We start from the raw sequence: 72,089 nt of genomic DNA on the forward strand, positions 1-72,089 counted from the left end.
CAAAGACTTCCAACTTTTAGATCTAGGTTTAGATCTTTTCTTATCATTTGATTTTTGAAAATCTACCTTTTTCTTACTTTTGAAAATCTTGTAAAATTTCTTCGCTAAAAGAGCCATATCATCTTCAGAATTTTCTAAATCTGAGTTTTCTTGAGAAATACTTTTAGAAGATTTGAGAGCAATGGATTTACTTTTAGGAGCCTTAATGTTTAACTCATAGGTTTGTAAAGAGCCAACTAGTTCTTCTACCCTCATATTATCCGTATCACGAAGTTCCTGGATTGCGGTTACCTTAGAGTTGAACCGTTCAAGAAGTGAGCGTAGTATCTTTGCACACACTTTACTTTCTGGGATTTTATCGCCAAGACCCCACATTGAGTTTACAATGTCATTTAATCTTGTGTAAAAGTCCATAAACATTTCATTTTCCTCCATATGAATTTCTTCAAATTTGGTTGTGAGGAGTTGGACTTTAGATTTTTTGACAATTGTAGTCCCTTCATGTGTCATTTCTAATATATCCCAGGATTGTTTTGCAGTATCACAGGATATGATTCTTTTGAACTCATCCGGTGGTAGTGCGCAAGTGATTGCATTTAGTGCTTTTGCATTGGCACTACTCGTATTTTTCTGAAGGGTGGTCCATGAGAAATATGGTGTTACTCTTATTGATTTTGAACCATCAATACCAGTCACTTCAGTGGTAGGTGGGTTCCATTCAGTCACTGTGGCTTGCCACACACTCTCATCCATTGATTTGAGGAAGATCCTCATCCTGGCTTTCCAATAGGCATAATTGGAGCCATCAAAGGGTGGAGGCCTAGTGACTGATAGGCTATCAAAATTTGACATCTTATATATAACTTAGATCGTTAGCTCAGGAATTAAATCCAAATAAAAAGCAATAAGAGCGAGCTATTAGGCTTTGATACCACTTGAAATGGCCAAGCTATATGTCCTAGAGAGGGGGGGGGGGGGGTGAATAGGACTATGCCAAATTAAAAATAAATACTGTGGAATATGAAACAAAGAATAGATAGCACTATACACCAATCACAGTATAGGAATGGAAAGCAACCTAAAATAGAAAAATAGAAACAAAAATTGTTCTAAGGACAACCTTATACCAAAAACCAAAGTTTATGGTAGGACAACCTTATTTCTAGAACAAATAGAGAAACTGAAGCTCAAACTAATAAAGTAATAGTAAGAGATAAATTGCAGAAATATAAATCTTAACCACTACAACATTCACCACTGAGCTTGAAATGAAATGATTATAACATTCACATTCACATATACATCCCACACATGAATAATTAAAGATATGAAATATAAACCACACAACCACAAAACACAAGGGATTATAGTGGTTCGCCTGTGTGTACACCAACTGTTCAACAATAGCCATACAGCTACTCCACTCCTAATATCCTCACACAGGGGATATTAGCATTTACTATCAAAAATAGGTTTTCCCAGGTTCACCTAAAAACCTTCACAATTGTTTCTTTCTCTGTGGGCTTACACAATTAAAAAAAAAACCTTCTTCTCCTTAGATAACCAATACAATGAGATTTTTCTGGCAAATCCCAAAAGAAAACCAAATGAAAATAAATTACACAAATGTAAAATACCTGAATTTCTCCTTCGTTATAGCAGCCCAAAAGAACCAAGTTGGAGTAGAGATTTGAATATTTAAGATCAATGTCCAATACTCACTTTATAATGGTTCTAGCTTCTAATAGATTTTAAATTCAAACAGAAGGGCTAGCTTTAATTGATTTTGATTCCAGAAAAAGGAAAACAACAATCCCTCTTTTTAGATTAGATTGGAATGCAAGAAACAAAATCAATTAACAAAGCTAAAGAAAGAGAATATTAAATATGCACACTTAGCTTAAATGGAGCACATACTTATCTCTCAGAAGGCCGAATTAAATTAACTTGAATTGCTTGATTTATTCTAAGATTCATGCTCTATTTATAGGTGAGCAAATCACATCTTCGACTGGTTTAAGAACCTCTATGACTGGTCGTAGAACCAACAGATATTTGAAAATTTGGACGTAATAAGATTTGGCAGTTTCACGACTGGTCGTAAGTCTCCTTCGACTGGTCAAAGGTCTCCTTCGACTGGTCATAGGTCTCTCATGACTAGTCGAAGCTGACCAAATTTCAATGCTAGACTTTAAGTTGTATGTCTACGACTGGTCGAAGAAGCAGTCGACACTGTTCCTACGACTAGTCGAACAGTCCCCAGGACTAGTCGTAGCCTAACAGAAAATATCTGAATTTTGCAACAAACTTACGACTGATCCAGGAATTTCTTAGCCAGGTCGAAGCAGTGCTAGGACTAGTCGAACAAAGTCCAGGACTAGTTTTAGATCCAAACTAACTTACATAAAACATATGAGTAATGTATCCAAGATGGCTTACTTTAAAGGTCAACCTAAGGTCAGCATACCTCAATAGTGAAGTAAGGACATTGAAACTTAAAGACAAGTGACCTTGAAAGTAGTGAAGCTTGAGGTCGTGATGTAGCTCAAATTTAAAAGCTTCTTGAGATCTTGAGATCGAACTTGAAAGCTTCTTGAGATCTTGAGATCAAACTTGAAAGCTTCTTGAGATTGTTGACTTGTGAATAGTGCTTGTCAAACAAAGCTGATCTTAAGTAGAGCATTATTCTTCGCAGATGCAAGCTTCATAACAGTGTCTTTGGCACCACAAATTTGACAACAAAAAGGGCTATAAACTATAACACTTACACAAATCGTTGGGCCCCATTAACGATACTAATCTTGCCTTATTAGGCTAACCTGAACCATTAGGCCCCATTGATGCTAGTGCCTTCCACCTCACCTTGTAGGATTATCCCAGCCTTGAGGCCCACCTTGTTCGTACCGAGCCTCCATAGGGAAGCCCAGTTCATGGCATGATAGAGTGGATGAGGAAGCCCACTTATTGCACTTAGGCTCATCTTCTTGACTCCCTTTGTTGTACGCCCATTAGGTTCACCCCATGAAGTTTATCCCCATTGATGTTAATGTTACCCATCTCACCCCATTTGGCTAACCCAAACCATTGGGCCCCTATTGTTGATGGTACTCCCACCACATCTCGTAGGAATATCCAAACCTTGAAGCCCACTTTATGTACTCATTGGGCTTCCATAGGGAAGCCCAATTTAGTGTATGATTAGGAGGGTGAGAAAGCTCACTTGTTATACATAGTTTCACCCTCTTACCTCAACTTGTTGTATACCCATTCAACTCACCCCATGAGGCCCATTCTTAATATAAGTTTGTCCTCTAGGCTATCCATTGTTAGTATGAGAGTACATCATCAACACATACCATAAATGGAAGAATAAGAGGTATCAGAATTGGTATATCCACTGTTGGACCTTACCTTAAAGTATGGACTAGATCCGCTGTCCTTCTGTGGACTCCACTAGGCATTAAGGCCGATTATTGTCTGATATGTTTGATAACATGCCAGCGTACTTAGTCTAGTAGGACACACTGAGAACATGCTTAGTATTATGTCATGATACCTGCCCATACGCATCATTTGTATGCCTGTTATAAGGAATGATTGATCATATCATATGCCATTGGGCTGAGATGTTTATAAGACTCCCTATGAGACGGAGTTGCCGCACATGATCATGTAGTATGCACAGGTTTGATGTATGACTGGATGGTATGACTCATGCATCTTGCATTTATGTGATATGATCACTTGGCGGCCTAACGACATCAGGGCTGTGTCCTCCACAGACATATTATGGATTACCAGATGAGATACTGGAAATGTTTGGTTCTAGAATATGGGCACTTTGGACGTCTGTGGTTGAAAGTCCTTAAACCTTCTTAGCAAGGGGGATGCTCCAACATCTACACCGTGTGGATACATGAGCACCCGAGTGCCGAATACCAGTAAGTCACGTCTCCCAATGTGTCATGATTGGTTATGAAGAGGGTGTGGCCTTATTCGCCCGAGTGAGAGAGCAGTATGCTAGGCTAAGTATGACTAGCTCGTAAATGGGTCCGCTATCGATGAGCCAGGTAAGTATTAACAAATTACTGGTTAGGCAGATAGTGAGGTCTTTTCCTCTTGCTGGTTGCGTGGCTAGGGAGGTGGCAGCTAATGTGGAGTGTACTAGACCCTGGTGATATCCTAAAGATGTACGGTACTGAATTATGATGCCTCGTCATTATTGCACATGTGGGCGGGCACACGTGGGTAGACGCTGATGCGGTTGGGGCCTAAGGGCCTGGGTAAGCTACCAGTGGCTGGCAGACTACTATGCATACAGTGAGATGGAAGCTTGTCCCATATCGGAAGCATTGTGTTGGCTATATGTGGACTTATTAGGTAGGAGTTGTGTTCTCAGCATCCCATTCATTCACTATCCACTCGGGCTAGTGCTGCGTAACTAAATCATTATGTGTACCTTCACAATGGCCATGATTTTAGTTGAGTATACGACCAACCTGAGATCAAGAGTTTACCACATTGAGTCTAGCTATCCAAATTTACGAATGTGACTAGCTTGGATAGAAGTTTCTTGTGATGAACCCCACAGCTTATGATACCACGTATGATCATCCCGACTACACACTCCAGCTTTGTCATTTCTTTCACAATGTATACTGCATTACATCCTCTACATATGACATTTGGTTTACTATGTTTCTGCATTGCATGGCCTAGAAAAGGCTGATGGTATTTGTGGCTTCGTCAGGACTTACATATTGCATTATATCCTCAGTATATGACATTTAGCTTGCCATAGCTTCACATTGCATAGCTGATCTGCATCGCATCCTTAGCATATGACATTTGGTTTATTATGTCCTTGTACCCGAATGATTATGGACTTATCAGTATTTTTCGCTTACTCTGATATTTATATGCTTGGCACGTGCATTGCACACACATATACCACCCTCTAAGCTTCTTAGTAAGCTTATGCATAACTGTTATGTGCAAGTGACATTAGCTTGCAACAGCGTTGAGGCAGGAGGTGGCCAAGCCTTGTAGAGATTTTATTATATATATATATATGTATTTCCTTTCAGTACTATAATCAAATGTTTATATTAGTGGATATGTGATGATGATGCCACCTTTATAATTTGAGTACACTTGTGGTTATGCTCCTTTACCAAAAAAAATTCACACTAAAAATCCTCCTTGTAGGATCCTAGGATCGGAAACTAGCGTATGGGCATTGGGAGCCAAGAATGGGGTACTACGGAAGCTGTCGGCACCAGATTCGACGATCGGGAATTCTGTAAGCCTGGTTTCCGAATTTGGGGCGTGACAAGACAACATTGCAATAAAGAGTAATATAAGTCATGAGATAGGCGAATCGACCCATGACCAAGATGAATGCAGAATTGAATAATCAAATAACATATCAAAGAAGGAAGACAAATAGGAATACCAGATACAACAGAGTGAAGGACACGAGTCATGAAGGGAGTAAGTTCAGATTTATTCCCAAAACATGGATACACATTGGACATAAAAATGTGATGTAAGACTTGGTATTTAAGAAGTATCTGGTTATCATGGAGGGCATTGCCAGACTTCCATTCAGCGTCAAAGTGATATAATTTACGAGTGATCGCCCGTTGCTCAATTTGAGTCATCTTCTCTATGAGAGTGGCAATGAGAATGACGCCATCATTAACGTTTATGTCATGCCAACCAGAAATCGGGTGGTGATCAATGGGGACTGTCCCTTCTCGAAAATTAATTATAAATGTCAGATTTTTAAGGGACATGTCACTTATGGATGCGTACATGCCTTACATTATGGAGTGGTAAGCTGTTCCACCCTAACTAAGAATATTTTTCCAATCTATGGCAGTACAGATAGGCAAAAGTTGAAATGGTGCAATGTGATTTATATTGAGAGACCTTTCGATAATAATTTCTCTAGTGCAGAAATCCTTAACATGCTTCAAATCTTCTTTAGGAGATCTTAAGGTTCTCACCTTAATTGGAGTCAACATAGAGGAGGAGCCGCTAGGACCAGTAACGCCCTGAAAATCGAGGGTCGAGCATAAACTCAACCCACGAGTTCCAATGCATCACTTATGCAATATAGATAATGATGATTAAATGTTGTCTGTGTTAGTGCATTAATCATGAGTGGGATTATACCAAAACAGTAATTCATACTTCAGATCAATTCATATAACGCAAGCGGAAGACTGAAAAATGTATATAAACGTGTATGAGCTAAAAGGATTACGATCAGACTCCAGAGTATAAATACATCACTGAGTCACCATATACATGTAATAGTTCAAAAAAAAAAGAAAAAAAGAAAAAAAATCAAATGTCCAAAATAGTTCAACTACAATAATAAACCTTGTAGCCCCGTCGGTCCGGATGGCCTAAGCGAAACCACTGGAGAATTGCATATATGAGAACTCATCCTGATCGTCATAGTAATCGGGCTTTGCCTCTTAAGTCGCATCGTCATCTGCAACTAAGACAGAGTCTGGTGGGTGTTCAGAACACCGTCCCAGAACGTGGGAGTGAGTGATCAACTCAGTGGAACTATAGAGTAAAGGTTAACATGTTATCAATTCAGTCAAGCAGTAATGATAAAACAGAAATATCAGACATTCCTAGATACTCTTATTAATGCAAGGATGAAATGTAAGCATGATGCATGCCCTCACCTACACTCCCTCGTGTGACACCATCTTACGATTGCGACATGCTTTCCTCCCTTTGTGCTCTTCAACCTAGGGCACATGCAGTACGATGGAATGAGCGTAATTACAAAGTTATTATTAGTCCCTTTCATACAGCAGGAGTGGGAAGCTAAGGTACCTCCCTTATATCAATTCCTAGACAATGATCCATTCTAGGGTCGTCAATCCTAGTAAATCTCATACGATGTTACGGTTCTAGGTCGATGCAAAGGGCTCGTCACCTTATCAGTGCAGGCCTAGTGTACTCTTATTGCTACGTAAGGGCTCGTTGCCTCTATGCAGTCTTAGTGTATACTCGAGGTCACTAAAAAGGACTCGTCACCTTATCAGTGTAGGCCGACAGCTCAAATACAGTGTCCCATACTACCGTATTCGGCTCACGAGTCTGGGTTGCTCACTGGTCACTACGGGGAGGCTCGTCACCCCAGCATAAGTCGACAACTCGACCACGGTGTCCCATACCACCATGCCTGGCTCATGAGTCTTAGCGGATCGAGGTACCAAGGTTTAAAAGGGTTATCACTGGTGAGTTTGGTACCTTAGATTCAAGCAATAGCGTCCATACATGGTGAACATACATCAGGTCAATCGGGTTACTTGATGAGCTCGATTAGTATGAGCGCACGTTGAGTTGATCGACATGAAGTGCGTAAGCACTCCGTGTGGCCTAACCACTACCGACATCCCAAGTACGGCTCGGATTCATCGATTACATCCTATGTGGCGAAACAATCTCAACCACCTATTCAAAGCCTATTACCGATTGCCTGGACTATTCCGTAGTCCCAAACACATTCAATTATAAGAGATAATCATACAAGCTAATCAGAACAGTAATGGATCAACAATTCCAATCATACAAGCATGTGAGCATTTGATGGATTTCAACTTAAACATGAATTCACCCATATGCAGTCCCTAAGTAAAATAGACAAAGAATGTAAGTTACATGGAGGAAATCATACATAAGGTTAAGATAGTTGAGAATCTCTTCTCAATGCCCATATAACGTATAATTTATTACACACTTGTTCATTCAGACATTTCTACAAACACTTAGACTACACATTCCAACATACATGACGTATGTTGGTGATAGCACGTCTTAGGGTAAATCCTTTTACCAAGGAGTTGTTACACATACAACTAGCACAAACACATGACAATTAATCATGGCAAGCACACGTTCAAATTTCATACGCATATGATACTTTCTACATATACATGGAATACACTAAACTCAATATAGTTCATATATATCAAAAACGTGATACAAACATCACATTTGGCATGTGAAATTGCACCCATATCAGTAATAAACCATTAACCGACATTGAAAGCCTTGAAAACCATAACCTATACGTTTATAGTCTACTCCTTCCGCCAGTAGACTCGTAACGAACTTAGTTTTAAAGCTAAGTCTTTGTCTACAGCAGATTAGCAACCTATATTATAAATTAGGTTTGCTATTTCATAACTTACACTATCTAAAACCCTAAAACAGATTAGGGTTGGGTTTTCTTACCTAAGAACAGAATCGGAATAGCCTGTATAGAGATACAGGAGTGGCGGTTGAGTGCGTGAAGTAGCGGGATCGAATCCCAGGAAGAATCTCCAACTCTCACTCTCACTTTCTCTCTTTTCCCTTCTCTTTTCTCTTCTCTCTCTCCTAGGGTTTTATCAAATTCATATGGGGTGAGAGGGAGAGGATTTAAGGTCCTTATATAGGCCCAGGTTTGATGGGAATGGCCCTAGGGCCAAGGTATAGTTAGGTTATATCCAAATACGGATCGTTCCGGTCCAACGGAGCGCTTCTGGTGGCCCCTTTTCCATGTGCATCGAACTTAAGCTCCCTGACCATGGATCTAGGTTAGACTGAGTTTTCGTTCCAATCGAATTTACAGATCAGCTGTGGCGGACCAGTTTCAGTTCAACGGTCACGGTCACTCGATTAGGGTCACAAGTACACCTACATGTGTGGGACATTTCTCCTAATCCGAGGGTATATTTGGGTCAGATTTTGATGGTCTGAATCCTTATATTTGGCCTGTAAGCGACACGATTCAGATTACTTAAATTCAGATTTTATTTCTAAATATTTTCACGTTTCTCACACACTTTGCTCCGGGCTTAAGTTGTGCAATTGTAGACACAATCAAGACTTGATTTCTGAGGGGGTTGTCAAGTCTAGTAATGCGGTCATAACTGTATAGTTTCACGATAATCGGACTTTTGACGTGCAGTCTAGGCCCGATACGGAGTTTTGGTGTGCTCCCGAGAGCAAACGAGTTTAAGGATGGATTCTAGATTTTAGGGTAATGTACCGTCAATGATTCTGCACGTTTTGGGTCTTGCAGAACATATTTAAAGTGATTAGTGCTAATTTCACAAGCACTCTAGTTTAACATTGCTAACATTAACCTAATTTTTTAAAGGTTTCAATCCTAGGTAATTTCTGTCAGATGGGGTACTCGGTCTTTATATGGATTTTTTCGAGACATTACAATCTACCCCCCTTAAAAAAAAATTTATCCTCGAAATTAGTATCCTTTCGTACTCCTCAAGAATCTGAGGGTAGTTCTTTCGAACCTCGGCTTCTCTCTCCCAAGTAGCCTCTTCTTCCGTGTGATGCATCCACAGCACTTTCACAAGTGGAATGACCTTGCTACGCAATACCTGCTCCTTCCTGTCTAGGATACGTGTCAGTCGCAGTACATATGTAGCATCCTCGCTCAACTGTACCTGTTCCCATCTGATAATGTGGGAAGGATCGGGAACATATTTCTTCAGCATAGATACATGAAATACATTATGCACGCCCGCAAGTGGTGTGGGCAAAGCAAGGCAGTACGCTACAGCCCCCACACGATCAAGTATCTGGAATGGGCCAATGAATCGAGGCGTAAGCTTTCCCTTCTTGCCAAACTGAAAGACTCCCTTCATAGGGGAAACTCTGAGGAACACATGGTCTCCGACCTCGAACTCTAGCGGTCGTCGCCTCGTATCGGCGTAGCTCTTCTATCTGCTCTTTGTTGTCATAAGTCGGAGCCTGATAATGTCGACTTTCTCTAAAGTCGCTTGAACTAACTCCGGCCCAATCAAGCTCTTCTCGCCAACTTCTGCCCAGCAATGCGGCGCTCTGCACGGGCGCCCATACGATGCCTCGTAAGGAGCCATGCCAATACTCCCCTGAAAGCTGTTATTATAGGCGAACCCTGCATAGGGAAGACAGTCATCCCAACCGTCCTTGAAATCCAGCACACAGGCCCGCAACATATCTTCCAGAATCTGATTCACCCGTTCCATCTACCTGTTAGTCTGTGGGTGGAACGCAGAACTAAACTTCAACTTTACTCCCATTGCTTCCTAGATGCGACTCCAGAAAATGGATGTAAATCACGTGTCTTGGTCTGACACGATCTCCAATGGAACTCCATGCAGACCTACAATCTCTTTGATGTATAACCTGTCCAACTAGTCTGTAGAGTTTGAAACTCTGATAGGGAGGAAATGAGGTGATTTCGTCAACCGGTCCACGATCACTCAAATGGAATCATAACCCTTCCTCGTCTTCGGTAGCCCTAAGATGAAATCCATAGAGATGAAATCCCACTTCCATTCTACTATGGGCATGGGCTGAAGTAGTCCAGGAGGTCGGTGATGCTCTGCCTTGACCTGCTGGCATGTGAGACAATGGGACACGTAATCTGCTATGTGAGCCTTCATATTGTCCCACCAATATGACCTCTTTATGTCACGATACATCTTTGTACTGCTTGGATGCATCGCCATCCGTGAATTGTGAGCGGCCTCATGAACTTCTTTCCTCAAGTCAGGGAGGTTCGGGATGCATAGGCAGCCATGGTAATGTAAGCCTCCATCCGTTCCAACTCTCCATTCGGCGTCCTCATCGCTGCTAGCTTGTTCTCTCATCTTCGCTAATTGCTCATCATCTGTCTGAGCTGCGATGATCCTATCATCAATGAGGAGTTGTACTTGAATATGTGCGATGCCCTCATACGATTCCTCCACCGTGAGTTTCTGGTCAAAGTCTCGCATGAACTCTATCATGTCCCACTTTGCTACCATCAATGGAGCCACAAATGCCAATGCCTTCTTGTGGCTCAGTGCATCTGCCACAAGGTTGGCCTTGCCGGGATGGTAAGAGACTTCGAACTTGAAGTCCTTCAGTGTCTCCATCTATCGTCGCTGCCTCATATTCAGGTCTCACTAAGAGAATATGTATCTGAGGCTCTTGTGATTACAAAAGAGCTTGAACTCCTCTCCATAGAGGTAATGTCTCCAGAGCTTCAGTGCAAAGATGACGACTACCAACTCTAGGTCGTACGTAGGGTAGTTCTCCTCGTGTTTCCTCAACTGTCTCGAGGCATATGCAATCACCCTATCCATTTGCATAAGGACACAACCCAAACCAACACGAGACGCGTTAGTATATATGACATACTTGACCCCTTGCTTTGGCAATACTAGTACAGGGGCGGACGTCAACCTGTCCTTCAGTTCCTGAAAAGCTGCTTCTGCCTTTTCATTCTAGGCAAACTTCATATCTTTCCGTGTCAACTGAGACAAAGGTCTGGCTATCTTCGTGAAATCCCAAATGAATCATCAATAGTAACCTGTCAGACCAAGAAAACTCCTCACCTCGGTAACCGAACCAGGCTGCTCCCAGTCCTGAACTGCGGCTACCTTAGCAAGGTCCACAGCTATCCCTTCCTTGGACACCACGTGTCCTAGGAATTTGACTTCTTCCTTCCAGAAGTCGCATTTCTTGTACTGGACAAAAAAATGGTTCTTCCTCAGAGTATCCAAGACTGCTTGTAGGTGTTCTTTGTGTTCTTCCCGACTCTTGGAGTATATCAGAATGTCGTTAATAAACACAATGACGAATCGGTAAAGGAATGGCCGAAATACTCTATTCATCAAGTCCATGAACACAGCCGAAGCGTTCGTAAGACCGAACGACATCATGAGAAACTCATAGTGCCCAAAACTTGTCCTGAAAGCTGTCTTTTGCATGTTCTCATCCCTGATGTGCAACTAGTGATACCCAGACTACAGATCAACCTTCAAAAAATACTGCGCCCCTTTCAACTAATCGAACAGATCATCTATCCTGGGCAAAGGATACTTGTTCTTTATCGTCACTTGGTTCAATTTGCGATAATCAATACACAATCGCAATGAACCATCCTTCTTCTTCACAAATAACACGGGTGCTCCCTAAGGAGACACACTCGGCCGTATAAAGCCAGCATCTAACAGATCGTCGATCTGTTTCCTCAGTTCCTCCATCTCACATGGAGTCATGCAATAAGTCCGAAGAGATATTGGTGTCGCATTGGGCACAAAGTCGATAGTGAAGTCGATCTTACACCGAGGAGGTAGTCCAGGTATCTTACTGAACACGTCCTCAAACTCTCGAACCACTAGTGTGTCTTCCGGTACCGGGCCGTCAACATTCTTCAGTAAGGAAGCATAACAAAAGACTCAAAAAGGGCAACTAACCTGCATGGCGAACGTAAAGGGTGTGCCCTCAAGTCCGTACACTGTCACTAGACAGGTCTCGCAGTCAATCTCGGCCCTCGCTTCAGTTAACCAATCCATACCAAGGATGACGTCGAAATGGTATAGTGTGGTGACAGTCAAGTAAATGCATATTGTCCTGCTCCCTAGATCTATCAAACAACCCACACACATTTTGGTGGCATCTGTAAAAGTCCCTGGTGCTGCGATAACTCTCACCCCAACCATCAGAGTCGTATTCAGCCCTAAGCGCTGGACTTCAGAACATGATATCATGGATATAGTGGATCCCGTATCCACCAACAGAAATATAGGGGTACCTTCAACGTGAGCAGTGAGCTCGAAGGCCAAAGGTACGGTAGCTGTAGTGTCAGGCGCTTCCACTGTAAGTGCGTGAATGCGTGCCTGCTGAGATCTGTTGGGCTGAGGCACCATAGGTTGCTGAGCTAGCCTAAATCGAGGTGCAGGGGGCCTGAAGGAAGGATGTGTAGGTGCTGTCCATAGGGGTGGAGCCGATAGAGCCTGAGGGCAAGGGCGGTCGATTCTCTGTGGCAGTGAAAACCCACTATCTCTCATGCGTGCAAAACAGCTCTCCGCAGCATGACCTGGTCTCCCACAATATGTACATGTCACACCAGGTCGCCTCATCAGAACTAGTGGTGCTGCAATCCTGGGAAGAGAGTCGGTACGGGATCTCTTACCGAGTAATGGCCTGCTCGGCATATCTAGTTGTGGCCTAGGGATCATAGGCCCACGAGAACGTGACAATCGATCCCCATCCTACTCCGCCTGCATAGACATATGTACTAGCTCAGCATAGGAGGGTATGTTAGCACAGCACATCTTCGAGCAAATATCAGGTTGCAGGCCCTCAAAAAATGTCGCATCTGCATTTGCGCGTCAGCAAGTACTGTAGGGACGTACCTGCCCAACTCCGTAAACCAGTGCTCGTACTCTGTCACTGAGATGCCTTCCTATCTGAGGTGCAAGTACTCATTCTCCTTCTAGTGCCGGTATGTCCGGGGACAGTACTTCTCATGGAAGTGGAACTCAAAAGCTGCCCACGTCCATATATAGTCAACTGCAACGGTCCGTAGGACACTATCCCACCACAAGCTGGCCTTCTTTTCAAACATAAAGATGGCCAACTTGACTTGCTCCGGCTCTGTATAGTGTAGCATCCTCAGCATCTTAGAGATGCAGTCTAGCCAATATTAGGCCTCCTCGGGTCTGTAAGAACCCGCAAAGGTAGGAGGCCGCAAGCGCTGGAATCGCTCGAGGAGGCCACTCATACCCAAGTTTCCCGTAGGGTATATAGCAGGTGCAGGTGAAGGCACACCCTCATCCTGAGCGAAAGGCCCTATAGTCCCAGTAGGGCGTACAGATGGAGAAGGTGGAGTCGCACTTCCACCCTGAGCTAGGGCCCCTGCAATAGTGGCCAAGAGCTGCTGGTGCATCATCATCATCAACTGCTCCAACCTATCAGTAGGTGGGGCCGACTGAGGCTCATGTTGCGTCAAAGAAGACACATGGTTTTGATCACGAATCAGTGGTGTGTAAGGTGACGGCCCAACTGTAGGACCAGTAGAAGGCTAAGGCTGAGGCATAGTCTCACGAACTGGGCCTAAACCAGGGTCCATACGACCTTCACTCTGGGGAGGTGCCTGGTCCATCGAATCAATAAGTGTGAGGCGTGTCGTGCTCCGCGTGACCTTAGGTGGCATTCCCTATATGAAATAGGGTGCAACTTACATAAGATGTAGCATAGCAATACACAATCCTTTAAGCATTCCATATAACTTCATAGCAAAAGAGACCGCATGCATTTCATTTACCAAAATTTGTCAAGCACATGGAATACAAAGTTAGACGAATCATGATAGAAAATGCATACAAACGTAAACATCCTAACACAGCAACAAAACAAGCTATGGGGCGACGACTTAGATGTCTAGGCATTCGAGTCTGGTGATGGAGGAGGGGCACCCTTATCCTGTAGGCAGCACAGGATGGACCTCAAAGTGCAAGTCACTTTCTTAAACTTGTGTTTCACGAGGCCCCGAAGATCCATTATATCCTGTCGTAGGACAGCCTGACCTTCCTCAAGTCAAGCTAAGCGAGCTCGAACAGTGCCATGCTCCGGTGACGTAGGAGGGGAGCTCTCATTCGTATCCTGGGCCTCCTCTTCTTCCTCGTTCTGCTCTTCTTCTATTTTAGATCCCCCTTCTTCCTCACTCTCTTCCTCTTCACTCTCTATCTCATCCTCACTCTCATCAAGTCGGGCTTGTTGTTGCCGTGGCCCAATTCCCATCTGATTGAGATCGCTTCATTGATGTAATGGATTGGCACCGGCATTTTCGCCCCAAGTCTGTAGCCAAACTCATGTGCAATCTTACATATGAGTCAGCCGAATGGGAGCGAATCTGACCTCGTGTTAGAGCGTGCGATGAGAACTATCTGTCGCAGAACATACGTAGGCACACACAGCTTCTCTCCCTACCCCACTTGATACAGGAAATTTACCATCAGGCACATGCACTCGCTACGCTTACTCCACCTGGGATAGACGTTGAACGTGAAGATGTGGTGAAGTAGACGGAAGTCGCCAGTCATATTGGTCGCTAGAAGGCTATTATTGGGTTGCCACTAAACCAGTTGGCCACAAAGGGTCTGTGTGCTCCGATCTCCTTCACGTGTACTCCTCAGATTCTTCTCACTTGCATGTACCTCGCCAAGAAGCACATTCATAAGTCGAGATACTAAACCAACGTCAATTGTGGCTTCGCGATCTCTTCCACAAGGGATCTTGAATTGCAAGGGCTCCAGCGTAGGCTCTCGAATGTTGGCATAGAAAGCTCGGACAGTACCCACATTTACGCGGTACTCACCCTCAAATAGCAAACCCCACCTGGCCTCTTTTCGGCGCTCGAGCAAGAGGTATTCCCCAAATATCCTTGCATCCACATGAGCTTCAAAAAGGACTCTACGTCCCTCATAAACTCCATGCGACAGCTTTGCCAACAGCGTCCTTTCGACGGGAACCTAGGGATTAAGATCCCGTTTAGTCTGAAACTCCCGAGTGATACTCGTACTCGTGGTGGCACCTCTCGGTCTCCTCGAACGAGTAGGGCGACTATGCTCGGCTTCTTCCACAGGAGCTCTTTTCTTTCCCATGAGAGAAAGAGGGGCGGAAAGAGAGAAAATAGTCATCACAAGCTCAAAAAGAGCCATTAAAATGGAAGGAAAAGTGGGAATAAGATGGGTTGTGGGCTCACAAGATTGTTGAAGCACACAATGGTATTTGTGTGTTACAAAAAGAGAAGGATGAAGAAAGTTGAAGGAATGAGGAGGATTAGAAGAAGGATTGTTGAGTTTTGGAATCTTGAGCTATAAAAAGGGGATGTGTAGGCTCAAATGAAAGGGGATAAAGAGGGAAAATGATGGAATAGGATAGGTTAGTGAGTTTACATGAATTTGAAACTCAAATGGAGGGTTTAAGAGCTTAAATGAGAGAATGGAAAGGGGTTGACAGCTGTGGTAGAGGTTTTTGAGGGGGGTAGTGCAAGGGTTACATGAAAATGAGAAAAGGAGCGTTTAGAGGAGGGGTTTGAATGGAAAATATGGGATTTTTGGAGAAAAGGAGAGCTTGGGGTGGTGGTTTGTGAAAGAGAGGTAGCATAGGAGGGGTTTTAATTGACCCCACATGCGTCCGTGGTCCACACAGCACCCAGGACCCATCGGCCCGAGCCGGCCCGCCTGGCCAGGCCTGTTTGGCGGCGAGGCCTCACCAAACCGGCGAGGTCCTCGCCGGTCTCTGGACCATCCAGTGAGGGATCGCCCCTTAGGCGAGGTCCTCCTACCCCCTAGGTCCCAAAAAGGTATGGGTTCCACCCTGGGTCCCCCTAGAGATATTCTATTGGCCCCCCGACTCCTTTTTGACTTGTTTCAAGTCATTTCGAATAAATTCTGATGTATATTCACGTTTACCGATTTTAAACGGCTGGGACAGAATAAAGCATGGTCTAAACTCATCAATTGACGGTCTAGGGATGCTTTGGGATCGACTCATATGATCACGGATGGGTACAGACCTGAGCAAAGTGATCGATTTCGGTGAACTTCACCAATTGGCAAAATCGGGGAAACCTAAGCTTATTTCTACATTTGTCTTGCACCCAACTATGTTGAAGCATCAGCGTACATCATGTGACCCTAACCCAGGTCCGGTTTAATCCAAATCATGCTCTGATACCAACTTGTAACACCCTAAAAATCGGGGGTCAAGCATAAACTCAACCCACGAGTTCCAACGCATCACTTATGCAACATAGGTAATGATGATTAAATGTTGTCTGTGTTGGTGCATTAATCATGAACAAGATTATACCAAAATAATAATTCATACTCTAGATCAATTCATATAACGCAAGCAGAAGACTGAAAAATGTATATAAACGTGTCTGAGCCAAAAGGATCACGATCAGACTCCAGAGTATGAATACATCACTGAGTCACCATATACATGTAATAGTTTAAAAAAAGAAAAAAAAAAGAAAAAAAATTCAAATGTCCAAAATAGTTTAACTACAATAATAAACCCTGTAGTCCTGTCGGTCCAGATGGCCTAAGCGAAACCACCGGAGAATTGGATATATGAGAACTCATCCTGATCGTCATAGTAATTGGGCTCCGCCTCCTGAGTCGCATCGTCATCTGCAACTAAAACAGCATTTGGTGGGTGTTCAGAACACCGTCCCAGAACGTGGGAGTGAGTGATCAACTCAGTGGAACCATAGAGTAAAGGTTAACATGTTATTAATTCAGTCAAGTAGTAATGATAAAACAGAAATATCAGACATTCCTAGATACTCTTATTAATGCAAGGATAAAATGTAAGCATGATGCATGCCCTCACCTACACTCCCTCATGCGATACCATCATACAGTCGCGGCATGCTTTCTTCCCTCCATGCTCTTCAACCCGGGGCACATGCAGTGCAATGGAATGAGTGTGATTACTGAGTTATTATTAGTCCCTTTCATACAGAAGGATTGGGAAGTTAAGGTACCTCCTTTATATCAATTCCCAAACAATGATCCATTCTAGGGTTGTTAATCATAGTAAATCTCATACGATGTTACGGTTCTAGGTCGCTGCAAAGGGCTCGCCACCTTATCGGTGCTAACCTAGTGTACTCTTATTGCTAGGCTCGTCGCCTCTACGCAGTCTTAGTGTACACTCGAGGTCACTACAAAGGGCTCGTCACCTTATCAGTGTAAGCCGACAGCTCGAATACAGTGTCCCATACCACCGTATTCGGTTCAAAGTCTGAGTTGCTCACTGGTGACTACGGGGAGGCTCGTCACCCCAGCATAGGCCGACAACTCGACCACGGTGTCCCATACCATCATGCCTAGCTCATGAGTCTTAGCAGATCGAGGTACCAAGGTTTAAAAGAGTTTTCACTGGTGAGTTTGGTACCTTAGATTCAAGCAGTAGCATCCATACATGGTGAACATACATCGGGTCAATCGGGTTACTTGACGAGCTCGATTAGTACGAGCACACATTAAGTGGATCGACATGAAGTGCATAAGCACTCTGTGTGGCCTAACCACTGTCGACATCCCAAGTACGGCTCGGATTCATCGATCACGTCCTATGTAGCGAAATAACCTCAGCCACCTATTCAAATCCTGTTATCGATTGCCTGGACTATTCTGTAGTCCCAAACACATTTAATTATAAGAGATAATCATATAAGCTAATCAGAACAGTAATGGATTAATAATTCCAATCATACAAGCATGTGAGCATTTGATGGGTTTCAACTTAAACATGAATTCACCCATATGCAGTCCCTAAGTAAAACAGACAAAGAATATATATAAGTTACATGGAGGAAATCATACACATCGTTAAGATAGTTGAGAATCTCTTCTCAACACCCATATAACGTATAATTTATTACACACTTGTTCATTCAGACATTTCTACAAACACTTAGACTACACATTCCAACATACATGACGTATGTTGGTGATAGCACGTGTAACGCCCTGAAATTCGGGGGTCGAGCATAACTCAGCTCCCGAGTTTCAAAACATCACTTATGCAACATATTGAATGATGGATGTATGTTGTCTGTATGAGTGCATGAAACATGGAATAAATTAAGCCAAATTGCAAATATAATTCAGGGATAAGTGAAGAAAGCAAGCGAAAGACTTAAAGAAATATGTGTGTACATGTGCAAATCCCTGAAATACATATACATACCAGGTCGTATTACAAGTGTTGCTATCAAAATTACAAGTATCAAATTACATCATTTAAACCCAAAAGAAATCCCAGAATCCCGCGCATCAGAACAAGGCTCACTAGAACTTGCCTAAAAACTGCATGAAAGAAAATGCAGCCTCATCATCCTCGATCTCCTGCTCTACCTCAGAGGTCTCATCAACATCTGCAACTAAGACAGAGTCTGGTGGGTGTTTAACACCGCCCCAGAACTTGGGAGTGAGTGATCAACTCAGTGGAACAATATAGCAAAGGTTAACATGTTATCAGTTTAATCAAGCAGTAATGATAAAGCAGAACAATCAAACATGTCCTAAGTACTCTTGTTAATGCAAGGATGTATGAAGAATGATGCGTGCCCTCACGCGTACACCCTCAGCGTCTTCATCTTACGTTATACATGACATCACCTCAAAGTGCGCCACATCTTCAAAGCACATGCAAATGCGGTGCATGAACATGATTACCAAGTTGTTATTAGTCCTTTTCATATAGCAGGATTGGGAAGCTAAGCTACCTTCCTCATATCACTATCCAAACAGTGATCCATTCTAGGGTCATCAGTCCTAGACATCGCATACAATCATATGGTTTCAGGTCGTTGCAAAAGGGCTCGTCACCAATCAATGCACGCCTATCATACCTTCGTTACCACAATAAGGCTCGTCACCTCAATGCGGTATCCAGGCATGCTCGAGGTCACTACAAAGGGCTCGTCACCAATCAATGTAGGCCGACAGTATGAATATAGTGTCCCATACCAACATAATTAGCTCACGAGTTTTGTTGCTCACTGGTCACTACGGGGAGGCTCGTCACCCCAACGTAGGCCGACAGCTCGACCACAGTGTCCCATACCACCATGTCTGGCTCATGAGTCTTAGCGGATCAAGGTACAATGGTTAATAGGATTTCATCGGTAAGTTTGGTACCCTAGATTCAAACAATAGCGTCCATACATGGTGAACATACATCGAAAAATCGGGTTACTTGACGAACTCGACTAGCATGAGCGCACGTTGGGTTGAACGACATAGAGTGCGCAAACACTCCGTGTGGCCAAACCACTGCCGACAACCCTAATACGACTCGGGTTCGTCTAATCACGTCCTTCGTGACGAAAGCAACCTCAGCCACGATCTCAAGGCCGATTACCGATTTCCTGGACTATTCATAGTCCCAAACACATTCCACTTCGACAGATATTGATATCAACAGTTTAGAATAGTAATGGAACAACAACTCAAATCATATGGTATGTAAGCATTTGAAGAATATCAACTTAACATGGATTTTCACATAAGTAATACTTGAAATTAAACAACAAGGAATAAGACTTGCATGTAGGAAATCATACACATCAATAGGAGTGTTGAGAATCGCTTCTCAACACCTGCAATTAGGTAAATATATTACACTTTAGATCATACAGACATTTCTACAAACACTTAGAATACATAGTTCAACATACAAGGCGTATGTTGAAATACACGCATTTGGACAATTTCTTTTGCCAAGGAGTTGTCACACATACAATCAGCATAAGTACACAATAGTTAATCATGGCAAACACAGGTTCATATTTTATATGTATACGGTACTTCCTACATATACATAGAATACACAAATCGCAATATAACACATGCATATCAGGAACGCATGATAAACATAGCATTTGACATGTGAAATCTCATCCATAACAAGAATAAACCATTCACTGGCATTGAAAGCCTTGAAAACCATAACCTATACTATTAAAGTCCACACCTTAACCAGAAATGGAACACCGAACTGATTCAGACGATGTGTCTTCGTAAACAGTGACTAGAATAACCTAAAGCAAGAATAGAAATGAGCTACAACATATATAAACTATTCTAAGCTCTAAAGCAGATTAGGGTTAGGTTAACTTACCTAAGAAGGAACTTAGAATCGTTGGAATAACGATTCAAAAGTGAAGGTTTAAGGATGAAGAAGAACAGGAAAGATTCTAAGATGATTCACCAACTTCTCTCTCACTCTCTCTCTTTTCCTCTCTCTTTCTTAGCTAGGGTTAGGAAATTCGTATGGAAAAGAGAGTTAGGGTTTTAAGGTCTATATATAGGCCTAACATTGATGAAAATAACCCCAGGGCCAAGGTATACTTAGGGTATAACCAAAACAAGTCTCTCTCGATCCAACGGAGCACTTCCGGTGGGCCTTTTTCCACGAAAGGTCGGACTTAAGCTTACTGACCATGGATCTATGTCAGACTGAGTTTTCGTACCGATCGGATCTTTAGATCAGCCGTAGCGAACCACACTCAATTCAACGGTCACCGAATCTCGATCAGGTCCACAAGCACAAGACATGCATGGGCCACCTTCCCTGATCCGAGGGTGAAATTGGGTCAGAATCCAATGGTCAGATTGCCTAAAATCATCGTGCAAGCGACACGACTCAGATTTCATAAAATCTTATTTAATATCTCACCGTTCTCACACTTTTCACTCCAGACTCAATCAAATCGACCCAGAACATCATCTGGACTTGATTTTTGAGGTGATGACCAAGTCCAACATGGTGACCAAAATAACCTAAGATCATCACTATCGGACTTACAACGCGCAGTCCAGGTCTGATCCAGAACTTCCAAAAATTCCCAAGAGCAACTGGATTTAGTGATGAATCCTAGATTTTAAAGTAACCTAGCACTAACTATTCTACAGGTTTTGAGTCATGCAGATCAAATTTAAAGAGATTGATGTAAATTTCACAAGCAATCGAGTTTAGCGCTAATTACCCCAATAAGCTTCTAAGGAAAATAGAGGTAGTACTCAGGTCTTGGCACAAAATTTTTCGGGTCATTATAGCACATCTTAAGGCAAATCCTTTTGCCAAGGAGTTGTTACACATACAACTAGCACAAACACATGATAATTAATCATGGCAAGCACACGTTCAAATTTCATACTCATATGATTCATTCTACATATACATGGAATACACTAAACTCAATATAGTTCATATATATCAGAAACACGATACAAACATTGCATTTGGCATGTGAAATTGCACCCACATAGTAATAAACCATTAACCGATATTGAAAGCCTTGAAAACCATAACCTATACGTTTATAGTCCACACCTTTCGCCGGTAGACTCGTAACGAACTCAGTTTTAAAGCTAAGTCTTTGTCTACGGCAGATTGGCAACCTATAACATAAATTAGGTTAGCTATTTCATAACTTACACTATCTGAAACCCTAAAATAGATTAGGGTTTGGTTTTCTTACCTAAGAACGGAATCGGAATTGCTTGTATAGTGATACAGGAGTGGCGATTGAGTGCGTGGAGTAGCGGGATCGAATCCCAGGAAGAATCTCCAACTCTCACGCTCACTTTCTCTCTTTTCCCTTCTCTTTCTCTTCTCTCTCTCCTAGGGTTTTATCAAATTCGTATGGGGTGAGAGGGAGAGGGTTTAAGGTCCTTATATAGGCCCAGGTTTGATGGGAATGGCCCCAGGGCCAAGGTATAGTTAGGTTATATCCAAATACGGACCGTTCTGGTCTAACGGAGCACTTTTGGTGGCCCCTTTTTCATATGCAGTCGGATTTAAGCTACCTGACAATGGATCTAGGTCAGACTGGGTTTTCGTTCCGATCAGATTTACAGATCAGCCGTGGCGGACCAGTTTCAGTTCAACCGTCACGGTCAATCGATCAGGGTCACAAGTACACCTACATGTGTGGGACATTTCTCTTGATCCGTGGGTGTATTTGGGTCAGATTCTGATGGTCTGAATCCTTATATTTGGCCCGCAAACGAAACGACTCAGATTACTTAAATTCAGATTTTATTTCTAAATATTTTCACGTTTCTCACACACTTTGCTCCCGGCTTAAGTTGTGCATTTTTAGACACAATCAAGACTTGATTTTCGAGGGAGTGTCAAGTCCAGTAATGTGGTCATAACTGTATAGTTTCAAGGTAATCAGACTTTTGACGTGCAGTCTAGGTCCGATACGGAGTTTTGGTGTGCTCCCGAGAGCAACCGGGTTTAAGGATGGATTCTAGATTTCAGGGTAATGTAGCGTCATTGATTTTGCACATTTTGGGTCTTACAGATCATATTTAAATTGATTAGTGCTAATTTCACAAGCACTCTAGTTAGCACTTGCTAACAGTAACCTAATTTTCTAAAGGTTTTGATCCTGGGTAATTTCTGCCAGAGGTGGTACTCAGTCTTTGTACGGATTTTTTCGAGACGTTACACCTTGTGAGTAGCCTTCCTCTTAGTACGATGCTCCATTTAAAGATTGCAAAAGAAAATATTAAAGAAGATAGATGGGTTGAGTTTAGATCAAATTTTTGCTCAAAACCCACTAAAGAAATGTTGTAAATTACAAATGCACCACAAAAAGAAGACAAACTAGCAAAGAGGAAGCCTAATCTATAAGATAAATAAAAATAGACCACTTACAACGAAGATTTTTAGATGGGTTCATCGAGAGAAGCACCGGCTAGTCGAAGAAGAAGGTGGAAAATGAAATAGAAAAGTGATTTTTCCCTTTTAATGTGCAAACCCGTGCTCCTTGACTAGTCGAGCATGGTCCTGGACCCATCGAGCAGTCCATAAATTTGAAAAAAAATTATATTTAAAATTTATATAGATGTTATACATTATAAATATTATAAACATATAATAGAAATAATAAAATGCATAAACAACATGATTAATTAATTAAAAGTACACAAACTAATATCATGCTTTAATTTGGAATATCTATTTTTGTTAAGCAGTTTGGTCATTATGTCTACAAGCTGATTTTCATTTTGAATATATTCTAATGAAATACTTTTGTCCTCAACTAATTCTCAAATTTAATGATATCGAATGTCGATATGTTTCGTACAAGAATATTGAATATGATTCTTTGAAATATTAATTACGCTTGATTTGTCACAATATAATGTCATTGTATCTTACGCAATACCATAATTGGCTAAAATTCTTTTCATCCAGATCAGCTAGGTGCTAGCATTACCAGCTACAAAATGTTCGGCTTCAGCTGTTGAGAGTGAGACAGAATTTTATTTCTTACTGAGCCAGGAAACTAAACAATTCCCTACATAGAAATATCACCACTGGTAGATTTTCTATCGTCGATGTTTCCTACCCAATCTACATTAGTATATCTAGCAAGTTATATAGTTGTATCATGCAGATACCATAAATCCAAGTTAGCAGTACTTGCGACATATCTGATTATCCGTTTGATAACAATTAGATGTGATTCCTTATGATCAAATTGATATCTAGCACATATTCCAAAACTAAGGGCCTGTTTGGTTTTCCAATTACCATGGTAGTTGGGTGTAAAGACAACATAATTGCATCTTTACATGTATTGGCAATGATTGTTTCAATACTTGTATTTTGTTTTCCCACACTTGTTTTTTGGTATTTTTTGGGTGTAATAGACGAAAATTCTGTAGGAAGTGTTTAGAAAGATAATCTAGTAGTCACATCATTCCTTTTTTGCTCTTATGGTGTCCACCATTTCAACTCTACAACAACTGTAATCAGTTGTTTGATTTTTACAGCAGTGCTGAATATACAACTTCCCCTTTCAATAATTTGGTCAACTCTAGACAAGTGATCGTGGGACCCAATCTTTGCATATGCTTAAATTTTTTATATAGCACTATGTGGTGGACCACATGATGATCTTTATGATAGATTGTCTGGTCCACAACATATACCGAAATGCACCAAAATGTATATCAACACATGTGGTGGACCTGTTTCAAACGGACGTGTCTCACGATTAACATTGCAACACCTGAATCTAGATGGCCAGCATACCAGTGGAATAAAAGCGGGTACATGGGTCCCTTCAAATTCAGATTTTGAAGGATAATGGATGATCGTATACATAATTCAGCTGTAGCATGGATAAATAGACACAGGATTCAGAAGTAGACATATAGGGGTTAAGGTGTATATGTTACACTTCAAAATTTTAAATTGAAGTGTATCAGCGTACTCACACCACTGAAACTCTGGATGTGGGATCAATAACCTAATTCAGTAGCAAGCACTTGCTACTAATCCTTACTACGTGAGGAAATATGGGCTCCACTGAAGTATAACATAATGTACTCCTGTAAATGTGACATGTCAGTAATGAATTATGAAAACCACCTAAAAGTTAACCCATAAATTCCTAAACATCCACACAACCTGTTCAAAGAAAACCACAGTCCTCGAGAAATTGTATAATAGTCGTATTAGAAATAACCATGAACTAGAAAGCTATGAACTAGTACCACGTCATGAGCTGAATAGTGAGGATTAAAAGCAACCAACTAAAGATAATCCTAAGGAGGGCCTCAAATGACCCTGGCGTTTCTTCAACACCATCTCCCGATGTGTCTTTGCCAGCACACTTTGCACAGTAGTAGGATGGTGACAGGGAGTGCCCTCTAGAAAGGTTGCTGCAACTGGCAATGCAAGGTCATTTAGTGTTTAACGTCCTCGTCTGATGGTCGTCTTCGATGTCGGCCACTGGTTCTTTGTGTTGCACGGCATACTCGCAAAAAGCAGTCTGTTAAGAATATGCCTCCGACGTGGACTTCTATCCTCTGAAGCGGGCCATGGAAAATCCTTCCACCTATTGGCGACATTCCTCCCATGTATAATACAGTCCGAGTCGACGTCCATTGAAGACGACATACATTTTCTTGCCCATCTGCAGACTATTGAAATACGAATAAGTACAACATGCAGATGATTGATATTAATAATCAAACATAAGACAACTTTTATACACTTTACCACTACATCAAATAAGTGATAATGTAATGAATCCAAGAATCTGAGAGCATACCTAAAGCGATGACTTGTTCAGTAAAAATTTGGTACTTATCCTATACAAAGTGCAGATATTAGCAAGATAGTCATATGAAAAACAATATATCAAGGAGATTAACATCAGATAATGCAAGATGGGCATCAACAGGTAATGCAAGTTAATATGCATTGACGGTGGGATCATCAAAACCACACATCAAGATCCAAAAAAAATAAAAATATCATCCAAAATAAGCAACAGTTTTCCAGCTAGTTAACAAAACTAGCCTTGTACTAAAAAAAAGTTGTCCAAAAACCACTTGGCTGACAAGCCAAAGAAAACAAAAACCCATCAACGGTCAGGTGAATGGCAGTGCAATCAGTCAGAAGACTGATTTGGTGCAAGCAGCATCATCACAAAGTCCAACCTCCTATGCTCATGGAGTGAAAGGAACGAGGCAGATTGTTGTTCATCTTTTAATAGTATCTTCATGGCGCGTAGGATCTCGTGACCTGTGAGGCCTTCAATCTGCTCTAGAGTAGGCACAATCTAGGACATACATACCAAATCCTTCCCTTGGTGTATGATTATAGCTAGTGACTTGACAGCTTTTGTAACGTCACTCATTCCTTTACCAATGACGTCGCAAGGGCGATCTTGTTTGGCTCTCTTCCTAGAATTGGATGTGCTGCCTATGTTCACTGAGTTGTTCCCATTGACATTCAGACTACGGGTTGTGACATGAACACTATCACCACTTTGAAACGATCATTGGATGTTATGTCCATTGTCCCCTACATTGTCACTCGACAACACGAGTGTATCGTCATTCAGATCAACTGATGTTGTCAATGTAACGTCGGAATCACGGGACCTTCCCTTTCGCACAGTACTATGCATATTTCCTATGGAAGCACGCGATCCAGTAGCGTGGTCATTTCCAAATAGGAAGGTGAGGTTATCGTACCTTCGCACTGCCTTCCCTCGAATGTGTTGTGCATAAGGATGTGACTATCGACAACAACCAAGAAAAATCTGTATTAGTAAACAAATATCGATGAGATATTCTTTAAATAAATATTGTGCTAAAGTAATAGACCAATTCAATATAAAAAATAATATCACCCGTATGTAATCCTCCAAGACATCATCTGGGGCCATAACTAGCTTATTGTCCTCATCCCAGCCAAACCCACTGGCATTGAGGGTATCCCGAACCTCAAAATACAACCGTTTTAATGTCTGAAGGTGATTACCAATATGCTTTTCTTGTACTGATATCCCTAGGGCACTCCTAAAAGTTTTCATGACCGTTTTATAGGTCTCCTTCTTAAAACCGTTTGCACTCTTGCGACCATTCGCCACAACATCCATCAAGGTATCAATGAGGCAGTCATCTATTTTATTTATCTACCGCATGACACCACTAGACACAATGTTTTCATCGAGTGATTTTGATTTATACTTTCGCAGTGTTCTTTGTGGTGTGACACACTACTCTTGCCCAAATTGTTTGGTAGGGTTCGACTGATTGTTTTGCCTATTTGGAGACATTTCCTCATCACTATTAACTTCAATTATCTACAAATGGTACAATGGACATATTTAGTCTAACAGTATAACATTGCATATAAGTCATGGGAAGGTAATAAATGAAGAAAGCTAAATTTTAATACACATATATAGAATATTGTATACAAAATAGACGGTGAGGATCATCTTCTTCCAAACATCCAAAATGATGCTAAGACATGCTTGTAGGTATCGTCGTATAATCATGTGATGTTATAACCTACTACAAAATGACAAAATATAATTTGAATATCAAACACCACGACTCACAGGATGAGATTCATTCCACATCCTCGAAACAATATTTTCTCGAAATGTGGCATTTGTCCTTCTCACATTGTCTCACATTAATTGAGCATGGTGATAAGTCTATACTCTCTATTACATCTATAGATGAGACTTCATCTTCTACCAAACCATCTCCTCCAGATAGACGGATGAAGTTGTGTAACACACAACATGCGATGACTATCTACACCTATGTTAGAAGTTGTATGGTGGAGCTGATTTGAGGATTGGAAAGCTAGCTTTCAATATTCCAAATGTTCTTTTTATAACATTTTGTAATTGATCATGTCGGTAGTTGAATAGTTCTTTCATGTTGGTTGGAACGCGGCCCATGCGGTATTCATTGAGGTGATACCGTACACTGCAATAAGGAGCCATGAATCCAAGAGAATGAGCGTAACCAGCATCAACTACGTAATACTTCCTACAAATAATTATGAGTAATTATCAATCTATTTACTCAGAAGTCATGTTATCAAGATGTTTGATTATACAAATATACATGAAGTACCCTCGGGGATAGTAAAGCGATTGGTGAAATGTGTCAATGCGTTGAGTATGACGCATGCATCAGAGGCTGATCCCTCTCATCTAGCGAGCACATATACAAACTTTATGTCAAATGTACATGCACTGATTACGTTCTGAGAGAGGACCCCTTTCATGTTATGGTAGGTTGCACTTTCCAATGCCGGCACATAGGCGGGTACATAGGTCCCATCAATTACACCAATGCAGTCCTAATTTCACCTTGAATTATCAGGATAAAAAAATATACTATAAATTTAGGACAGGAGTGGATGTGGCATAATCTAATTACAATTGAGCGTACATGAAAGTACGTGCTCCAATTAAGATTAGAAAGGATCTCATTTAGTGTATCTGCACTTGGGAGTGTCATAAACTTCGGATATATTCTAACAATTACATCCACTACTTTACTAAAATATCGGCTCACGATTTCTCCAGATCTTATAAATCGATGTCCAATGACACAATTTCTAAAATTATGCCCTACTGTGTGAAGGAACATGACAAGTTGTTCCTCCATACTTACATGTTTCCCATTGGGAAGGAGATTTCTATCCCTGAGAAATGAGCATAAGTTGAAGAATGTGGCTTTATTCATTCTAAGTTATGCTATGCATTCGTTTTCACTTGCTCTTATTATCGCATTTATTATCTTCTTTCTTTCAATGTCCCCAAATCTTAAGGGTGTCTTAAATAAAATATTTATGTAATATTCCCATATTCCAATAGTAGTAGTTGCTGCAGCAAGTGTAGCTGCAAAGGCAGCTATTTCCTCTTTCGTCCATCCTTGACCCTCTATGTTTTGATTTTCTCTTGTATAACAAACCCAATGAAATGGAGTAAGCACTAACGATACTTTATAAGATACCAGTTTTCATAGGCGAATGTAATAGTAAATGCCCTTCGATATATACATTTGTTGGTGATACATAAATAGAGATACGAAGGTTGGTGATCATTACTAGGTTCTCCAGAGGTAAAATGATATCTTGAATGTTGTACTTTGAAATAGTGAAATACTTATAGTTGGTCATTTTCCGATGGATGTAGTCAGATATTGTCACAAACTACATACATCCTAGTTATTGTTTGGTTGTGGCTGCACTTTTTATCTTTGCCATGACCCACCTTTTTTCTCTTTTTTTTTTGCCATAATAAAATTGAATTATCCTGTTTTCAGATTTTCTTGAGTACCAATTTTTATAAGAGTAGTCATGATTATTACCAGTGCGACCAAGATCACCTGCCTGTTTACACTGGTCTAACCTTCCCGAACTTCATTTGAGTGTGAATTATTTTTTCATAAACCAGACTAGTATGTTGATGGTCTTGACTGGTCCAATGGGTTCGGGATAAGTTCTTTTACTAGCATGTTAGGATTTTACAAAACTGAACAAGTTATGAGTCTTGTGCATGATAGGCATGCTTAAACAAGAAATTGAATTTTACCAAGTGAGCATTACATATGACCTTTTTAATCATGATTACTATTCATCTGGACAAAGAATTTCTACATCTAGACTAGTCATCGAATGGGACTGACCAGTGGTGGCTATATACCAATGGACAAACTGATAAGCAATAAATTAATATCATACAATTCACAATAGAGAAACAAGATCACAATAGAGATATAAGAAAACAATGATAGTCAAAATTTCTTTTCTTTATCTGTAGAGTAATATGCAGATGATAATACAAATATGATTGAACAATGTGGATTTCATTATAGGACCCGTTTGGATTATACTCGTTGAGTATAATACAAAGAGTCATACAATACTCATTGATAGCACCACAAAGCTGATTGGCACCGTTCTACCGTTGGTAGGGATTTCTTGTCGTAGACCCGTTTGGACAACAAATTGGAAAAAAAAGGAGCCCTGATATGAAATCAAATACTGTAACTGTACATTTTTAATTCTTACGAAATAACTACTTAACAAGTAAAAAATCTAAGATTGCATTCAAATAAAAGGATCGAAAGTTTTAAAGTTATCATCTGATATTCATGGAAAACACATGCACGAATGCTAGGCCATCTACCTGCCAACCGATGTGGCAATGTGGTACATCTGTATAAGATGCAAGTCGTTCATCAGATGGGCCCCCCCTATTTATATGTATCTGCCCAAAAAGCTTATCGACCTCCCAAAAAATTATTCATCTCTCTTCCATGTTTCTGTTTATGTATGAAAATCTGACAGAAGGTAAACAGAGGATTTATAGTAATAACTGTCATAAACATCATGCAAGAAAGAAGTTAAACAGAGGGTAGACAGAAGGTAAATAGAGGACTCAATGTCCGCTCGGACATTCCACTATACGACTAGTAAAGAATAAAGAGAGCACGTAGGACCACCCCATTCTGGCATCATACGCCTTTTGTGGTTTATCCAAATGGTCCGCAAAAGGCAAAGTCATTTTAAAAACTTCTTGCCATGCAACTGATCAAAAGCCTCTCCTACTCAAAATCCTATAGAGGCTTCGAAACATCTCTAACATTTAATTATCCAAAAAATCTCTATAAAAATATATACAGTAACAACCTAAATTTTTAAAATTCATCAGAAAATATTAAAAACATTTATAAAAAACCCTCTCAAAGCTGTAAAATACCAGCAATCGGAGTGTACCTATTTATATCCGATGGCTGTTGTGAAAAATCTAATGGTGTATGTACAGACGACCTAATATCTGATGGCTAGTAGAGGAATGGAGGCAATTTCTCTTAAAAGCAAGCCATGGTGAGCGAGGTTGTCTACCGAGAGAAGAGGACAAACCTTAGAAATGAAATTCATGTTCCTAACAGATCATGCAGTAATGAAGGTGGATGTAACATCATCTACCATCAAGATCTATCCTTTATAGGTTGTCAAGAAGAGGGAGAGAGACGATTAACATATATAAATAACTTTAAAGAAGATAACCACGTGAGGATGGCAAGCTTCCAACAAGATCCAGGAGTGATTTCTGAAAACGTCATCAAATGGAACTGGATCTTACCTTGCTGGTGAAAATCTTCTTCAAGTGCCGCTAGGAATGAGATGAAGTTTGTAAAGGCGAAGATGAATATATAAACAGGAAGCAACTGTTTATTTGTAGTTTGGATAGCAGTGGTGTCCCATGGGCCACCATACTATTATCAATCTTGTAGACGGCCGTCAATTGAAATCTCATCAAGTACCTGTAATGTGCAGGATTTGGTGACTGCCTTACCATCGAATCCATCCAACTGCAGATTCACTTATAAATGCAGCCGAATACGTTAAAATTCAAACGGGTGTGAAAAGTCATAATTACCCTTTTCACCCGATTTGTTGGTATTTGGTAAAACCAAATAGGCCTTAAAAGTAATATCAAGCCTGCTAGCAGTTAAGTATAGAAGACTACTAATCATACTCTGATATAAACGGGAGTCTATACTTTTACTTGAATCATCCTTAGAAAGTTTGAGAGTTATACTCATAGGAGTATCAAACTTTTTCCCATTATCAAACCCAAATCTCTTTACAAGATTCATGACATACTTGGTTTGTGAGATGAATATATCATCTTCCTGTTGTTTTACTTGTAATTGAAGAAAGTAATTTAGTTCTCCAACCATACTTATTTCAAGCTTGGATTTTGTTAGATCTACAAACTCAATGGAAAAGTTAGTGCGTGTAGATCCGTAAATAATATCATCAACATAGATCTGTACTATCAATATAAGTTCATTATATTTCTTGATTAATAAAGTTTTATCAACACTTCCCATGATAAAGTTGTGACTAAGTAAGAATTTAGTCAACTTTTCGTACCATGCTCTGGGAGCTTATTTCAAACTATAAAGTGTCTTTTTAAGACGTTACACATGATTTGAAAGTTTAGGGTCCTTAAAACCCTTAGGTTGTTCAACATATACTTCTTCATGTAAATCACTGTTTAGAAATGCACTTTTGACATCCATTTGATATATTTTGAATTTCTTATTGCAAGTAATTGAAATGAATAGTCTAATGGATTCAAGGTGCGCAACTAGTGTGAAGGTTTCATTATAGTCAATTCCTTCTATTTGACTGTAACCTTGTACAACTAGTTGTGCCTTGTTTCTAATAATATTCCCCATTTCATCAGATTTGTTCTTAAAAATTCATTTGGTTCTAATTATATGTTTATCAGAAGTTCTAAGAACCAAATATCAAACATCATTTCTCATGAATTGATTTAACTCTTCTTGCATAGCTAATATACAACTTTCATCAACAAGTGCTTCTTTTACATTTGCCGGTTCAATTTGAGAAGTGAAGCAAACGTAATTACAGATATTTTCTAACTGTCTTCCTGTCTGAACACTAGTACAAGGGTTACCCATTATCTGATCAATCGTATGGTATTTAACTAATATTAATTCAGTATTATCTGATTTAGATGAAGAGTCAAGTTTATCTATAATGTTGACTTCATCATCATCTTTACTTAGTGTAGGTGTGATCAGGTGATCGTCAATTACTACGTTAATAGATTGTTGAATCACCCCTGATCTTTTATTAAGAACACAATATGCTCGACTATTTAAAGCATAACTCAAGAATAATCCCTCATCACTCTTGGCTTTAAACTTTTCCAAATTTTCCTGGTCATGTAAAATGAAACATTTACTTTCGAAAGTCCGAAAGTATTTGAGTATCGACTTCTTATTAAACCATAATTTATATGTTGTTTTATCTTTGACTTTTCTAACGTACACACGATTTATAATGTAGCAGGTAGTATTAACAGATTCATCTCATAAGTTTTTCGGTATGTTCATGTTATTTAGCATTACATTGGCCATTTCTTGCAATACTCTGTTCTTTCTTTCAACAACTCCATTTTGTTGAGGTGTCTCAGGGGCAGAGAACTCATGTGATATACCATGGTCAGTACAATACTTCTCAAAATTGCTATTTTTAAACTTAGTACCATGATCACTTCTAATTTTAATCACAAGTACTTCTTTCTTAGTCTGAATTCGTTTTAGAATTTTTCTAACTTCATCGAGAGTATCTGATTTCTCTCTAAAGAAGTTTACTCAAGTATATTTGGTAAAGTCATTAACAATAACAAGAAAATACTTCTTTCCACCTCTACTCTCTATTCTTGTTGGTCCCACCAAGTCCATATGGAGTAGTTCAAGAGGTTTGGCTATGGTTAAGGAGTTCACTTTCTTGTGACTACTCCTAATTTGCTTGCCAATTTGACATGCACCACAAATTTTTTCTACCTTTTTTAATTTGGATAAGCCATGAATGTGATCTCTCTTACTCAATCTATAAAGGTCTCTAAAGTTAACATGTCTAAGACGTTTATACCATAATTCTATTTCTTCTGTTTAGACTATGTAACATGAATAGTTAGAAGAGCATGGGTCATCTATAATGTAGTAATTTTCAAAGGTCAAGCGACCATTTAATATCATACTTCTCATTTGTAATCTCACATCTGTGATTTGAAAATTTTACACTATGTTATTATCTCAGATTTGAGATATACTTAAGAGGTTATGTTTTAGACCTTCAACATATAGTACATGCTCAAAGGGAGGAAGATTGGAGAGTTGACCGATACCTTAGCTTATGATTTTGCAGTTTCTTCCATCTCCGAAAGTAACTGAGCTGTCGTTTACCTTTTTGAAATTGGTGAATATCGCTTTATCACTTGTCATATGTGTTGAACATCCACTATCCAGGTACCATTTTGAATGGCTAGTGGCTTTCAAGACTATGTGGGAAAGAAGACATGTAACCTTTGGAACCCATTTCATTATGGTTCTAGGTTTAAGAATTCCATTGGTTTTTCTCTATTTTTGGGAGTTGGAATTTCTCCACTTTCTATCAACTCCAATTCTATCTTTATATTTTAATTTTAAAAGCACCTTAAGTAAGTCCATGATCTTTTCATCTAAAGATGATTTATTATATCTCTGATTTCTATAGTTGTTGACATTAGAATTAATTTTAGGAACTTGAAGGGGTTTTGAGTTTTTGAAATCATTTTGACAAAAATTTCTAAAATTCTTGCCTTTAGAGTTTGAGGATTCTCCTTTTTACAAATATAGGAGGTGAATTCTTAATTTTCTGATAATCATTTTTTATATAGCCCAAACCTGATTTGTCACCACATTTTCTATATGAGGTTAACAATTTTTTTTTTTTTTAAATAATTTTGGGTCTTTGTGGGCCTATCTCCAAGTATCCTTAAAACTCAAAAGGAAAGAAAGTTCAAGTTTTAGTTTCTCAATTTTAGTTCTAAGTTTTTATAATTATGAGGTTTCGCCATTAAGGTCTAGTTTTATTTTTTCAAAACAGTCTGAAAGATGATATTTTTATAAAACATTGTTTTCAAGTTCCTCTTTTAATTTAACATATTTTTTCTTTGAATTTTCAGTTTGAGAACAATTTTACAACTTTCCCTGTATAGAGTATTATAGGCGTCTTGAAGATCATCCTCATTTTCATTTTTAGGGTCACTCCTAAGTTTTCATAATCAGATATGTTACAGCTATCTGATGAGGTGACTCTGGCTATAGTCATGAGGGCTTTTACATCATTTGTATTTTCTTGTTCTGATTCATCAAACTCAAAAGAACTTTTAGAGCCAGATGATTTATCCCAAGTAGCTATCATGCCCTTTCTTTTTTTACTTATCCCTTTTAGGACATTTATTCTCCAGGTGCCCATATTTATGATAGTTGAAACATTAATTATCTTTTGTTTTAGTTTTCCAAGACTTAGATTTTCCTTTTCTTTTATCAAATAGTTTTTGAAAATCTGATCTTTTCTTATTTTTGAAAATTCTATAAAATTTCTTGGTTAGTAATGTCATATCATCTTCCATATCTTCAAAATCATAATTAGTACAATTTTCTTTTGAAATAGAATTAGAAGATTTAAGAGCAATAGACTTACCTTTATAAGCTTTAAAATTTAACTAATATGTTTGGAGAGAGCCAACTAACTCCTCAACCCTCATATTATCAGTATCTCTTAATTCCTGACAGGCAGTGACCTTAGAGTTGAATCTATCAAGAAGAGATTACAGCATCTTTGCACAGACCTTGCTTTCTGGGATTCCATCTCCTAGTCCTCACATGGAATTTACTATATCATTCAGTTTCGTATAGAAGTCTATGAAAGTTTCATTTTCTTCCATTCAAATCTCCTCAAATCTGGTAGTGAGGAGTTGAACTTTTGATTTCTTGACTATAATAGTTCCTTCATGTGTCATTTCAAGAATATCCCAAGCTTGTTTGGCTGTATCACATGAAATAATTCTCTTGATTTCATCAGGCAAAAGAGTGCAAGTTATGGCATTTAAGGCCTTCGTATTGACACTACTTTCACTTTTTTAAGATCCAATCCAGAAGTAGAATGCAATTTCTCTCATGGACTTGGTGCCATTTTCGGTTACCACCTTAGTCATAGAAGGTTTCCATTTAGTTACAGTGGCTTGCCACACACTTTCATCTAAGGATTTTAGAAAAATCCTCATTTTGCCTTTCCAGTATGCATAGTTAGAGCTATCAAAAGGTGGTGGCCTAGTAATAAACGAGCTATCAAAATTTGACAGTATGAAAGCTTTAGATCTTTTAACTCAAGGAAATTAAATTTTTTTTAAAAAAAGTAAGCTCTGATACCACTTGAAAAGGCAAGCTTAAGAAGTCCTAAAGGGAGGGGGGATAGGACTATGAAAAATAAAAATTAAAGTGCTGAAATATTAAATAAATCAGAAATCTCAATCGCACTAGTATTGAAAAATTGATTCAAACTAATTCGTAGGACAACCTACACCAAAACTAAGTTTAGGTAGGACAACCTTATTTCATGAACATTTGTAAGAATCAAGATCTCAAACTAAGCAAGAGAAAATAAAGCTATCTATTACAAACATTCATCACTTTTGTATAAATAAAATTACAAACATTCTCCACAAATGCAAAAAGTAAACATTCACCATAACACTAAGAGTTATAGTAGTTTGGTGTGTACAACAGCTATCCTCAAACAACCACACCTACTCCACTCCCAATAATCACTATCCACGTGATACTGGCTTTCACTGTTTTCATGGGGTTACCATAAAACTTGACACAGTTATGATTTTAAAGGGCTATCACAAATAAAAAAACCCCTCACTAAGATTTTCTGGCTATCTTAGGAAAACCAATAAATGAGATTTTTTGGCTATCTCAATAAAACTAAATAAATAAAAGCAAAGAATACTTATCTTCTCCTTTAAAGATGTATCGGTCGATGTAGCCATAGAATCGCTTCTCTTGTAGTAGATTGTTCAATGTTTAGTCATATAAACAAGGGTTCAAGGTCCTAGATTGATTTTAATTAAATCCAAACCAAAGGCTACTTGTTTGCATTCCTTAAGATCTCAAAGAAGAGTATTTACTCTCTTTATAAAATAAGATTCAGAAAATAAGAGATCAAGGAAATAAAATAAAAAAAATCTATTAAAAATATTAAAAATACCATGCAATAGCTTGACAATAATGGTGGCGTCTCTCTCACTTGTGGAAGGATTTAATATAGTTGAATTATTAATTTTGAATTCAGAGAAGGCCTCTATTTATAAGCAAAGAAGTTGTTGCTTCGACTCGTTTAAGACAGTCTTCGAATCATCTAAGAACCCTATTCCATTTCAACAAATTTTCAAATTTGAGCATGATAGGATAAAATATATCTTCGACTACTCAAAGGCCCTACTCGACTGGTCGAGGGCCCTATTCAACTGGTCGAGCAAGGGCTTCGACTAGTCAAGGGTGCCTAAATCTGAATTGATTCAGTTACTGGACTTCGAGTCGAGCAACCCTCAACTAGTCGAAGGCCCATCTTCGAGTGGCCGAGCAGTCTACTCAACTGGTCTAAGAGGTAATGGAAAAATCCATTTTTCATGAGTTTAAACTAGGACTAGTCAAAAAATGCTCAAACTAGTCGAACCATGGCTTAGACTAGTCTTACCTTAGCTTGGACTAGTTGAACTTTATCCCAAACATAAGCATAAAAACCCATTCAAGTTATGATTTGAAAGTACCTAAGTCTAACGTTTTTCTAGGGTTTGTTATACCTGATATGACTATATTTTGAAGTATCTCGAACTTCATGGAACTTGTTCTTCGACTTGAATCTTTAATGGAGCTTGAAGTTGAAGACGAAGTTTGATCTTCTACAAGAACTTTAGTAGAACTTGAACTCAATCATCTTGAACTTAATAGAGTTTGAACTTTTTATCTTGATCTTGAACTTCAGTAGAGCCTTGAACTTTCCATCTTGATCTTAAACTTCAGTAGAGTTTCAAACTTTTCATCTTGATCCTCTACTTGACTTTGAACTTTAGTAGAGTTTTAAACTTTCCATCTTGATCCACATTAGAAGGCTTATATCATAAGATGTTTTGTCTAAACGAAATTTGATAAACAAAGTTGTGCTTTATACACTATAGCACTTACATCTCCCTTTAGAGTCATCTATGAGAAAGCTTGCCACTTGCCTGTGGAATTGAAACATAGAGCTCACTGGGCTACTAAAAATCTGAACTTCGATTTGGACAACGCTAGCTCGATGCGCAAACTTTAGTTAAATGAACTCGAGGAAATTCGGACTGATGCATACTAGTACTCGAGAATTTACAAGGACAAGATGAAGATGTTCCATGACAAGAACATCCTTTGAAAATCATTCTTCACTGTTTAAAAGGTCCTTTTGTAGAATTCTCGGTTACATCTTTTTCCAGGTAAACTCTGATCTCATTGGACTAGCCCTTTCACTGTTACTAATGTCTATCCTCATGGGACTGTCGAGATAAAGAATCTATCAAATGGTAATGCTTTCAAAGTAAATGGACATCGATTAAAGCAGTTTGTTGAGAAATTTGATTCAGAGGACATGGCCATGCCTCTGACTGATCCTGTTTACCAGGATTGACCTCCTAGCCTAATGGAGGTGTAGTTAGGTTTATTGCTTTCATACGATTTAGGACTAGGTTAGTTTTCTTCCAGTTTATTTAGTTTTATTTTTTCGTGTGCTAACCCATTTCATGCTGAGATTCGTGAAAAAGCTTTAAATTTCCTTCCTCCAGGTACTATCTTTCCATCACTACTCCCTTTCGTTTCGTGCCTCATGTGCATTACATGCTTACTTCTTTTACATTGAGGACAATGTAAATTTTAGCCTGGGGGTGTGGATTAGGTAAACTAATTAGTATTTTCTTTGTTTTGTGCAAATTCATGAAAATTTTGAATTTTTCAAAATAAAAACTTGTTTGGAAATCAATAGTTGTGCGCTTGAGGATGCTTTGAGTATAATGATGGGACAGAGATTGACCAACTAAGTAATCTATCTCCAAAGTTCTTGCACTCAATGGATTAAGAGGAAGTTTGGATATCATGTTGATTCCATTAAGAGGAATCAATGGATTAAGAGAAAGTTTGGACTATGCCAAATAAAAAAATAAATGCAGAATATAATTCCAGATAACTGAAATAAATAACAACCTCAATTGTAATAATATTGAGAGATTGATACAAACATTGTTCAAAGGACAACCTTACACCAAAAACCAAAGTTTATGGTAGGACAACCTGATTTCTTGAACTCAGTAAGGATAAAAAACTCAAACTAATACAAGAAGAAATTGAAACAAATCTAGCTATTACAACATTCACCACAAGTACATGAAATAAATACAAGCATTCACCACACATAAATCACATACATCATCATCTATCAAACTCCAAGAATTATAGTGATTCGGTGTGTACACCAACTGTTCTAAAATAGTCACACCTACTCCAGTCCCAATAATCACAACCCATATGAAATTGGCTTTCACTATGAAAGAAGGTTTTCCAAGGTTCACTTTAAAACCTTTACAATTGTGTTTTCAATGGGCTACCAATATTAAAAACCCCACGCTGAGATTTTCTGGATATCTCAGTCAAAACCACAATAGAGATTTTTTGGCTATCTTAAAAACTAAAAAGCTGTAAATGAAAATACTTATATGAAGATTCTTCTTCAATGTAGCCCGGTAGAACTGCTTCTTTGAAGATGAAGATGTCCAATGTTCAATCACATAAATGGAAGGGTTTTAGGTCTAAATGAATTTTAAATTAATCCAACCTTGGGCCACTTTGATTCAATTTCTTAAATCTCAAAAGGGGTAGATCAGAATTTCCTTTTATTAAATCAAATTGAAATAACAAGAGATCAAGAAATTAGATATCAAAAAGCTATAAAAAGAATCTTAAATTACCGTACAATAGCTTGACAATCACGGGGACTTATCTCTCAGAGTGGTGGCTTGAATTGGCTTGGAATGAATGAAAAAAATTGAGAAAAGTCCCCTATTTATAGGCTGAAAAATGGTTCCCTCGACTGGTCTAAGGTCAGCCTCGACTGGTCCTGGGAGCAACCAAATTTCAAAAATTCTAGCGTGATCGGATAAAACTGACCCTCGATTGGTCGAGTGGCCTGCTCTACTGGTCGAGAGACCTTCTCGACTGGTCGAGTGGGGCTTAAAATGGTTGTTAGAGTTCAAGTCAAGCCCGGCTCGACTGGTCAAACCAGTCTCCACGACCGGTCGAGGACCTACCAGAAAAATCCTAAATTTTGAATTTAAATATGGACTGGTCGAAAAAAACCCTGAACTGGTCGAGCCAAAGCCTGGATTAGTCAAACATTGATTAGGACTAGTCGAAGGAAAGCCTATAATAAGCATAATGACCCAAAATAAATGTGTAATATGAATGACCTAACCCTAAGGTCTTTCTAGGGTCATTTATACCTGAAATGTTGAACATTGAACTTGTAGCTTTAGTAGATCCGGTAGATCTTCTTCTTGAAGTATTTGAAGCTTGAACTTGTATAGTTGAAACTTGATCTTTTTCTTGACTATAAAGTATACTTGAACTTGATCTTGCATTTGAAGTAGCACTTGAACTTAGTCTAGAACTTGAACATGTAATTGAACTTGTCTTGAACTTAATGTCGATCTAGCACTTGAAGTTGATGTTGGACATGAAGTTGATGTAGATAGAACAATCTTTATTGCTTGTAGCACATCTTCATATGAAGGTGAACTTTCCATCACTCAAAGGTCACTTGAAGGTGAACTTTTCATCATAAACAAGTCCATCATTCCAAAGTGGTTTGTCACTACAAAATTTGACAATACAGGGTGCTTGATATACAACATAGCACTTACAATCTCCCTCTTTGTCAAATTTATAACAAAACTAACTTAGAAGATTTCAGAAAAATACACTAGTCCACAAACATCACAACTCCACTTCATGATATGACACTCTTTTAAAATAAAATAAAAAAAAATTCTCCTCAATCTATTCCCCCTCAATTTGAGCTTGGTGACTTATAGAGTACCTGTATTAAAAAATACATATTTCCAAAAAAAAAAATGCAGCTTTACACCATACACCATATAATCTCATGAACACAACCACAAAACTACTAAATTCTTCATTTTTTGTCACAACTTGACAAAGGAAGAAAATAATAGAGTGCAAATATAGATGTGATTATTATAATAACAGAGAGTAGTAGAAAAAGAAGTAAAGTTAAGAGCATAATTAAGTAGAGTATCAATATCAGCAAGTTATACATAACAAGTCCAAAAGAAGTGAAAGTTAAAATTTAACATTAATACATGCCCAAAATATCAAGAAAAACTAGTCTGATTTAGATCAAGAAGGAGGTGGAATGGATGAATCAATTTGATATAGTCCCTTAGTTATGCGTCAAAAATACTTACGCATATATTTCATTTGACTATCCTAGGAAATTTTTAATGCATCCACCTTCTCCTCTAAAGTGCGAAGGCGCTCATCATAATCAGGTGCTTGATAATTAGGATCAACCTCAAAATCATTTGATTCTAACTCATCAAATATATCTTCCATCATGGTGTCGGTTGGTAATGCATCTTCTTCTTTAACTTCCTTTGCTTCCCCATCCCTTTGACCAGGATTGAGCTAGGGTGGTCATCAAGTAAGCAAATGGGATATAGTTGTGGCCTGGGTGAAGATGAAATTGAATAATAATGTAACAGATCAAAGAAGGAAGATAAATATAAATATCCAACACAATGGAGTGAATAATAAGAATAATAAATGATGTCAATTCAGCTTTGTTGCCAGATTGAGGATACACATTTGCAATGAAAATGCAATGAAGTACCCTTTATTTGGGCAACATCTGATTGGCCCAGATCATATTTCCCGCACTCCATTCTGAGTCCATGTTACATAATTTACGGGTTAGTGTACACTACTCCGATTCATTCAATTTATCGGTTAAAGTTGGTATCGGAATACCGTCATCATTGACATTAATATCAAGTAAGCCTAAAATTAAGTAACGATCGACTTTAAATGATCCTTCTCTAAAGAGAATTATGAAGGTCAATTCATCAAGAGATACATCGATAATCCAAGTGAACATCCCTTGCGCAATGTAACAATATGCCAGTTCACCTCAATTTTAGATGTTTTCCCAACTTACAGAGGAAAGGAGGGGAAGAAGCTGAAATCAAGCTAAATGATCTGCATTAACTAGACGCTCGACTATGATTTCACGGTTGTGAAAATCCCGCACATATTCGAGGCCTTTTTCGGGAGGACGTAGGGTTCGCACCCTAAGAGGTGTGGATCGAGAAGAGGAAGCTCTAGTAGCTTTCTTCTTATATCATCCTTCCATTGCAAGATTAAAAGAAAGAAATATAACAATGGAAATAGGAATTTCAAACCCAACAGATTTTTAGCTAGAAATCTCTAGAAACCACAAGAAAAGCTCAAATCAACCTAAGAATCTAGCAATATATGATCCAAAGAATCCAAATATGAAAGGAAATAACAAATGAAGCACTCACCAAGCACTAATCGAAGATGGGTTCGACGGGTTGAAGAGGGGGCAAGTGAGGAAGATGAGAAAATGTGTGAAAAAGTGATTTTCTCACTCATAAAGGGGTCCCAACCGCACAACTCGATCGGTCGAGTACATACTCAACTCGTCGAGCGACGACTGGTTGAGTATGTGCTCGACTGGTCGTGCAACCTCTAAAAATTAAAATTTTTATTCAATTTTATTCAAAATTATTTGTGTAAAAATATATAAAAAATAAAACATGCAAACATGATACACTCAGTTAGAATTACGCATACCAATATCCATTTTCAACTTAGAAAACCTATTCCTGTCAAGTGGTTTAGTAAATATGTCTGCAAGCTGATTTTCTATTTTAATGTATTCCAATGAAATGATTTTATCTTCTACTAATTCCCAAATATAATGATACCGAATGTATGTTTGGTACGGAAATGTTGGATAGGATTTTTAAAAATATTAATTGTACTAGAGTTATTGCAATACAATATCATTGTATCTTGCACCATACCATAATCAATCAGCATTCTTTTCATCCACACAAGCTAGGTACAAGCATTTTCGGCTACAATATATTTAGCCTCAGCTATGGATAATGATATGGAACTTTATTTCTTGCTGTGCCAGGAAACTAAATAATTCCCAACATAAAAACATCCACCACTGGTAGATTTTCTATCATCTGTGTTTCCAACCCAGTCAGCATCCGTATATCCAGCTAATTAAACATTAGTATCATGCGGATAATAGAAGCCTAGATTAGCTGTACTTGCAACATATCTAATAATATGCTTGACAACAATAAGATGAGATTCCTTAGGATCTGATTGATATCTAGCACAAATTCTTACACTGAATGCTATATCAGGTCAGCTCACAGTTAAGTATAGCAAACTACCAATCATACTATGATATAACCGAGGATCTACACTTTTACTTGTTGTATCTTTTGAAAGCTTAAGAGTCGTACTCATAGGAGTATCAAATTTTTTTTGCCATTCTCAAATCTGAATTTCTTAACTAAGTTTAAAGCATATTTGGTTTGAGAAATGAAGATATCGTCTTCTAACTGTTTAACTTGTAAACTTAGAAAGTAGTTCAATTCTCCCACCATACTCATTTTGAACTTGGATTTCATCAACTCTACAAATTCAATGGGCAGGTTAGAGCAAGTAGAACCATAGATAATATCATCAACGTAAATCTGTACTATTAGTATGTGTTTATTGAATTTTTTAACAAAAAGAGTTTTATCAACACTCCCCATAACCAAATTATAACTTAGTAAGAACATAGTCAATTTCCCATACCACGACTTGGGAGCTTGTTTCAACTCATAAAGTGCCTTTTTAGGGTGATACACATGATTTAAGTGTTTAGGGTCCTTAAAATCCTTAGGTTGTTCAACATAAACCTCTTCATGTAGATCCCTATTTAAAAATACACTTTTAACATCCATTTGATAGATCTTAAACTTTTTATAACATGCAATGGATATGAATAATCTAATGGATTCAAGGTGAGCTACTGGGGTAACGGTTTCATCATAATCGACTCCTTCTATCTGAGTGTACCCTTGTATAACCAGTCTAGCCTTGTTTCTTATTATATTCCCTAACTCATTAGATTTATTTTTGAAAATCCACTTGGTTCCAATTATATGTTTATCAGATGGTCTTGAAAATAAATACCATACATCATTCATAACGAATTGGTTTAGTTCATCTTACATGGCAACTATCCAATTTTCATCAATGAGTGTCTCTTTTATGTTGGTTAGTTCTATTTAGGAAGTAAAACACATATAATTACATATGTTTTCGATTTGTTTTCGAGTACACACACTAATGAGAGGGTTACCTAGTATTTGATTAGTAGGATGGTCTTTAACTGATCGTATTCAATATTGACTTGACAAGATGAGGAGTCAGGTTTATTAATTACAGTGACTTCATCATCTTCTGAAGTAGATGTTGGTGTGTTCAGGTGATCATTAATAACAACATTTATAGACTCCTGAATAACACCAATTCTATTGTTAATAACAGGGTATGCTCAACTATTCAGAGCATAATCTAGGAATATCCCTTCATCACTCTTAGTATCGAACTTCCCTAAAATTTTCCGGTCTCGTTAAATGTAGCACTTACTTCAAAAAAATTAAAAGTATTTAATTGTAGGTTTCTCATTAAACCACAATTCATAAGCTGTTTTATCTTTAGATTTTCTAATGTAAACACGGTTTATGATATAACATGTCGTATTAACAACTTCGGCCCATAAATTTTTAGGTAACTTCATGCTATTTAACATTACATTGGCCATCACTTGTAGCACTCTGTTTATCCTTTCAACAACCCCATTTTGTGGAGGCATCTTAGGAGTAGAAAACTCATGTGATATATTATGATCACTATAGAACTTCTTAAAATTGCTATTTTCGAATTCTGATCCATGATCGCTTTGGATCTTAACAGCATTTCTTTTTTAGTCTGAATATGCTCGAGTATTCTTTTAACTTCATCGAGAGTTTCAGATTTTTCTCTCATGAATGCAACCCAAGTAAACCTAGTAAAGTATCCATAATTACCAAGAAATACTTCTTATTACCTTTACTCTCCATTCTGGTTGGTCTAATAAGATCCATGTGAAGAAGTTCAAGGGCTTTGGAGGTGACAGAGGAGTTCACTTTCTTGTGACTACTCCTTGCTTGTTTTCTAATTTGACATGCGTCACATATTTGTAAGTGTTATGGTTTCTAGCTCCTATAATTGTCAAATTTTGTAGTGCCAAAACATCTTGGAATCTGTGTCTTGTGTAACACATCTACATAATGAAGACTGTACATCACTCAAGAACAAAGGTCTTTATTTTAAGAAATGTAAGATTACATGGTCATGTTCGAGTACAACATCAAGTGAGTGTTCAATGTTCATGATTCATAATTTAAGATCTAAGTCAAGACAAAGTCTTTTTACCTTAAACCTCAAGCTCAAGATTCATGATATTTCATGTTCAAGCTTCTTAAGGTTAAAAATTCAAGTTTGAATATACTTCAAAAGGTCTCAAGTTCAAGCTTCATCATGTGTAATGATCTCAAGCTTTGTGATCTTTAAAGAACAGCTATCATCTAAAGGAAAAGAAGTTTCAATGTTCATACATCATGTTTAAGGTATGAATGACCCTGGATTGACCATATGGTAGGTCATTTTGTATACATAATTCAATTAGATCATTTTATAAGTGGTTAGACTATTTCTCAACTAGTCTTGGACTATGTTCGACTAGCCCTAACACTGGTTCGACCAGTCCAAGAAATTCCTCGACCAGTCCTAAGTTGTAACGCCCTGAAATTCGGGGGTCGAGCATAACTCAGCTCCCGAGTTCCAAAACATCACTTATGCAACATATGTAATGATGGATGTATGTTGACTGTATTAGTGCATAAAACATGGAATAGATTAAGCCAAAACACAGATATGATTCAGGGATAAGTGAATAAAGCAAGCGGAAGACTTATAGAAAAATATGTGTACAAGTGTAAATCCCTGAAGTACATATACAAGCCAGGTCGTATGAAAGTGCTATTTAACAAAATTATAAATATCAAATTACATCATTTAAGTTCCCAAAAAAATAATCCCATAACCCCGCACATCAGACCGAGGCTCGCTAGAACCCATCTGAAAACTGCGTATAGGAGAAGGCAGCCTCATCATCATCCATCTCCCGCTCTACCTCAGAAGTCGCATCCACATCTGCAACATCAGAACCTAAGACAGAGTCTGGTGGGTGTTTAACACTGTCCCAGAACGTGGGAGTGAGTGATTAACTCAGTGGAACAATAAGGCACTGGTTAACATGTTATCAGTTCAATCAAGCAGTAATGATAAAGCAGAACAATTAAATAAATCCTAAGTACTCTTGTTAATGTAAGGATGTATGCAATATGATGCGTGCCCTCACGCATACACCCTTAGCGTCTTCATCTTACGTTACGCATGACATCGCCTCAAAGTGTACCACATCTACAAAGCACATGCAAATGTGGTGCATGGATATGATTACCAAGTTGTTATTAGTCCATTTCACACAGCAGGATTGGGAAGCTAAGATACCTTCCTCATATCATCATCCAAACAGTGATCCATTCTAGGGTCGTCAATCCTAGACATCTCATACGATCATATATTTGAGGTCGTAGCAAAGGGCTCGTCACCAATCAATGCACGCCTTTCATGCCTTTACTACCACAGTTCAGCTCATCACCTCCTTGTGGTATCTAGGTATGCTCGAGGTCACTACAAAGGGCTCGTCACCAATCAATGTAGGCCGATAGCACGAATATAGTGTCCCATACCACCATAATCGGCTCACGAGTTTAGTTGCTCACTGATCACTACAGGGAGGCTCGTCACCCCAGCGTAGGCCGACAGCACGACCACGGTGTCCCATACCACCATGTCCGGCTCATGAGTCTTAGCAGATCAAGTATTATAGTTAATAGGATTTCACTGGTAAGTTTGGTATCCTAGATTCAAACAGTAGCGTCCATACATGGTGAACATACATCGGACAATCGGGTTACTTGACGAACTCGACTAGCACGAGCGCACGTTGAATTGAGCGACATAGAGTGCGCAAACACTCCGCGTGGCCAAACCACTGCCGACAACTCTAATACGACTCGGGTTCGTCTAATACGTCCTACGTGGCGAAAGCAATCTCAGCCACGAACATAGGGTCAATTACCGATTTCCTGGACTAAGGCATAGTCCCAAACACATTACACTACCACAGATATTCATGTTGAATGTAAAACAGTAATGGAACAACAACTTAAATCATGGTACATGCGCATCTGAAGAATATCAACTTAACATAAATGTAAGCATATGGAATTCTTGAATTTAAATAACATGGAATGTAACTTGCATAAAGGAAATCATGCACATCAAAGGGAGTGTTGAGAATCACTTCTCAACGCCCGTAATTAGTGTAAGAAGTTACACTTTAGATCATTCATGCATTTCTACAAACACTTAGCATACATGATACAACATACATGACGTATGTTGGAATACATGCATTTGGACAATTCCTTTTACCAAGGAGTTGTCATACATACATCTAGCATGCATACATGACAAATAATCATGGCAAACACAAGTGCATATTTTATACGTATACGGTACTTTATACATACACATAGAATACACAAATCTCAATATAACGCATGCATATCAGGAAAGCAACGTAAACACAACATTTGGCATGTAAAATCTCATCCATAACAGGAATAAATCATTCACTGACATTGAAAGCCTTGAAAACCATAACCTATACACTTAAAGTCTGCACCTTAAGCAAGGAAAGAAACACCAAACTGATTTAGACGAGTTGTCTTCGTCAACGGCGATAGAAGACCCTAAAACAAGGATAGAAATGAGATACAACAACACCAAGACTAATCTACGCTCTAACACAGGTTAGGGTTAGATTAACTTACCCCAAAATGAACTTAGAACCGTCAGAATAACGATTCAAAGTGAAGGTTCAAAGATAAAGAAGAACAAGGAAGAATCCAAGATGATTCACCAACTTATCTCTCTCACTTTCTCTCTCTTTTCCACTCTCTTTCCAAGCTAGGGTTAGAGAAAATTCGTATGAAAAAGAGGGCTAGGGTTTAAGGACTATAAATAGGCCTAACTTTGACGGAAATAACCCCAGGGACAAGGTATACTTAGGTTATAACCAAAGTAAGCCTCTCTCGATCCAACGAAGCACTTCTGTTGGGCCTATAACCACGAAAGGTTGGACTTAAGCTCATTGACCATGGATCTAGGTCAGGCTGAGTTTTCGTACCGACCGGCTCTTCAGATCAGCCGTGGCGGACCACACTCAATTCAACGGTCACGGAAACTCGATCAGGTCCACAAGCACTAGGATATGCCTGGGCCATCTTCCCTGATCAGAGGGTGAAATTGGGTTAGAATCCAACGATCAGAATGCTTAAAATCGTCGCACGAGCGACACGACTCAGATTTCATAAAAACTTATTAAATTCCAACCATTCTCACACTCTTCACTCTGAACTCAATCAAATCGATCCAGAACATCACATAGATTTGATTTTCGAGGTAATGGTCAAGCCCAACATGGTGACTCAACAGCCTAAGATCATCGCCATCGGACTTTCGACGCGCGGTCCAGGTCCGATCCAGATCTTCCAAAAATTCCCCGGAACAACTGGATTTAGCGATGGATCCCAGATTTCAGAGTAACGTAGCGCTAACTAATCTACAAGTTTTGAGTCATGCAGATACAATTTAAAGTGATTGATGCGAATTTCACAAGCAATCGAGTATAGCGCTAATTACCCCAAAAACAACTACTTAAGGAAAGATTAGCACAAAAATTTTCAAGGTCGTTACATAAGTTTATTACTGATTTTCAAAATTTTTTGTTAAGCCTCGACCAATCTTCGAGACTGCTCGACCAGTCGTATGAATAGTGCTTAACTCGTGCTCGACCAGTCCTGCAGCCTCGACTCAAAGTTCAGCAACTAAATCAGGTTCCACACGACCAGTCATGGATAAGTCATGAACAGTCGTGGAGGCCACTCGACTGGTCGTGCAAGTCCTATGACCAGTCGTGGAACGACTTTATCCTATCACGCTTAAAAATTCAAAAATCTGTTGGTCCTACGACCAGTCATGAAGACCTCAACACCAGTTGAGAGTGCAATGTTTGTAATTATAAATAGAGCACGAATTTTAGAGTTTGGTATTCAATTTAAGCTAAATCAATACGCCACTCTAAGAGATAAGTTAGTAATCTTTTTAAGCTATATTGTGCTCATTTAATACTCTTAATTTAGCTTTATTATATTTGATTTTGTATTCTTTATTCCAATCATATTTGAAGAAGGGATTGAGACTTGCCCTTTTCTTGGAATCAAAATCAAATAGAGATAGCCCAACTTGATTTAATTTAAAATCAATTTAAAAGCTAGAACCATTTCATAAGTGAGTGTAGACATTGAACTTCGACGTTGAACTTCTACTCTGATTTGGTTCTTCCAGGCTGCATCAAAAAGAGAATATCCAGGTATGTTACATTATTGTAAATTTTTTGTGTTTTGGTTTCATTGAGATTGTGTCAGAAAAATCTCTCTATTTTGGTTTATCCAAGGTGATCCAGAAAACTTAGAGTGTGGGGTTTTTTAAATTGTGTAAGCCCGCTTGAAAGACACAATTGTGAGGGTTTTAGGTGAACCTTGAAAAACCTATTTTCATAGTGAACGCTAATATCCACTGTGTGAGGATATTAGGAGTGGAGTAGTTGTATGGCTATTTTTCTAAATAGTTGGTGTACACACAAGCGAACCACTATAATTCTTTGTGTTTTTTGGATTTGTAGTTTATTTTCTTTATCTTTTGTAAATTAAGATTGTGGGATGTATTTGTGGATGTGAATGTTGTAATCTTTTCATTTCAGCATTGTTTGGTAAATGTTGTAATAGCTTAGTTATTTCCTTTGCTATTCATTTCTTTCATATCCCCTTTAGTTTGAGTTTTTAATACTCACCCACATTCTAGTAAGGTTGTCCTACCATAAGCCTTTGGTTTTTGGTGTTAGGTTTTCCTTAGAACCAAGTTTATATCAACCTCTCAATACTAGATTTTTTAGGTTGTTTTACATTTTCGCATTGTGGATTGTTTAAGTGCTATCTTTTCTTTATTTATTTAAATTCCGCTGTTAATTATTTTAATTTGGCATAGTCCTATTCACACCCCCCCTCCTCTAGGACATATAGCTCGGCCTTTTCAAGTGGTATCAGAGCCTAATAGCTCGCTTTTAATTATTCTTATTGGATTTATTTTCTAAGCTAATCGATCTGAGTTATTTGAGATGTCAAATTTTGATAGCCTCTCAATCACTAGGCCTCCACCATTTGATGGCTCCAATTATGCCTATTGGAAAGCTAGAATGAGGATTTTCTTAAAATCCATGGATGAGAGTGTGTGGCAAGCCACAGTGACTGAATGGACCTCTCCTACCACTGAAGTAACTTGCATCGATGGATCTAAATTAATCTATGAAAGTCACACCTTATTTTTATTGGACCACTCTTCAGAAAAATGATAGTAGTGCCAATGAAAAGGCTTTAAATGCCATAACTGCGCACTATCACCGGATGAATTCAAAAGAATTATATCCCATGATACTGCAAAGCAAGCTTGGGATATTTTAGAAATGATACACAAGGGAACAACTATAGTTAAGAAATCTAAAGTCAAAATCCTCACAACCAAATTTGAGGAAATTCGTATGGAAGAAAATGAAACCTTCATGGACTTCTATATAGGATTGAATGACATTGTGAAATCTATGTGAGGTCTCGGTGATAAAATCCTAGAAAGTAAAGTCTGTGCAAAGAAACTACACTCACTCCCTGAACGGTTCAATTCAAAGGTGACCGCGATCCAGGAACTTTGTGATACGGATAATATGAGAGTAGAAGAATTAGTTGGCTCTTTACAAACCTATAAGTTAACTTTTAAAGCTCCTAAAGGTAAATCTATCGCTCTTAAATCTTCAAAATGTATTTCTTGAGAAAATAGTAGTAATTCTGATTTAGAAAATTCTGAAGATGATATGGCCCTTTTAGCTAAAAAGTTTTATAAGATTTTCAAAAGTAAAAAGAGGGTTGATTTTTAAAAACCTAATGAAAAGAAAAAATCTAAATCTAAAATTGGAAATCTTTAAAAGATAGTCAATGTTACAACTGTCATGAATATGGGCATTTAGCGAACAAGTGTCCTAAAAAGGACAAACGTAAAAAGAAAGGTATATTGGCTACTTGAGATGAATCTTCCGGCTCTGAAGCCTCTTCTGAATCAAAAGATTTTGAAACCGAGTCGGGTAATGAAGTTAAAGCCCTTATGAATCTAGCCAAGTTCACTTTTTCATATCATTATGATACAACTAGTGAAGAAAATCTGAATAGTGATCATGAAATGAAGAAGATCTTCAAGATGCGTATAATGTCCTTTACAAGGAGAGTTGTAAAATTGCCATAAAACTAAAAATTTACAAAGAAAAGTTTTCAATACTTAAAGAAAATTATGATTCTCTTGTTTTAGAAAAATCTCTCATTTTAGACTGTTTCGAAAAAACTAAGTGCGACTTAGATTTCAAAACCTCCCAAGTTAAAAACTTAAAATCTGAAAACGAAAAGCTAAAACTTGAAGTCTCTTCAGTTTTGAGTTTAAAGGACACTTGGAGGTATGCCCAAGGTGATCCTGAGTTAGAAAAACTATTTTCCAGATTCAGAAAATGTGGTGACCGATCCGGTTTGGGCTACGATAAAAGTATTCCTCCCAAACATAAGAATACTCCTCCTAAGTTTGTAAAAGGAGATTCTTCAAACTCAAAAGGGAGACATCTAAATCAAAATTATCCTAAAAATCCTAAAACTTTTCAATCCTTAAAACCTAAAAGCAACCATATCAGCTATAAAAATTAGAATTGTAATCCTTTAGCTAAGAAAATTGTTGATTTACTTAAGGAGCTGTTAAAATCTAACTCAGTGGGTTGGTCTTATATCAACTACAAATATAAGAAGACCAACTATACTCCTAAACCCAAGACTGTATTGAAATGGGTTCCTAAGGTTACTTGCTTGGTTGCCCACACCACTTTCAAAGCTTCAAGCTATTCAAAGTGGTACCTAAACAGTGGTTGCTCCAGACACATGACTGGTGACAAAAGTCTGTTCACCAATCTTAAAGACATGATTGATGGTTCAGTCACATTTGGTGATGGTAGCAACAACAGGATTATAGGCCAAGGTACGTTTTAACTTTTTAACCTCCCTTTATTTAAGAATGTTTTATATGTAGAAGGTTTAAAACGCAACTTATTAAGCATTTCTCAAATATGCGGTAAAAATCATAGCGTAAAATTTACTAACCTAGGGTGTGAAATTTTAAATAAAAATGGTTCTGTAATATTAACTGGTCGTAGAACTTCTGAAAACTGCTACAATGTAAGTGATTCAAGCTTATTTACTTTATTGTGTTACATGGTCCATACTGATGAGACCGAGTTATGGCATAAACGCCTTGGACATGTACACTACCGGAACTTATATAGATTAAGCAAAAGAGAGTTAGTAAGAGGCTTACCCAAAATACAAAAAATAGATAAAATATGTGGTGAATGCCAGCTTGGCAAGAAAACTAGGAGTTCTTACAAAAAGGTGGACTCTAATGCCACATCTAAACCACTCGAACTCCTCCATATGGATCTTATTAGACCAACTAGAACAGAGAGTAGAGGTGGCAAGAAGTACATACTGGTAATTATTGATGACTTTACCAGATATACTTAGGTAGTCTTCTTAACAGATAAATTAGAAACTTTTGATAAAGTTAAAAGGGTACTTAGACGTATCCAAACTGAAAAAGAGTTTCAAGTCAATAAGATCCGTAGTGATCATGGATCAGAATTTTAAAATAGCGGTTTTGAGAAGTTTTGCAGTGATTAGGGAATATCACATAAATTTTCTGTGCCTAAAACACCACAACAAAATGGTATAGTAGAAAGAAAAAATAAAGTGCTTCAAGAAATGACAAACGTAATGTTAAATAGTATGAAGTTCCCTAAAACTCTCTGGGCTGAAGCCATAAATATTGTGTGTTATATAATTAACCGCGTCTATACTAGAAAATTAAATAATAAAACGGCTTACAAAATGTGGTTTGATAAAAAGCCTACTGTCAAATACTTTCGAGTATTTGGGAGTACGTGCTATATTTTACGTGACCGAGAAAATCTGGGTAAGTTTGACACCAAAAGTGATGAAGGAGTATTTTTAGGGTATGCTTTGAATAATCGAGCGTATCGGGTTCTTAATAAGAGGACCAATGTTATTCAAGAGTCCATTAATGTGGTCATTGACAATCACTTGAATACACCTGCCTCAAATTCAGAAAATGATGAAGTCCTTCTAATTGATAAATCAGATACTTCTTCAAGTCAAAATAACTCTGAACTAAGGACTATTAACGATTATCCAACTAATCAGATTCTTGAAAATCCTCTCACTGGTGTGCGCACTCATAGACAACTTGAAGATATGTGTAATTACATGTGTTTTACATCTCACATAAAACCGGCTAACGTAAAAGAAGATCTTACTGACGAAAACTGGATAGTTGCGATGCAAGAAGAGTTTAATCAATTTGTTAGAAATGATATTTGGTACTTAGTTCCTAGACCAAAAGATAAACATATTATTGGAACTATGTGGATTTTTAAAAATAAGCCTGATGAACTTGGTAATATAATTAGAAACAAGGCTAAGCTGGTTGTACAAGGGTATACTCAAATTGAAGGAATCGATTATGATGAAACCTTTGCCCTAGTAGCTCGTCTTGAATCAATCAGACTATTTATATCCATTGCATGGTTTAGAAAATTCAAAATATACCAAATGGATGTAAAGAGTGCTTTTTAAAATGGCGATTTGCATGAAGAAGTGTATGTTGAAGAACCAACAAGTTTTGAAGACCCTAAGAGTACTGATCATGTCTATCGCCTAAAAAAAGGCTCTCTGCAATTTAAAATAAGCTCCCAAGGTATAGTACGAAAGGTTGACTAAGTTTCTATTAAGTCACAACTTTATAATGGGAAGTGTTGATAAGACATTATTTGTAAAGAAATATAATGATCACATTTTAATAGTGCGAATTTATGTTGATGATATTATTTATGGATCTACCTATGCTACCATGACTATTGAGTTTGCAGATCTTATGAAATCTAAGTTCGAAATGAGCATGGTTGGGGAATTAAATTATTTCCTAGGGTTACAAGTTAAATAACAACCTGATGGTTTCTTTATTTCTCAAACCAAATATGCTCTGAATTTACTTAAAAAGTTCAGATTTGAGAATGGGAAAATTTTTGATACTCCTATGAGTACGACCTTAAAACTCTCAAAGGACTCTACAGGTAAGAGAGTTGATCCTAAATTGTATCATAGTATGATAGGTAGTTTGCTGTATTTAACTGCAAGTTGTCCTGATATTACATTTAGTGTAGGGATTTGACTAGATATCAATCTAACCCTAAAGAATCACATTTATCTACTGTTAAGTGGATTATGCAATATGTTACACATTTAGCTAATCTAAGTCTTTAGTATCCACATGATACTAGTGTTCAATTAGCTGGTTACACGGATGTTGATTGCGCTGGTAACATTGACGATAGGAAATCAACTAATGGTAGTTATTTCTATATTGGGAACTGTTTAGTTTCTTGGCAAAGTAAGAAACAAAGTTCCGTATCGCTTTCAACTGTTGAAGCTGAATACATTGCGACAGGTAATGCATGTACTCGACTTGTATGGATGAAAAGAACGCTAAGTGATTACGGAATTGCACAGGATTCTATGGTTTTATATTGCCATAATTCCAATGCAATTAATATATCTAAAAATCTAATCCAGCATTCACGAACCAAGCAAATTGACATTAGATATCACTACATTCATGAATTAGTGCAAGAAAAGACAATTTCTTTGGAATATATACCGATCGAGACTCAACTTACTGACATATTTACAAAACCGCTCGACAAAAGTAGGTTTTCTAAATTGAAATTTGATCTTAGTATGTGAAATTTGAATTGAATATTCATGCATTTCTATATTATAATGTATATATTTGTTAATTTAAATGATTAAATTTCAAAATTATATGAAAATTGCATATTTTGGGCTATGCACGATTAGTCGAGTACATACTCGACCAGTCGTGGCACGACCGGTCGAGAATGTAAACAACCAGTCATGTAGCGCGGGTTTGACATTTATTTGGGGGAAAAATCCCTCTTTCTTCATTGTGGGTTTCTTCTCCAATGAGTCTTAGCAAGACCAGTCGAACCCATCTTCTCAGTTCTTCAAGGTTAGTGCTTCATTTACAAATTCCGTATAGATTCAAGTTCATATCACTCCTTTTTCATATTTAGTGTGATTTATTTCTTATTTCATTAAGGTTTTTGAAGTTTTCTTTTTCAAAATTTGATCTTGAGAAAACCCACTCCACTTCTCTTACAACCTCTTGGTTCCTTGATTTTCTAGTTGCAAATGGAAGGTAGAAGCAAAAAAGAAAAGTTCTCGTGGTGCTTCATCTTCTAGATCGACACCTATCATAGTGCGCCACCTTCGATCACCTGAAGATGATCTCTCTTATGTGTGGGATATAAGGTGCGCAATATAATAGTTGAACAACCTGTTCATGTTAAACATCTTGCTCCTTTTGAAATCCTTCCTTTTCTCCAATCTATAGGATGGGATAACATTCTACATTGGGGTGGGTAGGCATACCGGTCTATGGCGCAAGCTATGTTTACATGTATTTTAGATTTTTTTATTGAAAATCTTACATTTATTATTGCAATTAGAGAAGCTCCATTTGAAGTAGACCGACATCTGATCTCTGGTCTAATGGACATACCCGTCAATGATGAAGGTATTCTCATTAGCACCCTAGTAGCTAAAACATCAGAATCTGAAAAACAAATGCTTACTAGAGAATTATGCAATATAGATGTGCAATAGAGTAATAATGGAAATGTGCTTGCTACAAAGTATTTGTTACCCAGATATAGAGTCCTTCACAGGATATTCATTTCTAATGTGTATCCCTATTCTAGTAAACCGAACTCACTACTTTCATGGTTCAGATTCTTCATTTCGTTGCTTCTGAAACCAATGTATGTCTTCCTTCTTTAATCTGTCATTGCATTATTCAATTTCGTCTCCATCCTGGAACAATGATATCCCTTTCGCTTTCCTTATGACTGTGTTGGCCACCCATATGTTAGTGGCTATGCCTGTTGGAGAGGCTCCCATTCAACACCTCATCTTCAACAACGCCAATATAAACAAAATGAATCTGAGATTGGCCGCAGGCTAAGTCAATGTGGGTGTTGGTGGAGCTGAAGTAGTAAATGAAGAAGGAGGCGATTTACCTCCAGAAGACATTAACATGGATGATATCTTTGATGAGATCGAATCAGATTCTGAGGTTAATCCTGATTATCAGCCTTTTGATTTTGCTAAGAGGTTGCATACTCTTGAGGAACAGGTGGCTCGGATTCATGTAACCCAGGATTCTCAATTTGCTTATATGCGTAACTATATGAGGCACATTAGTTTACATCAAATTGATCCATCTATTCTTGCTCCCTCTTCAAGATCTAATTAGTATTTTCTAATCTTAGTTTGTAATATCTTTAATGATACTTGGATTTCTTTTATCTTATGAGGTTGTACTTAGCTTATTTTAGCTTAACTTGGTTGTACTTGGTTTAATTTTGGTTATGCTTGAACATGACTTGCCTATGGATTTATTATATTATTATCTTGCTCCATTATTCCTCATCTTTCTTCTTGTTCTTCCTTATATATCTATTTCCACTTCTATTTATTGATTCCTTCCTTTGTCATATGATGACAAAAAGGGGGAGAAATTTGTCATTGTGTTATATGACATGTGGATTGCGGATGGATTAGTTTGGATGGATTGTGGATAGGTTGCCATCATCCAATTATTATTTTTTTTGTAAGGGGGAGTAAGTAAGTGGGAGTATATTATTGTTGGTGTTGATGCAAATTGATTTGATTTGGCCTATTTATAACTGGTGCATGATTCTTTCACCATTGAAACCTTTCTGGGCTCACAGTGATGTTTATTTGTGATCCAATCTGCTCATAAGATTACACAGACATGGATGAAGGGAAAACACAAATATTACAAGTGCTATGATTTCTAACTCCTATAATTGTCAAATTTTGTAGTGCCAAAACATCTTGAAATCTGTGTCTTGTGTAGTGCATCTACATAATGAAGACTGTGCATCACTCAAGAACAAAGGTCTTTACTTCAAGAAATGCAAGATTACATGGTCATGTTCGAGTACAACATCAAGTGAGTGTTCAATGTTCATGATTCATAATTTAAGCTCCAAGTCAAGACAAAGTCTTTTTACCATGAACCTCATGCTCAAGATTCATGATATTTCAAGTTTAAGCTTCTTAAGGTTACAAATTCAAGTTTAAGTATACTTCAAAAGGTCTAAAGTTCAAGCTTCATCATGTGTAATGATCTCAAGCTTCATGATCTTCAAAGACCAACTATCATCCAAAGGAAAAGAAGTTTCAATTTTCATACATCATGTTTACGGTACGGATGACCCTAGATTGACCATAGGGTAAGTAATTTTGTATACGTAATTCAATTAGATCATTTTATAAGTGGTTAGACTGTTTCTCGACTAGTTTTGGACTATGTTCGACTAGTCCTGGCACTGGTTCGACTAGTCCAAAAAATTCCTCGACCAATCCCAAGTTTATTACTAATTTTTGAAATTTTTTGTTAAGCCCCGACCAGTCCCGGAGGCTGCTCGACCGATCGTATGAACAGTGCTCGTGTCACGCCCTGAAATTCGAGGGTCGAGCATAACTCAGCTCCCGAGTTCCAAAACATCATTTATGCAACATATGTAATGATGGATGTATGTTGTCTTTCTGAGTGCATAAAACATGGAATAGATTAAGCCAAACTGCAAACATAATCTAGGGATAAGTGAAAAACACAAGCGGAAGATTTAAAGAAATATATGTGTACATGTGTAAGTCCCTGTGGTATGTATGCTCTGCCAGGTCATAATACAAGTGTCGAGGTACAAAATACAAGTATCAAAATGAAATCCATCTATTCCCAAAAGAAAACCCATAATCCCCGTCAATCAGGACATGACTCATATAAACCCGCCTGAGAGCTGCATAATGGAAAATGCAGCCTTATCATCCTCGAACTCCTGCTCTGCCTAAGGGGTCGCGTCAACATCTGCATCTAAGACAGAGTCTGGTTGGTGTGGAAACACCATCCCAGAATATGGGAGTGAGGGATCAACTCAGTGGAACTATACAGTAAAAGTTAACATGATATCAAATCAATCAAGCAGAAATGATAAAGCAATACAATTAAACACGTCTAAAGTACTCTTGTTAATGCAAGGATATATGTATAAATGATGCATGCCCTCGCCTGCACTCCCTCAGCATCTTCATCTTACAGTATGCATGACAACCTCCCGCAGTGCCAACAACTCTTACGCACATGCAATGTGATGCATGAACATGATTACCAAGTTGTTATTAGTCCTTTTCATATAGCAAGTTTGGGAACCTAAAGTACCTTCCTCATATCAATTTCCAAACAGGGATCCATTCTAGGGTCGTCAGTCCTAGGCAATCTCATACGATCATATGGTTCTAGGTCGCTACAAAGGGCTCGTCACCAATCAATGCATGTCAATCATACCTTATTTACTACTCTAAGGCTCGTCGCCTTAATGCAGTATCAGGGTATGCTCGAGGTCACTACAAAGGGCTCGTCACCAATCAATGTAGGCCGACAACACGAATATAGTGTCCCATACCACCATAATCGGCTCACGAGTCTAGTGTGCTCACTGGTCACTACAGGGTGGCTCGTTACCCCAGCGTAGGCCGACAGCTCGACCACGGTGTCCCATACCACCATGTCCAGCTCATGAGTCTTAGTGGATCAAGGTACAACGGTTAACGGGATTTCATCGGTAAGTTTGGTACCTTAGATTCAAACAATAGCGTCCATACATGGTTAACATACATCGGGACAATCGGGTTACTTGATGAACTCGACTAGCACGAGCGCACGTTAGGTTGAACGACATAGAGTGCACAAACACTCCGTGTGGCCAAACCACTACCGATAACCCCAATACGACTCAGGTTCGTCAGACACGTCCCTCATGGCGAAAGCAACCTCGGCCACAAGTTCAAAGTCTGTTACCGATTTCCTAGACTCTTCCATAGTCCCAAACATATACAACTATAATAGATATTCATATCAACACTTAGAACAGTAATGGAATAACAATTCAAATCATAGAGTATGTGAGCATTTGAAGAATATCAACTTAACATGGATTTACACATAAGTAGTACTTGAAGTTAAACAACAAAGAATGTAAATTGCATGTAGGAAATCATACACACCAATAGGAGAGTTGAGAATCTCTTCTCAACGCCCACAAATAGGATAATATATTACACTTAATCATTCAAACATTTCTACAAACACTTAGACTACATATTCTAACATACATGATGTATGTTGGTGATAACACACATTTGAACAATTCCTTTTGCCAAGGAGTTGACACACATACTACTAGCACAAGTATACGACAATTAATCATGGCAAAGAGATGTTCGTATTATATATGTATACGATACTTTCTATATACACCAGGAATACACAAATCTCAACATAATGCATATATATCAGGAACGTAATATAAACATCGCATTTGGCATGTGAAATTACACCCATTGCAATAATAAATCATTATTTGACATTGAAAGCCTTGAAAACCATAACCTATACGAATATAGTCTGCACCTTACACCAGAAAAAGCACACCGAACTGATTCAGACGATAAGTCTTCGTCAACGGCGACTAGATAACCTAAGGCAATAATAAAAATGAGCTACATCAATACATAGACTATGCTAAGCTCTAAAACAGATTAGGGTTAGATTAACTTACCTAAGAATGAACTTAGAATCGCCGGAATAATGATTCAGAAGTGATAGTTTAAGGATGCAGGGAAACAAGAAAGAATCTCCATGATTCACCAACTTCTCTCTCACTTACTCTCTCTTTTCTCCTCTCTCTCTCTCTCTTAGCTAGGGTTTAGGAAATTCGTATGGAATAGAGAGTGAGGGTTTTAAGGTCTTTATATAAGCCTAACATTGATGAAAATAGCCCCAGGGCCAAGGTATACTTAGGTTATAACCAAAACCAGCCTCTCTCGATTCAACGGAGCGCTTCCGGTGGTCCTTTTTCCACGTGCGGTCGAACTTAAGCTCACTGACCATGGATCTAGGTCAGACTGAGTTTTCATACCGATTGGATTTATAGATCAGCCGTGGCGGACCAATCTCAATTCAACGATGACTGAAACTCGATCAAGTCCACAAGCACTATGGCATGCCTGGGCCACCTTCCCTGATCCGAGGGTGAAAATGGGTTAGAATCCAACGGTCAGATTGCTTAAAATCGTCACGCAAGCGACACGACTTAGATTTCATAAAATCATAATTAATTTCTCACCGTTCTCACACTCTTTACTCCGGACTCAAATAAATCGACCTAGGACATCATCTGGACTTGATTTTTGAGGTGATGGTCAAGCCCAATATAGTGACCATAACTGCCTAAGATCATCGCTATCAGACTTTCGACGCACGATCCAAGTCCGATCCAAAGATTCCAAATATTCCCAAGAGCAACGGGATTTAGCATTAAATCTCAGATTTTAAAGTAACGTAACGCTAACGATTCTACAGGTTTTGAGTCCTGCAGATCAAATTTAAAGTGATTGATGCTAATTTCACAAGCAATCGAGGTTAACACTAATTAACCCACAATCAACTTCTCAAGAATTTGAGGTAGTACTCGGGTCTTTGCATGAAATTTTTTTGGGTCTTAAAGAAAATTTTCATCCTCGAAATTCGTACCTTCTCATATTCCTCAAGGATCTGAGGGTAGCTCTTTCTGACCTCAGCTTTCGTCTCCCAAGTAGCCTCTTCTTCACTATGATGCGTCCATAGCACTTTCACAAGAGAGATGACCTTGCTATGCAATACCTGCTCCTTCCTGTCTAGGATACGTGTCGGTCGCAGTACATATGTGGCATCCTCGATCAACTGCACTTGCTCTCAACTGATAATATGCGAAGGATTAGGAACGTACTTCTTCAGCATAGAAACATGAAATACGTTATACACACCAGCAAGAGGTGTGGGCAAAGCAAAGCGGTACGCTACCGCTCCCACTCGATCCAGAATTTGAAATGGACCAATAAACCTCGGTGTAAGCTTTCCCTTCTTACCGAACCGCAGAACTCCCTTCATAGGGGAAGCCTTGAGAAATACATGGTCTCCAACCTCAGACTCAAGCGGTCGCCGCCTCGTATTAGCGTAACTCTTCTGCCTGCTCTGGGCTGTCAGAAGTCGACGTCGAATAATGTCAACTTTCTCTGAAGTCGCTTGCACCAACTCTGGGCCAATCAAGCTACGCTCGCCAACTTTTGCCCAGTAATGTGGTGCTCTACACGGGCGACCATACAACGCCTCGTAGGGAGCCATGCCGATACTCGTCTGGAAACTGTTATTACACGCGAACTCTGCATAAGGGAGACAATCATCCCAACTATCCTTGAAATCCAAAACACAAGCTCGCAACATGTCTTCCAGAACCTGATTCACACGTTCCGTCTGCCCATCTGTCTGCAGATGAAACGCGGTGCTGAACTTCAATTTCACACCCATCACTTCCTGGATACGAGTCCAGAAGATAGATGTGAATCGCGTGTCTTTGTCAGACACAATCTCCAAGGGAACTCTGTGCAGACGTACAATCTCCTGGATGTATAACCTAGCTAACTCGTCTGCAGAGTTTGTGACTCTGATCGGTAAGAAATGAGCCGACTTCATCAATCGGTCGACGATCACCCAAATAGAGTCATGTCCCTTCTTCGTTCTCGGTAGCCCTGAAATAAAATCCATAGAGATGAAGTCTCACTTCCATTCTGTTATGGGCATGGGCTGAAGCAGTCCAGGAGGTCGGCGATGCTCTGCCTTAACCTGCTGGCACATGAGACAATGAGATACAAACTCAGCAATGTGAACCTTCATGTTGTCCCACCAATAGGATCTTCTTATATCTTGATACATCTTCGTGCTACCTGGATGCATCACAAGCTTAGAATTATGGGATGACTCGAGAACCTTCCGTCTCAAGTCAGGAATGTCTGGGACACATAACCGGCTTTCATCTTCACCAAAATCTCATCATCTGCCTGACCTGCAACGATCCTCTCGTCAATGAGGGGCGGTACTCGAATGTGTGCGATAACCTCATACGGCTCTTCCACCATAAGTTTCTGCTCAAAATCTCGCACAAACTCCATCATGTCCCATTCTGCTATCATTAGCGGAGCCACAAACTCTATAGCCTTCTTGCAACTCAACGCGTCTGCCACAAGGTTTGCCTTGCCCGGATGGTAAGAAACATCGAACTTAAAGTCTTTCAATGTTTCCATCCATCGGCGTTGCCTCATATTCAAGTCACATTGCGTGGAAATATACTGAAGGCTCTTATGGCCGCAAAAGAGCTCGAACTCCTCTCGATAGAGGTAATGTCTCCAGAGCTTCAATGCAAAAATGACAACTGCTAACTCCAGGTCGTGTGTAGGGTAATTCTCCTCATGTTTCCTCAACTGTCTCGAGGCATATGCAATCACCCTGTCCTTCTGCATAAGGACACAACCCAGACCAACGTGAGAGGCGTCAGTATATATCGTATACTTAACCCCTTACTCTGGTAATACTAGCATAGGGCCGGACGTCAACTTGTCCTTCAGCTCCTGAAAAGCTATTTCCACCTTCTCATTCTAAGCAAACTTCAAGTCTTTCCGTGTCAACTGAGACAACGGTCTGGCTATCTTCGAGAAGTCGTCAATGAAACGTCGATAGTAGCCTGCTAGACCCAGAAAGCTTCTCACCTCAGTAATCGAACCAGACTGCTTCCAGTCCTAAAGTGCAGCTACCTTAGCGAGATCGATAGCTATCTCTTCCTTGGACACCACATGCCCTAAGAACTTAACTTCCTCCTTCCAGAAATCACATTTCTTGAACTACGAAAAAAGCTGATTCTTCCTAAGAGTATCAAAAACCGCTCTTAAGTGCTCCTCATGCTCTTCCCGACTCGCAGAGTATATCAAAATGTCATCGATAAAAACAATGACGAATCGGAACAAAAATGGCCGAAACACCCTGTTCATCAGATCCATGAACACGGCTGGTGTGTTCGTAAGACCGAACGACATCACAAGGAACTCATAATGGCCAAAGCTAGTCCTGAAAGCAGTCTTCTGCACGTCCTCATTCTTGACGTGCAACTGATGATACCCTAACTACAGATCAACCTTCAAGAAGTACCGTGCCCCCTTCAACTGATCAAATAGATCATCAATCTTGGGTAAAGGATACTTATTCTTCACAGTCACCTGATTCAACCTGCGATAATCTATACAAAATCGCAAGGAACCATCATTCTTCTTCACAAACAGAATAGGTGCTCCCCAAGGAGACACATTAGGTCGAATAAAACCCAAATTCAAAAAGTCATCTATCTGCTTCCTCAATTCCTCCATTTCGCTCGGAGGCATACGATAGGTGGGCAAAGAAATAAGTGTCGCACCAGGCATGAGATCGATAGTAAAATCAATCTCGTACTGAGGGGGTAATCCAAGAATCAACTCGAACCCATCTTCAAACTCCCGAACTACTGGTGTACTTTCAAACGCCGAACCAGCAATACTCTCCAACAGAGAAGTATAATAACCAAGACGAAAAGGGTAACTAACCTGAACTGGGAAAGTAAATGTCTCGCCCTCAGGTTTATGGATTGTCACCAACCTAGCTTCACAATCAATCTCTGTTCGCATCTTCGTGAGCCAATCCATACCCAAAATAACATCGTAATGGTATAGAGGTGCGACAAAACGGTCAACCAAAATCGATCTACTCCCAAGATCAATCAAACAACCCATACAACGCTTGTTCATATCAGAGGAGATCCCTGTAGCGGTAGCGAGCGTCACTCCCTTCATATAAACAATGTCCAAACTCAGGCGCCTAACTGCCGCATATGATATAAGAGAGGTAGTGGACCCTGTATCCACTAACAAAGAAACAGGAATACCTGGGATGTGAGCTGTAACCTCAAAGGATCTCGATACCAAGTCAGTCACAGGCGCTTCAGCTGAAAGCGCGTGAACTCGAGCCTGCTACTGGCGATTCGGCGGAGGAACCATCGGCCGCTGAGGTGGCCTGAAATGAGGTACAGAAGGTCTGAAAGATGGGTGAGATGGCGCTGACCGAAGAGGTGGAGGCGATATAACCTGAGGCATCGGACGACTGATCCTCTGCGGTGGAGTAAATCCACTATTCCGCATTCGTGAAAAGCAATTGCGATCCGAATGCCCAACCTTCCCACAGTACGAACAACGAAAGTCAGATTGCACCTGTTGAGCGGGCGGCGCTGGACGCCTCGGAGGAGAATCTGCCCTTGGCATCTTGCCAAGAAATGGTGCACTCTGAAAGTCAGGTCGCAGTCTGGGAACCATAGGTGCTCGCATAAGGGACGACCTGTCCCCGTCCTGCTCAGCTCGTAGGGACATGCTCACCAACTCCACATGAGAAGATATGCTAGCACAACAAATCTTCGATCGGATCTCAGGCCTCAACCCCTCAGAAAAACGCCGCATCCGCATCGACTGATCACCCAGAAGCAAAGGAGCATAACGACCCAGCTCAGTAAATCGGTTCTCATACTCAGTCACCGACATCACTCCCTGACGGAGGCGAAGGAACTCACTCTCCTTCTTGTGTCGGTAAGTGACCGGGAAATACTTCTCGTGGAAGCATGCCTCAAACGCTTGCCACGTCCATTCAAACCCCTCCACAACAGTGCGGAGAACACTATCCCACCATAAACTGGCCTCCTTCTCAAACATGAAAGAGGCAAGCTCGACCTGCTCAGCCTCAAAACAGTGAAGCGGTCTCAGCATCTTAGAGATGCAATCAATCTAGTACTCGGCCTCCTCGGGTCTATGAGAACCCGCAAATGTGGGAGGTCATAAGCGATGGAATCGCTTGAATGTGCCGCTAGCACTAGCATTCCCAGATGGGTGAATAGGTGAAACACATGGAGTCGCCCCCATCGACTGAGCAAAGATGTCAGCCGTGGAAGACAGAAACTGCTACAGCTGCTACTGTTGCTGTTGCTGAATCTGCTGCTGAATCTTCTGCTGCTGCATCCATAGCATCATCTGCTCAAACCTATCAGGAGGCGGAGCAGACGAAGATGCATATGGCGTCGACGCAGATGCACGGTTCGGCTCAGGAACCGAATACGTGACTAAAGGAGCCATAGGTGGAATCACAGGAGTCGGCCCAGCAGTGGGGCCAGTGGCTGGCTGAGAGTCTGGCCTAGCACTCAAAAGAGACGGGCCCGACTGTGGATCCGTCTAGCTATCGCCCAGGGGAGAAACCCCGGCAAGCGACTCGCCTAGAGAGAGACGGGCCGAAGTCTTCGAACCCTTAGGAGGCATACTCTACATTCAACAGAGGATGCAACCTGTGAGATTCAACATCCACATAATCCACCCACACAGTATTTTCATCACAACTCAAAGATAAACAATATGCATTTCATTTAACAAAATTGTCGCAATACAAGAAGTGCAGCATTACATGAATCGCGACAGAGAAAGCATGTGAGCTAAAACATCTAAAGCTTCAAACAACAAACAACTGCCAACTACTATACTAACAACGACAACACATAAAAACAAACAACAATCAGAGCAAAGGACGACTACAACTACAACTACTCGTTAGAATCAAGAGATAGAGGCAGGGCACCCTTATCCTGTAGATAATACAGGATAGACTTCAGAGTTCGAGACATCTTCTTAAACTTATGCTTCACGAGGCCTCGAAGATCCATAATATCCTGGCATAGGACAGCCTAACCCTCCTCAAGCCGGGCTATACGAGCATCTCTGGTGGCCTGATCTGTGCCCTGCTCCGGTGCCACAGGAGGAGAACTCTCACTTATGTCATGGGCCTCCACGTCTTTCTCATCCTACTCTTCTTCTTCTTCTATCTCTGCTCCACCCTCGCCATAACTCTCTTCCTCATCGCTCTCGGTCTCATCCTCACTTTCTGAGGCTTGTCGTCGACGAGGCCCAATGTCCATCTGATTAAGGGTCGTCTCATTAATGTAACGAACAGGTATCAGCTTTTTTACCCTAAGCCTGAAGCCAAACTCATGTGCAAGCTTACAAATGAGTCGGCCAAATGGGAGTGATTCGGTTCTCCTATTCGAATGAGCAATAAGGACAATCTGACGCAAGATGTACGTTGGCACACAAAGCTTCTCTCCTTACCCCACCTGATATAGAAAATCTACCATTAAGCGCGTACACCCGCTGCGGTTGCTCCACCTTGGATAAACATTGAATGTGCACATGTGGTGAAGCAAGCGGAAGTCGTCTGTCATGTTGGTAGCTAGAAGGCTTCTGTTAGGCTGCCATTCGACCAGACGACCACACAGGAACTGCATGCGGCGATCCTTCTCACGCGCACTACTAAGATTCTTCTCGCTAGCATGAACTTCACCAAGCGGCACATTCAGGAGTCGGGATATCAAGGCGACATTGATCGTGGCCTCCCGATCTCTTCCACAAGGGATTTTAAACTACAAAGGTTCCAGCGAGGGATCACGAATGAGGGCATAAAAACTCGAATAGTATTCACATTTGCGTGATATTCGCCCTCAAACAAGGGACACCAACCGGCCCCTTCCAGGCGCTCCAACAAGAGAAATTCGTCAAATAGCCACAGATCTACATGAGCTTCAAAAAGGACCCTATGCCCTTCATAAACTCCATGAGATAGCTCCGCCAACAAAGTTCTTCCAACGGGAGCTTGAGTTTCGAGGTCCCGCTTAGTCTGAAATTCTCGCGTGGTGGCCGTGCTCGGGGCGGTACCTCTCGGCTTTCGTGCATGGGTTGGACGACTAGGCCCGGCTTCATCAATGAGTGCTCTCTTCTTCCCCATCAAAGAGAGAATGAAGAAGATGGAAAATACGGCCGTAACAAACTCAAAGAGGGCTACGAAAAATAAGAGAAAAGAGAGAAATGAGAAGAATGGTGAGGCTTCCACACACTTGAGACTCAAAGGAAGGATTTGAGTGCTCAAATGAAGAGGAAAGAGAGTGAAAACAACAATGAAGATGGGGTTTTGAGATGGTAGGAAGAGGATGCACGAATATGGAGAAAGGAAAGGTTTGGAAAGGGGTTTTTGTGAGGTTTTGAGAGAGATCTTAAGAAAAGGAAAGCTTGGAGGATCGGTTTGTTGAGGAAAGGGGTTTTAGAAAGGGTTAAAATCGTGCAACCCAACATAAGTGGGCCACACAAGACCCCACTAGCGTCGGCCCGAGCCGGCCCCCTGGGCGGCGAGGGCTCGCCAAACTGGCGAGGTCATCGCCAGTCTCTGGACAATCCGGCGATCAGTCACCATTTGGGCAAGGTCCTCTTGCCCCCCAAGGTCCAAAATGATGTGAGTCCCCCCTGGGTCCCCTTGGAATTACCCCGATTGGGCCCTCAATCCGATTAAACGCATATTGGGCCACTCTTACAAGCCCCGTATCGTAGACCGTACCCTTCCATAGACTTCCGCAGTCTTTCCAGTCGAATTCTGGCAACCCTTAACTGGTATTTGCGTGCGACCCTGATTCACTCGCTGTCAACCCGAGTTGACTCAACTCAAGATCTTTACCATAGCGACCGGGCCATCTCTGCGGTTCCGATGTCGTAACTCGCGCGCCAAGGTGATACCCTAATTGGGAGATGTGGGCCAGCGTTCGGTGTGAGAAAAATGCCACGCGTTGCAAAAATTGAGAGAATCTCTATGACTTGTCACATCAATCAATCCCATTATATCAAGTACATGTCAAGTACACATCACCTTTTACCCTTTCCCAAGTAAGCCCCAAAAGTCAAAAAGCTCTTACAAAGCCTATACTTTTCTTACAACAATTGCCACAAAAGTAAAAAAGGGCTCTTACACCCATCACTTACCACATCAACACATCCATCACCCATCTCTCTCCCTTTATAAGCCTTTCTCTCTCACTCATTTCTCAAAGTCATTCCCAAGCAACCCAAGAGCACCATCCATCCAAGCTCTGCTACTCCAAGAGAGCTTCAAGTGTGACCCATTTCCTACCCTTTCATCTCCCATCTCAACCATCCAAACCTCATCTCCTTCGTTGGAATCAAAGCTAAGGAGCTAAGGAAGCCAAGGGAGCAAGAAGATCAAGCGATGGGTGCTTTGATAGCGTAGTTTTAATATTTTTGAGATGGGCCAAGTGAGGCCAACAAATCAATGGTTTGGATCTCACTTTGGACCCTAAGATGTGGCCGATAGCCCACTTGGATCATGATGATCATTCCATGATGGGGCCATTCTCCATGGACCCCATCATGATGTTTATTTTCCTTACATATTTAGGGTCATCTAGACCGTCTAATTTAGTGGAGAAGGGATCTCCATCGTTGGATTTTGATTTAATGGGCCTGTGTAATGGGACCCACTTCATGTATGATTTAGTGCAAGGGAGGGCCCATAGTGCCGGGGTCCCTCCATCACGCGTGTCCCACTCTCTATCTCTCTCTCTCTCTCCCTTTTTATTTTTAATTTTTTTATGTGTGATCATAATATGGTTGTATGGCCCATGTGAATGGACCCCACCATGAAACATGTATTTGATCCAAGCCCTTTGTAGGTGGGGCCCATTTTTCATATATGTTGTGACCACACCATCCATCATTTGGTGGCCCACCTGAACAGGGCCCACCTTAAAGTGCTATGCAACACTATCCAGCGTCCACAGACGCTGGACGTGTAAGGGAAACAAAAATATTAGCTTGATTCACAAGCTTTTTGGGTGGACCACTTGTTCAGGCCCCACCTTGATGCATGTGTTCAATCCAAGCCATCCAACCTTTTCCTCAGACTATTTTAGGCGTTTAGCCGAGAAATGAGGTTAATCTGAGTATCTGGTGGGCCATAGCATTAAAAACGGACATGTCCAATATTGGGCTCGATGGACTTGTCATAGTCTGTAGAGACCAATGGCTGGGATGGATTTACATGATGCGGGCCGCATACCTGAAAAACCACAAGAAAATGCGTTTTAAAAAAATATATATATACATGTATTTTAAGCAACAGCTACTGCTGTTGTCAGAATGGCAGCAGGTGCTGCCTGCGCACTCACGGGTGGACGGCGGATGTCAGCAAACCACGGCCCCAACCGTGGGCCCTACCATGATGCATGTTTGTCATCCACTCCGTTCATTAGGTGGGCCACTTCCTTAAGTGGGCCCCCTTCAAAAATCAGCCTGATCTAAAGCTCAGGTGGCCCACACTGTAAGAAACAATGGGAATAAATGTCTGCCCTTGGAACTCCTTTTCTGGGCCACAGAAGTTTTGGATCCAGCTAAGATTTGTTCTCCCTATTCATTTAGGTCTATAGGACCTTGTCAATGGATCGGATGGTATATAAACATTAAGGTGGGCCCCACATGGAGCCCACAGTGGCATGTGTTTTGCTGCCACCATCCAGGCGGACGGTGGAGCCCACTGTGATATTTGTGTTTTTATCCCCATCGTCGAAGGGACGATGGGTGTGTTCGTGTGCGTGCGTGTGTGGGTGTGTACGTGTGTGTATATATATTTATATATATATATAATATTATATTATATATAATATTGTATGTACTACATATATATATAAATTATATATTATATTATATATAATATACTGGTGGTGGGAGGCCCATCTCAGTTTACTTGTGGCCCATGGTTGAGGCCCACTTTGATATATATTTAAGGCCCATGGGTCGAGGCCCATTTGATGTATTAGGGGCCCATGGGTTAAGGCCCATTAAGATGTATTGGGGCCTATGGGTTGAGGCCCATTTGATGTACATATGGGGCCCAATTGGTGTAGCCCATTTGATACACATAAGGCCCATGTGATTAGGCCCATTATGATGTATTTTAAGGCCCATGGGATATGGTCCATTGCAATATACATAAGGCCCGTTAGTGAGGCTCATTAATGCGTCCCATTTGATGAATATAAGGCCCATATGATTTGGCCCATTTGATGTGTTTAAGTCCCAATGGGATGTACCAAGATCCATTGCAATGTGTGATCCCAACGTGGTTTATGTAATGATGTTTATGATAGTCGTGCCTTGGGAGCAATGTTGGTTTGACGTCCACTTTGCACGTTTAAATGTTGGTTAAATGTCCACATTATGACTCTCCCTAGGGCCCATTGATAGGCCTGTACTTGTTATGTGTAGGCCGTCTAGGCCATCTGCGTTGTAAGAATAATGCATTACTTTATAACATGTGTCGTATAGCTCCATAACTCATGATCATATGCATCATATGTATGCTTGATATGAGAAGTGACTGATCATAGCATATGCCTTCGGGCAGATTGTTTAGGAGCTCCTGGATAGGGGGTGTTGCCCTACATGAGCGCATGATATGCGCAAGATTGCTGTATGGCTGGATAGTATGATTCATGCATTCACATTGTGTGATATGGTTACTGTACGCCCTAGCGACATCAGGGTCGTAGCCTCCACTGACGTATCGTGGTTGGCAGGATTGGATACTGGAAATATTGTTTTACATGGGGTGCTATAGATATCCCTAGATGAAAGTCCCTAAACCCTTATAGTACCAAGAGGTTGCTCCAACATCTAGACTGAGTGGGTGCATGAGTGCCGAGTGCCGATTACTAGACGGTTGCACTTTCCACTGTGTCATGGTCGGTTGGAAGAGGGTGTGGCCTTACCCGCCCGAGAGTAGGGGGCAATGCTAGGCTGAGTCTGACCAGCTTGAGGAATGGGTCTGCTATTGATGAGAAGAGACAGATATTGGCAGGCTGATAGTGAGGTCTTTTTCACTCACCTTATTGCGCGTGATGGGGCGACAATCTGTCTTGGAGTGTACTGGACCCTGGTGATATTCCAGATTTTGAGCTGTATTAATATGTGGACTTAGATGATGATTTGTATGCTTGAGTTGCCTTATCATTTTTGCTTGATTGATTTGATATCATGTTAACTTTTACTGTATAGTTCCACTGAGTTGATCACTCACTCCCACATTCTGGGACCGTGTTTCTACACCAACCAGACTCTGTCTTAGATGCAGATGTTGACGTGATTTTTTATTACCAACCCTTAACGTGCGTGCCTTCGCGAGCCTTTAAGTTGATGGGCACCTTCGCTCTTTCCTGTAGGACATGCCACGCAGGAGAGTGACCCGATCAACTCCCACACCACCACCTGAGACTCTAGCTCCACCACCTGCAGCTCCCGCCCTACCACCTACGATCTCTGCTCCACCACCAGAGATTCCTACTACCCAGCCTATGGATGCAGCTCCTCCACCACAGACCGGTGTGGATCCGACCATATCCGTGAGTGCTTTCCAGTTACAACAAATGCTGCAGGCTGTGACGGCTGCACTTCAGGGGCAAAGCAGACACCCGGTTGTTTCACCGGCCCAAGTAGAGTAGGAGCGCGTGAGTGCCCTCCTTCATGAGTTTCGATGACTCGATCCCCCGCATTTCTAGGGTGAACCAGACCCGACCGTAGCTGAGAGATAGCACGCTGATGTAGAGAAGATATTTGAGACGATGGGATGCACGACTGAGCGGCGAGTCCGATTAGTCATATTTCTCCTCCATGGTGAGGCTGAGCACTGTGGACGTCAGTCTCCCGAGCAGCGGGCGCTAATTTTATATGGACTTAGGAGGATTTTATGGATCGGTTTGACCGATAGTATTTTCCTAATCACATCCGATGACAGCGAGGGTTGGAGTTTGAGGCCTTGGTGCAATGCGATATAACTGTGGCTCAGTATGCCGCTCGTTTTATAGCACTATCCAAATTTGCACCATACTTGGTGGATGATGAGGAGTGGAGAGCCTGCCGATTTGAGGGCGGCTTGCGTTACGGTCTTCGAGGCCGTTTATTGGGCATGGGCTCCCGACTTTAGAGGGAGTGGTAAGGAAGGCCCAGATTTTTTAGGCTAGTGAGACGGTTCTCAGTCTGTCGCGGTCAGAGGAGAGACCGGAAGAGGTAGGCTCCTTTCAGTGATACCTAGCAGGGTCGACCACAGTAGAGGGGCACAGGTCGCCCAGCCTTCAGAGCGCCAGCAGCACCTCCACCACCACCTCCGAGGCAGTTCACCTGCTCTTGTTTTAGGTGCGGTGCGACGGGGCACTGTATGTGGGAGTGTCCTCGCCCCCAGCAGCAGCAGCAGTAGTAGAAAGGTCCACAGCAGCCTCCACCACAACAGCAGCAGAGGCCCCCACAGCAGTAGCCACAGCAACCCCCACCACCGAGGCCACCTCAGCAGTAGCATCAACACCAGCCTAAGAGGCCGCAGCTGCAGAGGCAGTAGTTTCGACCGCCTCAGCGACCCCAGCAGCAACAGCATGCTCAGAGGGGACAGGCACCTCCCCAGCCGTCTCAG

The sequence above is a fragment of the Magnolia sinica genome, chromosome 4 (genome assembly GCF_029962835.1).
Source record: "Magnolia sinica isolate HGM2019 chromosome 4, MsV1, whole genome shotgun sequence".
NCBI classification, from domain to species: domain Eukaryota; kingdom Viridiplantae; phylum Streptophyta; class Magnoliopsida; order Magnoliales; family Magnoliaceae; genus Magnolia; species Magnolia sinica.